Source organism: Engraulis encrasicolus, chromosome 23, assembly GCF_034702125.1.
Source record: "Engraulis encrasicolus isolate BLACKSEA-1 chromosome 23, IST_EnEncr_1.0, whole genome shotgun sequence".
NCBI lineage: Eukaryota > Metazoa > Chordata > Actinopteri > Clupeiformes > Engraulidae > Engraulis > Engraulis encrasicolus.
The window spans coordinates 16,111,685-16,180,040 of NC_085879.1; the positions used below are offsets into that span (position 1 = coordinate 16,111,685).

The 68,356-nt window shown below is 42.9% G+C and overlaps 3 protein-coding genes across 3 annotated transcripts in view; 2 read left to right on the top strand and 1 right to left on the bottom strand.

Annotated features, from left to right (window-relative positions):
• Positions 1-10,781, top strand: part of LOC134440096 (putative monooxygenase p33MONOX) — a 20,116-nt gene extending 9,335 nt beyond the window's left edge. Inside the window, exons 7-9 of the mRNA XM_063190029.1 lie at positions 4,115-4,266; positions 8,065-8,330; positions 9,191-10,781. Of these exons, the coding sequence (XP_063046099.1) occupies positions 4,115-4,266; positions 8,065-8,330; positions 9,191-9,393 (621 nt within the window). The 3' untranslated portion in view covers positions 9,394-10,781. The remainder of the gene's footprint in view (positions 1-4,114; positions 4,267-8,064; positions 8,331-9,190) is intronic.
• Positions 10,782-22,794: 12,013 nt separating this feature from the next.
• On the top strand, positions 22,795-48,322 carry LOC134439632 (glutamine--fructose-6-phosphate aminotransferase [isomerizing] 2-like). Its single transcript, XM_063189534.1, has 19 exons — positions 22,795-22,938; positions 24,122-24,229; positions 25,619-25,726; positions 27,154-27,279; positions 28,003-28,061; positions 29,035-29,169; positions 31,717-31,778; positions 33,179-33,255; positions 34,551-34,668; positions 35,590-35,753; positions 37,017-37,112; positions 38,117-38,214; positions 39,807-39,927; positions 40,546-40,703; positions 42,144-42,258; positions 44,040-44,167; positions 45,986-46,153; positions 47,339-47,500; positions 48,157-48,322. The coding sequence occupies exons 1-19, from the start codon at positions 22,932-22,934 to the stop codon at positions 48,199-48,201; spliced, it is 2,055 nt and encodes a 684-aa protein (XP_063045604.1). The 5' UTR covers positions 22,795-22,931; the 3' UTR covers positions 48,202-48,322.
• A 6,057-nt stretch (positions 48,323-54,379) lies between these two features.
• On the bottom strand, positions 54,380-58,034 carry LOC134439825 (rho GTPase-activating protein 25-like). Its single transcript, XM_063189729.1, has 2 exons — positions 57,159-58,034; positions 54,380-54,810 (listed from the first exon to the last, which is right to left on the bottom strand). Exons 1-2 carry the CDS (start codon positions 57,935-57,937, stop codon positions 54,570-54,572), a joined length of 1,020 nt encoding a protein of 339 aa, XP_063045799.1. The 5' UTR covers positions 57,938-58,034; the 3' UTR covers positions 54,380-54,569.
• Positions 58,035-68,356: the final 10,322 nt, after the last annotated feature.

Genomic DNA, 68,356 nt, shown 5'->3' on the forward strand with positions numbered 1-68,356 from the left:
TGGATAGCTGTGGTAAGAACAATAAGGACCTTACTGCACTTTGTAAATTTTGTTCTTGACAAGTGAGCGGTACTTGCCTGTTATTGCACCAAAGAAGTAATGATGGTGGTAGCCCTAACCAGAGATGGTAACATCTAGCTTATTCTCTCTGGCCTAACTTTTTTACTCTAAAAGACTTAACTTTGGACTCCATTTATAAGGATGTGTACTCAGAAGCACAGTCTGTTTTGGTTTTAGATGTATGTTTGGGATCTTAAATTATAACTTATTGCTTGTAAACATCTAGCCTGCCTATTTTGGACACCAGATGGATATTAGCCTTTGGGCTACAATCTGGCACATTTACATATACATGTGTTAATTAATGTGCAATGCCCTGAAGAAATACATAAATAAATGAAATGAAATGAAATTAAAATGGTTGTTTTCACCAGGTAAAAAGCTAGCCAGCCAACCTGCTCATAACTTCTGTTCATGTTTATATTACTTCAGTCACAGGGGAGAATGGAGGTAGAGTACTGGGTGTATATTACTTAAGTCACAGGGGAGAATGGGGGTAGAGTACTGGGTGTTTACTGTTCCCATCCACCTATCTGTTGGGAATTGAGCCAGCCACCCTTGGGCCACAAGCCCAATTTCTTTACCACAAGCTATTGCCTGTCACTGCAGCAGGGGCAAAAAGCACAGACTAGAACTGGTCCAGACAGCTGGACAAAAGAGATGACGTGACCTCAATAGGTCCTTTTGACAATAGTGTCTGAACATATTCTTTTCTACTTGACACACCTACTCTGATTGAGTAGCATGTTATAAACAGTGGGAGCAGTGGTTTTACATACACACACACACGAAGGGGTGGGCGATATGACGATATTAAATCGTGAATCGTGATATTGAGTAAAAGATCGTCTCGAATCTGCCAAAGTGGAGAAATCGTATAGATCGTCTTGCAATGAAGATGTTTATTATCAGCATCAGAGTGACGTTTTCTCACTTGTGTTGTTGTCTTCACTTTATTCTTTACATTATTGTATTCCAATTGTGCACTTTATGAGAGTATCATCAGTGTGTTAACATTTTATTGACTACAAATTGCAAGTATATGAAAGTTGTTTTTTGTTGTTTTTATTTTTTGGATGGAAGATCGTGATAAAAAAATCGAAATCGAGATTTCATGTTAAAAAATCGTGATACAACATTTTTGCCCTATCGCCCACCCCTACACGCACATGCATGCATACACACACATTGGGGCTGCTCGATTATGAGAAAAATCAATGTCACGAATCGATTATTTCAGTCAATATTGATATCATGATTTTTTTTAGACGATATTTCTTTAAAGACAAATAATTGTGCCAAACAATTCAGAATCTTCCTCCATTCAGCGAGTGAGTGTGAGTGGTGGGCCATAGAGAAACACTCAATGGTGTTCTGCATGAGTGTTGGGTAGCAAGTCTGCTCTGTGCTCGTAATGGCTGAAGTGGAGTGGAATGTGTTGTGTGTTTGTTGCCTAACTTTTGGTAGTATCGACAAATTACAAAAATATTGTTTCGACTCGATGTTATGAAAGGTGATAAATTGTTTGACAGCAATGTTTATATCACGATAGACCTATAAGATTCAATATATTGCACAGCCCTTACACACGTACACTTGTTATTTTAATACTTGAGTCGTGTTCAGCAGTGCCTTTCCTCATTGGCCCGTCCAGACTGTTCTCCCTATTCTGTGTGTCCTGTGCCACACAGCGCAAGCACTTGCCTGCCAAAACTCCTCTTGGCTGTTGTCATTGGCGGCTTTTGGACTGACACGGCCCCACAACCCCCACACTCCTCCCCCACTCCCACCTGTGCTCGGGTTGCACGCAGCCTGGCCTTTCGGCCTCATTAGCCTTGGTCTCACTGCAGGGCCAGCCCCGGGCTGGCCCGGACAAAAGCGGGCTGACGGTGATCTCATCAAAAGGGGGCTAGGTGCTAAAGATGGCCGCCGGGCCAGGTTGTGGGGCTAAGGGCCGCTTTCCCTGGCCCGTCGAATTCGATGGGCCAGCAAGCACCGCTGAGGCTCGGAGGCGGGGTCAACCTCGGGCGATATAGCCCACGTGCGATATAGCCTACCAGACCTTCGGCGATAATAGCGCAAAAGCTAAATAAGCCGACATAAATGTCATGTGTGAGTATTTGTGAGACACTTTGTATTGGTGTCCAGTGGAAAGCATGCCAAATCACGATAATGGCACAAGAGTTGGCGGCTAAAAGCAGAAAAAAGCCGACATGACTTAGCTATGACATCCCAAGTTTAAGTGTGTGGTGCCCATGATGCCCTGATAACAACAAAAAAGTTATGTTGGCTAAATAACTTTAAAAACACAAACAGAAGTGCCAAAGTTGCATCTTATGAAATTATGCCATAAGAAAGCCAAACACCCCAAACTAATAATTTGCCCAGAATTTAGCGATAAGTCCCCCTGTGCTTTCACGCCATGGTGAATCTAAGCTAAAGAGTCCTAATCTAAAAGATATATAGGTCTAAATATATAAATTACCAGCGATCTCCTTCTCCTACAGACATGTGTTAGGGCTTGTTCGAAAGCTGAGATTCTTAGCTTTTTACAGTTTTTTACGGAACGTTTTTATGTTCTTTCATTCAAAAGTTATTAAACTGTAAGCGGCCGCTGTTGCAAGTGAAAAAATAGCGCTTTCCAACTATTTTTTTTTATCTCGTCATTTTTTTCCTAACAGCCAGCGATCTCCTTAACCTAGACCTACAGACATGTGTTAGGGCTTGTTCGAAAGCTGAGATTCTTAGCTTTTTACAGTTTTTTACGGAACGTTTTTATGTTCTTTCAATCCACAGTTATTTAACCTTAAGCGGCCGCTACTTCAAGTAAACAATGGCGTTATTCTCCAGCCGGATAGAGAGGAAATCTGTTTTGTCGCTGTGTTCTTTGTTCCCTCGAATTAAACCGACGGTCTAAATAGGCTACATTTGTACGTCCCCAACACAAGACCAGTTCTTTCTAAGTTAGCTCTTTTCATGGAAAAACTTGTTTTTCATGCGTCTTTGTCTTCTTAACATGCGCTGCGTCCCATACAGCTTCTGAATCGACAACTTTGCCATGTAATAAAACTGTTCTTGAAAGGCAAGCCATTTTCTTTGCAGTTCTTGTCGTCTTTGTCCGTAGGCTACGAGCCAAACGGCGACCTGCTCCAGCAGAGTTTGCTCAATTTTCTTCTCCTTCTTTGTCGTTGTTCTGTTGTTGTCCTTCTGTGATTTGGGGCGAAAGTGGGCTGTGCGACTGACGTTTCACAAACAAGGCGTGTACCTGAATGTGCCTGGGGTCGGCTATGAGTCCGATCAGGCAAAAAATGGCCCGGGGCCGGCAGCTCCGAGCCGGCCACTCTCCTGAGCCCCGGGCGGCCCCGGGCCGCTGAAGCGCGGTAATGAGACCAAGGCTATTCCCTCTACTGGACTGGACCGTGCCCTTTGGCTGTTGTCAGTGATGGCTTTTGGACTGCACTGCCTGCCTCACCCCCCCAAATCGGTGCTCTATTTGCACGCAGCCTACAGCCTACAGGCCCAGTCATTGGACTGGATCAGGGCCATTGGCTGTTGTCGGAGATGGCTTTTGGACTTGGATCGGAGCTCTGTGTTCTGTTTGCACACAGCCCTACAGCCTGTGGCCTCGTTTACTGGGCCCTTTGTCCACGTTTTATTGTCAGTTTTGCATTGTCTGTGCAAATAGAGATTTTGCCCAAAATTTGTTTGTCAGACAGTTAAGATGTAAACTGGGCTTAAGCTTAGGCTTCTATGACAGATTTGCACAAAAAAGTCACTGCTAATGTGTGCACACAAACACAATTTGATTTGATGTATGTTTGTTTTTTTCCCTGCTGCTTTGTTTTGCCCAGCGATCATGTTGTCAGGGAGCCATTGAGCCCTGTGTTCTTCTGGTTTGATTAAACTATTTTTAGCACCTTATAGTGTCACATTGAACTGATGGTCTCTCTCTCTCTCTCTCTCTCTCTCTCGCTCGCTCACTCTCTCTCTCTCTCTCTCTCTCTCTCTCTCTCTCTCTCTCTCTCGCTCGCTCACTCTCTCTCTCTCTCTGCAGAAGTTGAAGATGCCTACTGGGGACTTCAAGGAGGACAGGCTTACGGCATCAGCTCAATCCACCCCTTGCGGCACCCCGTCCTGCACCCCCTCCGTCACCCCTGCCGTTACCCCCAGTCCCAGCCCCTACTCCTCCCCAAAGGCCAATCGCAGGTAAGCGGTCAAGGCGAATTCATCTGCAACTCAATCAGTCAAATATTCATACTGCACGCTTGTCACGACCACAGGCGGGCAGAATTACACTGGTTTGACGAGAGCCAAGAGCTAGAGCCCAAAGGGTTCCACAAAGGGGAAATTAAGTTGTAGCAAGGTGTTTAGAAACACATAACATATGAAATACCACTTAATAAATGGCACACATCGCAAGACACCAACCATTACACAGATGCACAAACTGAGTAGTGACCTTGCATGCCAGGTTACTGCCCCCTATCTTTCTTTCTGGTAACACAGTCACTAAAATAAATATTGTATAAAAACAGTGTGAAAGAATAATGTTGTCAATCATCATTACTTTGATGTAGAATTAGGTTTAAAAGACCCAGAAGACTACCATTGCATACCAGCTTGTCATGAGTCTTCTAACATTGTAGTAGTAAACAGGTCCCATGTTTACTTTAATAGCACGAGGTGCCTGACCAAGTGGGATATCAAGGCAAAGTCCTGCAGCTCAGACAGTTCACATTTCAAACACTTGGCCAAGAGCAGACATCAAACATTAACGCTGGCATTTGGAGATCATCCAGAGGGAAACGGACAAGCAAGGAGAGGGTGGAGGACACTAAGCAACACGTTGCCTAATGTGAAAATAAAATGTAGCACGTAGCTCACTATGAAACGGAGAATGAACACGTAGCCTACTGTGAACAGTAGTGGCGTCAACAGTTATTGATATGGCAATGCAGAGCATGGACAAAGCAATAATCATTTTGGCAAATGCCATAATCGTCGTCGATGCAGAATATTTTCCCCCCAAGTTTCAATTACTTCCGTGAGCATTTCCAGAGCAGATTAACTTTTAATTTAAATAAATGTAAGGCATTGCAGTGCATCGTAGAATCGGACTGAATCAATTTGAATCGGATCGTTGCCTCCCGAATTGTAATCAAATCCTATGGGCAGTGCCAATGCACACCACTAGTGAACAGTTCAGCTTTGCTGGAGAGTGAAGGGTGGCAACAGCACATTTCGAAAGTCTTCAACCTGTTCCAAGTTAATGATCCACAGAAACAAATTTGGCAACATTATTTTCAGGCTCAAAAACACTTGGTGCTTCTTCAACATATTAATAGCTTATTATTTAACCATGCCCGGCTAGTAGTCTTGATTAGTCAGATGCTGGTGCAATCGGGATGTGTTTTAAAAATGTTGTTTCAAGGCAGTTACATAATATGCGTACCCTGCTCGTGTTTTTGAACAGTCTTGCTGAAATCAGCAAATAATTGTCAGAAGCCAACACGTAAATGTAATACAGTTCAGGCATACTATTCAACAGTTCTATCTTATCATCCCGCAGCTCCATTGATTGACCTTCTTGGCAAGTGTAGTGGAAATGTTTTGCAATACTCACTTAAGCCTGTCACGATATCCGATAAGTCAATAAATCGGACGGTAACTTTTTACAAGGACGATCACTTTTCTGGCCCCGATAAGTAACGATAAGTTATTTGCGTGGTGTTTTGTTTCCCCTCTCTCCCTTTCTCTACCGTAGCCGTAAGACTACTGATGGCGCGTTATAGGCCAACGCAGCGCAATGACGCTTAAATGTTGGTGTAATTTTAAGTTTCAGTGCAGTTCTGGTTGAAAAAGGTGCATTGATCTGGCTACTTGCGTCTTTGAAAAAGAACGCTGGTGTTCCCGCGCGTCGCTTATAAGCCTCGACAAAGAATCAGCGCTAGAGACTAGGAGCGCAACATTCTTCCAGTCTCAGTCAGCGCATCTGCAACGTTCCTCAGAGAGGGGAATGAACAGCTCCAACACGGAGGCAAATGTTCATTTTGAAACATGCGCAGCAACCCAATATCCACGACGAAGACGTGTTTGTGCAAACATGAAATAGTGGTACCGTCGCGACAAACTTGCTCTGAGGCTGTTATTTTAAACCTCGCCGAGTTCCCCCTATTATTTCAATGCGCCTCCTACCCCGACGTTCGTTGTCTGTTCTTTTTGTGATTTTCGCTATATTTCTTTTTTATTTAGACCTAACAATATGAGTAGGCAGTCCGCAAGCAAATAATGAAGATAAGATTTGTGGATTTAAATCAGTCACACCAGGAGAATGTGAACGGTTGAGCGCGCTACAGGGGAAAACAGAGGCATGGCGACTCATAACTCATAAGAATCAATGTATGGGCGTTCATAAAGGACTTTAAAGTGCCCAGAATTGCAACTTGTTCCAGTCGAGGGTATCGGGGAGGGAGAGAGCGAGAGAGAGAGAGCGCTGCCTGCACCTGGAACTTGTGCATCTGTTCATGCTCTTTTGCTTTTTGCTGATGTTGAAATGCCTTTAACAGGGCTGATTTGGGTTTTGACTGACAATTAGCTAGTAACAACGTGCATTTTGGTGAAATAAGCTGTCTAAGTAATAATTTGTGAATTAACAATACCCCACCAGTAGTAGGTTATTTTACATCACACCATGGATAGGCCTATAAGCCATTCAGTGTGCTTGAGAAAGATAAATAGGCCTAACAGAAAATATTAAAGAAAGACTATAACTTACCCTAATAATAAATACAAAAAAGCCTATTTAGAGCCTATTGTGCTCCATGAGGATGTAATTAAAAACACATATATACATCCCGCCGTGATGCTTTACAAATGTGAAGGGGTGTAGGCACATTTTCATTGCATTTTTACGTCATTATATTGTTTGACACATTTCTTCTTGGAGCAGGTGTCAATCTTAATTAGGCCTATTTAAACCTCTGAGGGTGCTGGCCCAAATGTTAAATTCAATGTTTCAAGAAGGAGGCCGCACCTTGCATAGCAGTGTTTTTTATTGCAAATTATATTGTTTGAAAATGGCGAGAGAGACAATATTATCGATTATCGCAATAATTTCTTGTTATCGTTATCGTCTGGCAAAAATTGTTATCGTGACAGGCCTATACTCGATAAGCTTTTAAACTCTCTCCTCAATAATGAGCCTGTGGCTCAGTAGATTGAAGTAACTCCCACGCTTTTATATACATTATTACAATTGATATACTCATCAATTACCCTGTAGAGATACACATTTTGTATGTATTTATAGCCAGATAAACATCATCCAGTACCATTATATGTCTCCAACTGATTTTCAGACTAATTGCTAAATGTATGAAAGGCAGGGTGCCTGATATTCATTTCAGTTCAGGTGTCAGTGTTATCCACGGTCATCATTTTGTTTTGGCCATTGTGCCGAATTAGAATCAGTGCACTTTAGGAATTGGTTCGAACTAACGATGCAGAAGGTTCTTTCACCTACTCTGAACCCAGGGTGTCTGTGCCTACAGCTGATGCCCAACATTCAGTTGTTGGAATTCATTGAACTGTGTAACAGCATGCAATGCCGCTCTCCAGGATGGCTTGAATGGGCCTTTTTTAAAGACACATTTGAACCCTGAACCTTGAGTTGCATCAGGCGTATGCATACGGAAATAAACGGCTTTCTACCTGAAACTGTTAGTCATATAGTATGTCCACAAGTTCAAGAATCCATGCACTGCTTCCAGGTGCTGTTTTTTTTTTTTTTTTCAAAAGGAAAAAAGGTTTGCCACCCCCTTGCTTCACCTAGTTCTTTTTAGTTGTTAGAGCAGACAACGTGTTTCACCTTTACAGTGTCGTCAGGTTTGTTCTGGCTAGTCGTGTGTGTGTGTACATATATACACCTGCTCCGCTTTAAGACGGAAGTCGTCTGACATAATAGTGAAAGGCTAATCCCATTATATGCTCTCGTGTGATCCGCAGGAACTGGTTCAGCAGCCTGAATCCGGCCCTGTCACTGCCCCCTTCAGAAGCCAGCAGCAGCATCAGCAGCAGCACCACACCTCCGCCTCCTCCCACCCCCACCTCCTCCACCAGCATCAGCAGTAGCAGCAGCAGCAGCAGCATAGTCAGTGAGATGGGCGGCAACGAGGGCTCAGGAGGTGGCGGCGGAGAGAGGTGGAGCCTCTTCGGCTCCTCGCGTCCTGTCGTCCAGAAGTCCTCCACTGACCCCGGATCAGAGTCGCCTGGTAAGGCTAATAGTTGGCGCAAACATTTGATTGATTTGGGACAAGGCAAGTATGCGTGTCTGTACTTAGCTTGAAATGAAGAACAGGTCTACATTCACCTTGGTTGGTTAGTAGAGTGGAGGTGATATTTATGTATTTGTTCCTGAAGTTGTGACTTCCTTTTTATTTATGCGTCTTTTGACGCTGGTGTGCCTGTGTATCACTTCTGTCCCGTTTCCCATCTCGTCCCCACACTAGCAAGGATCCAATATCTGTCTGACCTTCAAGTGTGTGTGCGTGCGTGCGTGCGTGCGTGCATGCTCTTGGCCATCTATCCATGTGGAGATCCAGATGTCCCCGCTAAGATGGAAAAAGTCAAAGCCAAAAGTCAAAGTGTACCTTGTGCGTCTGTGTTTGTTTGTACGTCTGTGTTAACATGGTTACCCCCACCCACCTTGTCTCTTGTTGCTGTCCTTAGGAATAACGACTAACACTAAGATTAAAAAAAAAAAAAAGAGAGTGTAGAGAGGAGTAAATGTATTGATCCGCGGGGGGGAAATTAAGGGTGTGTGTGTGTGTGTGTCTGTGTGTCTGTGTGTGTGGTGTGTGTGTGTGTGTGTGTGTGTGTGTGTGTGTGTGTGTGTGTGTGTGTGTGTGTGTGTGTGTGTGTGTGTGTGTGTGTGTGTGTGTGTGTGTGTGTGTGTCTGTGTGTCTGTGTGTGTGGTGTGTGTGTGTGTGTGTTACCATCACCACCCCTTATCCTCCTCCTGTGTTCCGTCTCAGTGCTTTCACGCTGCAGTCGTAGTTTGGGAAGCAGAAGGCTTTACATGTATGTGTGTGTGCTTTAATGTGTCCTCCTCTTCTCCTGTCTCCTTGTCCAGGTGGCTTCACGCTGCAGTCGTACTTTGGTCTCCAGAAGTCCGCCACCCTGGAGGAGATGAAGAGCCAGGTGAGCCTGGACCCCTCGGCCTCCTTCCACGCGCCCAAGATCGAGATCAGCGACCTGGACGGCAAGAAGGTGTTGCCCCGGCCGCACAAGCTCAAACACCGGGACATGAACATCCTCACGCCCTCTGGCTTCTGACACACTCACTCAACTCACACAAACATGTACAGTTAACAAGCATACATGGCCGCATAACCCATATGACATAGCAAACTGGAAACAAGCAAGACGACTTCTTCACTCACTCACACAAACATGTACAGGTAACAAACTTACGTGGCCGCATAACCAATATCACATAGCAAACTGGAAACGAACAAGACGACTTCTTCACAAACAAAAGCTATCTAAAAGCAGACTAGTTGGGTGGTTTTGATTTTTTTTATTTATTTTTTTTAAGCCTGTAATGTTACATCCCACCTCTCCCGTTCCCTCTGTTCACATAACCTCACCTGTGGTAGGTAGCCGGTCTACCCTTGTTGAACCCCACCCCCCACTCCATTCTCCTCTCCCACTCCCTCTCCCACACCCTCTCCCTCCATTTTCCCTGTGTGTAACTTAGTGAGAAAGTGTCAAAAAGCAAAACGATGCTCTCACGTCACTAGCATCCTTTCCCTCACTCGTCCCTTCTCCCTGGTTGTTGTTGTGCGTGTGTGTGTATATATAATACAGGCTGTTTCATTCACCCGACAACAGTGCCAAATATGTCTAGGAAAAACACCATTAAAAAAAGGCTATAACGCCCTAAGGCCAACGATAGCGAGCAAAATGGGTTAGCCCGAGTTTCGAGGCTGAGTCTATGAAGATGACAGGGTATCTATCTTGTGGTTGTTAACCCCCACGTTGCCAAACATTTCAACATCTTTTTTTGAGTGTCCCTCTCCCCTCCCTTTTTTGTTATTTAGAGTAGTGAATCTCTCACTTTCTTTCACAAAATGTGTACATAGAATACACTTACCAGCACATTTTGGATGGTCTGTTTTTTCTTTTTTGTAGATTTCGCCATTTGGTAGTAAACGTAGTGATTTCGCTCTGATGTTTGTACATTTCTTGTCTGCCATAGTGTTGAAGATGCTGTGACACTATAACGTGGCTTGAATATAAACACTTTTCTTTTTTCCTTTTCTGATGTAGTGCTTTTTACATATTTATGTGTGAAGTATAATTTCTCTGACAGGAATAGTACTATTGTTCCAGCAGCTTTGGCAGCCTGTTCTGGATTATAAACACAACAAAATAATAATATATTTATCTCGCACATATCATCACTTCCAGCATTTAAAAAAACCTCATCTGGTGATTTTTCACTTGAGTATGCAACATGTATAAGAATCCATTGTAAAGGTTTGAAGCACAGGAGAAGAAAATGAAAAAAGTGGTTTTCCTTTTTATATTAGCATTATCCTTGAATGACACATTTGACTATTTTGCAATGTGAATAATTTTTTTTATCATTCAGAAGTGTGCTGGAGTGCTTTTTTTTTCTTAGGCGGATAACTGTAAATAAACTGACCATATCCTGATGACTGATGTGTGACGTGTCATTTTGTGTTTTGCCACAGGGCTAGATTAAGTATTTGCCAGGTCAAAGACTGTAAGGAGACAGAATACACTGGGGATGCTATTACAGTCGAGGTAGGTCACATGTTCAGGTACAGCTAACTGAGCCAAGTCTAGTTAATTTGAATAGCACATATACACAGGGAGTTCAATGTGATCCACAAAAGTAAACACAGCAGATAAAATAAGGATTGAAGTCCGATCATTCGAAGAAAGCTGGCTTATACATCATATTTCACACACAGCCAGTACAATGTTGTTCACAGAAATAACAATGGCAGATAAAAAAAAAAAGTTTTTTGGATAAAAATATGGATGGTGTTAAGGGGTTGCATAATAGATTACGATAACCTTATGAAAATAAATAATCAGAGGATGTGATAAACCTTATTGTGGTTAACTTCTTCCATTTCCATAGTAAAACTATGTCATAAAGACGCCTACCAATGACCAAAGTTGACATTAAATATATATATATATTTATATATATATATATATATATATATATATATATATATATACGTATAGGCCTAAATAGGGCCAGAGCAGAGCTCCCCCTCTGCTACTACAATAAAGCCAACCAGAGCCTGACCTTCTGCCTCAGTAGGCTATCTACAGCAATATAATATACTGTATGTATTATTATAACATTATGGGTATTATGTATGAGATATTTACCACTAAGGGAAGGAGTACCAGCACTCCTCTACAAAAGTTAATTTAACCACTGCTATCCAAGTCATCTATGCAGCCCAGTCCAGGGCAGTGCATTTCAGTTTAATCTACAGTATGGTCAATCCCTTTCATGGAGTCCAAGCCCCTACTTAGAATTGCTAATAACATAAATCATCCTCCTTTGGATATAAATGGTTTCTATGGTTTATACAGTAAAAGCACTGAGCACTATCAGATTGGCATCACAGACATTAGAAAGGACACATTTATTTTGCATGATTTCAGTCCACCAGCAGGTGGCAGCAGTGGTCCATATTTTACCCAAGTATGAGTGGCTCTACCTTCAACCCAACAAGAATCTGTCGCTCAAGATGGTTTCTATCTAACTATTTAACTCTTAAAGCAACACTAAAATTAAGTTGTTGTTTTTTCATTCTCCAAACATCATTTCCACTCATTTCACCGTCAATCTTGTAAGATTTGTTTTTTAATTGTATCAACAGGGCCGTAGCAGGAAATGTTGGGCCCTATGTACAATCAGTTCATATGTCTTCATAAATTGGACTGTGTGTGGGCCCCTATATACATTGGGCCCTGGCGAGTCATTCACACTTTACCCCCCTGAACAACACCCCTGGGTATCAAGACATTATATTCAGAGTATTGGAGGCTCTGCTGTCTTTCACTCCACTTGAAGGTTGAAGACAGTGACGTGGTTCTATTGCATGGTTCAACACGTGCACGTTGCACACGGTTCTGGTGACATGATGACGAGATAGTGTAGAAACTCATACTGGAATTCTATTTTCAAAACTGTGGTCTATAGATAATTGAATTATTGAACTAGGAGCACTCCGAGAGTGCAGACCTCCGCCAAGGAAGCTGCTTGATAGAACATTTGACTATGTTACACCCCAAGTCTTCCTGGCTTCTTTTTGTGGATTTCCCGCAATTCAATTTCTGGTCACTAGAGGCGCCAAGATTTAAAGGCCAGCAATGGTGAAGAATCTTTAAAAAGGTCCTGGTTTCGGTTCGTGATCCGGATCACCACCAGAATTGAATCACTTGTTCCTTGGGTCATTACTAACAACTCCACAACGTTTCAGCCAAATCTGTTTTTGAGTTATCCTGCTGACAGACAGACAAACAGACAAACCAACGCGACCAAAAACATTACCTCCTTGGCGGAGGTAACAATCATAGGCCTATTGTTGTGATATATTTTACTCAAATACTAGTCATAGATAACTCATTGGGGGGAACGGTGGACATGCCTCTTCCATACACTGCACATACTTCCAAAAAGGTCACTATTGCTATGCATAGTATTTAGCCAAGTTATTTTTCACCTTTCCTTGAGAAGACAATAACTCACCTGCTTCCATGGAGATGCAGAGGATGTGCTGATGGAAAGTGTGGAAGTATGAGGGGGGTGTACTATTCCAGGGAGCGGAAAAAGGTCAGAGATACAGTAATACTATGTATGAATTTTAAATATTCAGAAATTATGTGTATTTATTGTTGATATCAATATAATCATAGTTTGAAATTGGTAAGGCATAATTTGGTAACATATCCATTTCCAATTGTCCCAATTGGCCTACCTTAAAATCAATTTTTTTAAAAAAAAGTTGCATTTAAATGGCATTTGGAAAAAAAAGTTCCACATGTGAGCTGGAAGAAAGTGGTAAACTTTGCAATTGAGTAATTATGCCATCTCCCCAATGAATGCTTCTTCGTAAGAATTTTACCCATGATCAATTTGGACAGGTTCAGAAAGCTAGCATAACAAAAGCAGAGAAGGGTATTTAAAAATCATCACGTGATGACACATATGGTTGGTCATATTTTGAACTTGTCAAATTGTCTGAACAAATTGTGTCAACGTTTCCTTATAAGATGCAGGAATTTGTCCCCACGAACCTGTTGTGCTAGTTATACTCCATGCCATAGGGAAACACCCATGAATTGATTAACATAATTATTTCTATCTATATTATACTCCCACGGTTACCGTAAAAGCTTGAACAACCACTGAACAAAGTTCAGATGAAATTGAGGGGGTAATATCCGATGGTTAGTGCTATAAAAGTTGTAAAGTTACACCCAGAGTGAATGAAATGCGTTTATATAACGATAGTACATTCGCTATTGGGTGAGTTATCGTACCCAAAGCACTTTACTATGAATGTCTCCACATAGGAAAGTAAAGTCTGGAAGGAGACTTTGCTGTCAAAGACATACAGAAAGACTATGAAAAAGCTTCTTTTGGAAGCTCTTGGAGATTTTTCTCAATTTGTTTGGTACATTTCTCACATCAGAATCAAAAATCTCAAAAGTTTTTCTTCAATTGTCGCATCAACTTAGGCATGTCAGAAAGTCAGTTTAAAATGTACCAAGGCATTTGAGAATAACTGCAATTCTTGAAGTGACTTTATGTATGTAAGAGGGCAATGAACTATCCTTATAGGCTATCCTTTTATTCTTATTTAATATCACCCTTTCACACAAACAGCATTCACAAACCTCGCTGTGAAAGGTAGTTATTCGAAGTTTCATGACATAATAACAATTACTTGTGACTTCACCTTTTTACAGTATCTCATGGATTTTTCCTTTATAAGATTTCTTTTTTAATTGAATCAACAGGGCCGTAGCAGAAAACGTTATCAGAGCAGAAAGAAAGGTAGTGTATCACCCCCCCCCCCCCCCCTCAGACACACACACACGCACGCACGCACGCACACATCTCTCTTTCTCTCTCTCTCTCTCTCTCTCACACACACACACACACACACACACACACACACACACACACACACACACACACACACACACACACACACACACACACACACACACACCTCTCTCTCTCTCTCTCTCTCTCTCTCTCTCTCTCTCTCCTTCTCCTTCTCTGTGTCAGATGTCTGTTTCTCTCCAGGTGAGCGAGGGTTCCAGCTTTTCTCTGGCTGACCTCTGACCTTCCTCTTTGAGTTGCCAGGGAGCCGCGCTTGTGTTGCCATTCCTTTCCCCAAATTAGCGCTCAGATAATGACAAACCTCAGCCCCGTTTCAGATGTTTCTCTGGGGGAGATCAAACGTGCCCAGGGAAACAGGTGGAAATAGTTTTACTTTTTTCTCTTTCTCTTTCTCTTTTTCTGTCTTTTGCCAACAACTGAGGGAAATGTGAATGTTACCTGTCTGAGTCTCAGTTTCGTTTTATTTGGCCAACAATACCATGTGTCAGACAATGATTACAGTTTTCAGTTTTTTTTTTCCCTAACTTCTACACATATGCTGGTAAAATGCTTACAGTACAGCAGTACATATGCAGCATAGTGATATAGCTAGCATACAATATATTAGTAATGTGTAGCGTCGACAGTTGATTGAAGTTGATAACAATTCTGTCAGAACTTGCTTAGCACATACTGGTATGTCTATAGCCAAACATGTCATTGTAAGTATGGCCAAGATAAAATTGGTGTTTAATATGAATTACCAAACTTTTTTTGACTCCTAATACGTGAATAAAAGCTGTGGCATTGTAGCAACAGTAGCTCTTCTGTTATCAGTTTATTGCGATGCATATATAGACGTCAGTAGGCCCTTTAGGTGTTGCTCTGGTCGTCCCACTCTGCAAACGTAGTAAAACACGAGAGGTGGGGAGGTCTACTCTGTGCCACCTGTGCTCCACACAGAAGGTGATATGCAAAGGGCAAAGATTAATATATGGCCTGCTTGTCAGATAACAAAAACTATATTAGTCGAAATAATTTGTAAATTTACTAATGTTTGTAGTAGGGTATTAAGGAAGTGTTTTTTCCAAAACCTTTCATCAATGTCGTAGCAGCATAAACATTATATTGAATTAACATAAATTATCAAACAGTTAGTCATTGACATTTTTTATGTGAATTTCTAAAGAAATAGACAAATTATGCAGATGTACACTGTATTTCCGAGGTAACCAGTTCTGGGGGAATCCAAGCCTGCGAAAGGTGTGTCACATGCACAGGTGATCATGACTACATAACCACAGAAAAAGTCATAATGAGCTTATGACTTAATGACTCTTACCAGTAAAACATTCCTCCAGTCTCAAAGATGCACTTCCATTTCCTTGTGATTAAAATGCACGGAGGGAAGACTACGGGAACGCACCTGTTTATCATAACTATGTGGTATGGCAGGCAGCTCAAGGTTCAGCTGTTCATGCCAGTCCGTTAAATTCACCAGGAAGTCACCTCTTGATCAATTTAAAATCTCTCACGTCGTTGCACAGGTGCAGTTCCTTACGCTAAAGATGCAGTGTTCATTGGAAAGGATTTGGTTTTACTTACAAGATGCACCGCTGGGAACACGAGCTCATCAAATTGACTTTTTCTTCTTCTCTCCCTGTTCTTGTAGGAAGTGAAAAATAAACAAAGTAGAGCTTGGAAAGAGGTTGTGGTGGAAGATCCCAGATTTCTCTTAACTTCAGTGCACACCACAGAATCACAACATGGTTTGCATGGTAAGCTAATAGTGTACGGTCACAAATAACAAAGCATGGTCTCTTTCTTTTACTGTAGTGTTAGGGAGCCCTTGGGGGGTGTTGAGAATGCAAATAGGGGACAATAGTCTATCTTATTTTTTAATGCTGGATGGGGGGGGGTGTTGGCAGGCTTATGGTGATGCCAAGGGGACGTCGGCAGGCTTATGATGAGTTCAAGGGGGTGTTTGTTCAAAAGAGATTGAGAATCAATGCTTTACTGGCTTACCTGCTACCTTAGGATGAAGTAAAGCAGTTTGTATGCCAGCCATCTCAAGGTCCACTTAGGTTAGTCTTAATTATTGAAAATATGGCATACCTCATTGCACAGATGAAGTTCCTTATGATGAAGATGCAAAGTCCACTGAAAGGGAATTTCTCTTCCTTATGAGGTGCATACTCTACAATGAACTGAAGGTCGTCAAAGTGACTTTCATTTTCTCTCCTTGTTCCTGTAGGAAGTGGATGAACAAAGTTGAGTTTAGTTGTTGGTGGTTGTAAACATGTCACTGGAAGATCCCGAAGTCCATTGGAAGGGATTTGCCCTTTCTTGCTGTTACGGGGTGCATAACAATGAACCCAAGGCGGGGATGGACCAGGATTGAAGAAAAGAAAAATCCCGGGCGTTTGTGGCATACACCAGTTCTGCAGTTCTTTCCAGTAGTATAGTAGTATACAAAGGCGTTTTTATAGATACCTGATCCCAGCCCTAACAACTTCCTGACTTTGTGGCCTTTGTCAGACCAATCTCCATCTACCGTGTGTAGTCTACCATGCACAACACAAATATCAATTAGTAGAGCAACTATCATTGACATTTAGCCTATGCATCAGTTAGATAAATACACACAGAAATACTATTATTCAGGGAAAAATATGTTGTTTTTAGGGCTTTTTGCATTTATTTTTTACAGGACAGTGGAGGAGAGACAGGAAATTAATGGGGAGTGAGAGACAGGGAAGCATCGGCAAATGACCTGGGCCGGAATCAAACCCGGCGTAGTAATCCAATGCCCTGCTGAAGGCCACGGCAGGGCCAGGATTCAGGGAGAGTTTTTGTCCAGTTTGGAGAGATAGATGGTTATGGATGTCTTGTCCAATCGGGTCAACACAGTTGTAAAGCCCCACCCCCCACATAGACCTCAAACCAGATGTTCCAGGGGAGATCCTCAGTGATAAGGGTAAGAACCCTGCCTAAGGCAAGAACTAGGGCTAACTGCACAACCTTGTACGAAAGACCTTGAATTTCACTGGAAACCACTGGCCTGGTTGCCGAGAGAAAGAGAGAGAGAGAGAGAGAGAGAGAGAGAGAGAGAGAGAGAGAGAGAGAGAGAGAGAGAGAGAGAGAATCAAAGTCAATGAAATCAAAGAGATATGTGTAACGGAGGCTAACAACCAGAGTTGGTGTGGCACGTTAGTAAAACCTCCCTCCCAAGGCCTCATACAGTGTCGGTAGCGCTGGGCTAGGGAACTTCTCTTTTAGTCCAGCGGTATCGTACTGTGACTGCCATATCCGGACCGTGGTAGTTTGACGAGGTGGCAGGTTTGCGGCCCCGAGGGGGACGAACTGTGCAGGAACACCTCCGTCACATATGATTAGACAAGAGGGCAGAGGTCGGTGTCCAGACATAGAGAGGAGAGCGTTGGATGTGTGTATGTTCGCAAACTAACTGTGATTTCTATTATTGTGGTTGTGCTATCTATGATTAGCTCACCAACTATTTTTGATAAGGGTGGGATCCCTCAAGATTATTTGGCTATTAATAGACTGTAAATAATATTAGTTGACTCATCTTAACCCAATCAATTCATCTTGCTGCTTTGACTGAGTAACGTTGAGTCAGCTTATAGTGTGTATACTGTATGCGGGTTACTGGAACTGCCCAATGTATTATGTTTTATATATTTTAATATATAATAATATATAATAGCCTAACTCTTATTACATTGGGGATGGGCAATGTGTTCCCCTAACATGACAAATTTCTTCTGCTGCTAGTCAGCAAATTGCTCTGTATGGTGTGAATACAATGGAGGATTAAAATAGTCAGTGATATCATTACTACAAACTTAGAAGAAAAACTGAACTAATACGACAAAGTAGTCATGTTCTCATACGGCTAAAAGTAGTAGAAGTACTAGTGATGTAGCAGTAACTACTAGTAGTAGTGGTAAATGTAAGACTAACAATCGTGTATTTTGACATGTATAGTGCAGTCATATATTAGTTCATAGCCTCTTAAAGGCCTGAAAGTCTGAACGATCCCGAGAGAGTGAGCCAGCGGCCAGTGTAAGGCCTCAGCGCTGCCAACTCCAATCACATCTTCCATTATGGGGCATTTGATCTCTTGGACCGTGCTGATTGGATCAGATGGTGTCTGTGGGCCGCAAGAATTCAACGGCGTTAACTCATGTGAGGAACGTAAAAAAGAAAGATGGTGATGAAGGTGTAGGATTCACCCCTGAAAAGGAGGGCAAACGTTGTCACAACATTAAACATTTAGCTACAGTTCAAGAGCGTGCAGCCATTTTTTTTCTTTCCTGAAAAAGAAAGATGGAACACAATCCGTAGCCAATGACAAACCGCCTCACACCATCACTGTTGTATCTGGCTTGCATGGCCAAAAAAGACAGGGTATTAAGAAAAGTTGAGTTACCGTTCGGTTGCCCTTCACACAGATTTGTGCATATTTGCAGCTCCTCGTGACAGTATTTTAGGAAGCGGAGGGGCTTAGCGAATCAGCAACTCAAAACGCATCATGTCCACCATGGACTCCACTGGACTGAGAGCCAGAAAAGAAAGCTCACATAGTGGACATTTTCAATCATCCTGCCTGTCTGTCTGTCTGTCTGTCTGTCTGTCTGTCTGTCTGTCTGTCTGTCTGTCTGTCTGTCTGTCTGTCTGTCCCTCCGTCTGAGTCTGTCTGTCTGTCTGTCTGTCTGTCTGTCTGTATGTATGTATGTATGTATGTATGTATGTATGTATGTATGTATGTATGTATGTATGTATGTATGTATGTATGTATGTATGTATGTATGTAGGTTGTATGTATGTATGTATGTATGTATGTATGTATGGTTGTATGGTGGTATGGTGGTATTGTTGTATGGTGGTATGTATGTATGCTGAACAATAGATACTGCAATAATGTGTTCATGTTCAAGTTTGTGAAGCATTCATGGCTATTTAGGCTATATAAACTAATGACTGTAGTCCGAGGACGTTATACTGGTATGTCACTATCTCTTTTCCAAAGTCCAGAGTTACCCTCATGCACACCATCAGAAGAAGGCTGTAAAAAGTTATGAATACTGACCATTATTAATTAAGGATAACTTTCTTGTCTTACGTGTATATTATTGTGTTCTACAAGTATTTTGAATACACACACCATAGAAAGTTTTAGCAGAGAGCCAAAGCTAATTGTAAGACTTAAGACAAACACCTGCTGCTCGTGTAGGCAATGAAACAGTGAGCTGTCAAACTGACCTGATGAAGAAATCTAATCAAAGATAAGATATCAATACCAAATAAGATTTATACAAGCTTATTCCGTTCCACTGTCCACACCCAAACCCACCTCACCCATCTAAATGATCTCAAGATGACCGCAATGCAGTAGCCACACATATCAAATGTTGTTCTTTCCTTGTAAATGAACTGATACCTGACAGCGTGCCTGTCTGAACTTGCAGGTGTATCTGGCGAGTGACATTTGCCCTAACGTTTACTGTAATCTCTTGAAAGATAAACAGTTGTAAACCGAAACTCCCATGCAACCGAATCGAAGAAATAGTTATTATATTGTGTAAATCATTCATTCAGTTTATATTGTTTCATTGAAGTACAATTGAAACGCACATTTATAGGCTGTAAAGGTAACGAGTCATATTGATTTCTGACAGTCTCTCTGGGTGGGAGGCTTACCGTAAGCGATGGAAATGTACTTGGACATAGTAGATAATAGGAGTGTGAAGTAGACTGTGCACTTTTGCCTAGTTCAGACCTAATTTACGACACTAGAATCAGTGTGGGAATTGTTTTCACAGAGTATTAATGCCAGATCCGGTGTAACGCATAGCCTCTTGGATGCAGACTGGATAAAGGCCTTTATGAATGAACTTCTGAAATGTGATATCACACTGTAGTTTGTGTCTCAATGCATGGCCATCACAGTTATCCAAAGACAAAAACACATAAAAGAACGGTCTGTCTCAAGGGACTTTATGATGATTATTGCATTTGACTTCAAAGGAATCGGCGTTGTTCCTGGTTACATGAGTCATCCATTTCCTTGGCAATAGCGTATATGAGTGTCTGTGGTCAGGGAAACTGACAGGGACGAGCATCAAAGGGGTCAGATGTCCCAGGTAAAACCGGGACCTCATTGGCCATGCCGTGGCCAAACAGTAGGGCACTCGTCTACCAGGCGGCTGACCCGGGTTCCATTCCCGGCCCGGGTCCTTTGCTGGCCCTTCCCCATCTCCCTCTCTCCCCACTCGCTTCCTGTCACTACCTTCACTGTCCTGTCATATATAAAGCCAAAAAGACCCCCAAAAAAATATTTTTTTAACTGGGCCCTCATTACATAGTATGTATTGTGGGGGGAGGGGGCTGTCAGATCACTTTGTCCCTGGCCCAGCCAAAGCTGTTAGCGACACTGTCTGTGGTCCTCTGCTACAGGTGCGAGCCATGTGTGTTGGACTGCACGGGAACACCTCAGTTACACTGGTGACCCGGATGGGAGTGAGGTTTAGGGGGGTGAGGGTAACGGAGGCCAACTAGCAGAGTGTGGCATGGAGCGTTAATAAACCTCCCTCCCGAAGCCTCATACAGTATCGGTAGCGCTGAGCTATTGGGACTGGTCCTACGTGTGCTCGCATTATCTCTCAGTGCCGTACTAGCATTAGGTCAGCTGATGCCCCTGGATGCGTTGACTAGGAGGTGGCAGGGTTCGAAACCCGAGGGGCGGACTGCGCGGGAAAACATTACATTACATTACATTGCATTTGGCAGACGCTTTATAACCAAAGCGACTTTCAAAAGAGGACATCATCAAGCCAACATCACAAGCAAATACAAAGTGCACAGGAGATATACAGAACAACAAGTGCAGTTGCAAAGAGGGGTTAGTTTATTATTATTTTATTTTTTTTATAAAGAGTAAATAACGAGTACACAAACACACACACACAAACTAAACTAAACTAAACATCATGTCAAGAGTCTGCCCTGGGCCAAGGCCAGCTCAAGCATTNGTCTAGTACATACTCTCGAAAGAGGGTGCACAGTTACATGTGCATCAATTTGACAAGTGGCTTATTGGTGGACTGCTGGTGCATGGGTTGGGTCAAAGGAGGTGTCTCACCATTCTGGGTCTACCCTACCCCATCCTTCCTCCATGGTTTTGGGCCTCGCGTTGCCTTGCCTTGCCTTGTCTACACACACACACACACACACACACACACACACACACACACACACACACGCGCGCGCGCGCGCGCACACACACACACACACACACACACACACACACACACACACGCGCGCGCGCGCGCACACACGCACACACACACACACACACACACACACACACACACACACACACACACACACACACACACACACACACACACACACACAACCACACACAGAGTTAAACAGACATAACGATAGTAAAAGTGGAGAGAGTTGCTGCTCAGTATAGGAATAATTGTGGAATAAAAAGTTACCTTTTGATTTTATGAGAATCTAATCCATAACTTTCAAATCAAGGGATGAACTATGCCACCACTTCTTGTTAGCAAATCAAATTACTGTTAGCTGTATATGCGTGATGACACGGCGCCTCTTATAACCATGTTGTTACCAGAGTAGCAATCGCTTGCCTTGCATTACACTGGCATTGGGCCCTATTGGTCCCCCAGTCCATCCATGTTGGCATTGTAGGCCTATGGCCTGAAAGACGCTCTCTGCACTCATGATTCAGACATGTCTAATGAGGGGGGAAATGAGAAAATACGTCTCACTCCGCATCAAAATATTGACACCATAATAACCAAAAGTAGGCCTATGTTTAATGTAACGCGTCAATATCTTTATCAATGTTAATTAAAATTCCTCTGCCATGGTGCCAACGATAGGGCACTGGGTTACTACACTAGTGACCCAGGTTCGATTCTGGCCCAGGTCATTTGCCCATCCTTCCCTGTCTCTCTCCCCCCACTCATATCCTGTCAAAAATAAAGGCAAAAAAGACCTAAAAATATATATTTATAATATAAAGTAATAATGATTCCCCAGCCAAGACTAATCACTACCCATGGATATTCAAATCAGCTTCTTCTTTTTTTCCTTGCCATTGCATAAATAATCTTTGAGGAAACCAGATTAATAGGAAGGCATTTTCTACTGAAAAGTCCACACCTGATATTTCCATTGGCTTCCCTAACTTCAAGAGAACTTTCAGTCCATGCCATGCATACATTATGCAAAAATAGCCCTTTAAACCTCTCATCATTCTTCAAAAATCCATAATTCAGACTTTCCTACACACCTGCTAGACCTGTTGAGATTTCTGAACAGATTGGCCCAGCCTAGTCCAACACACTACATACAGGTATGCAGAATACAATGTAGGGCGAAGAGGGGGAGAGAAAGAAACAGGTAGGTAGGTAGTCAGATCACCATTCTCGGAAGGTGCGGTTCAATTGTGCATGTTAAAGGGGGAGGAGCCGGTGCGTAAAGAGATCCGTTTGGCTCAAATACTGTCTCGGAGCGAACCAGGATTTCAGACTGTGAACGCACTGATTAAAGACAGCGCAACTGAAGTTTCAAGAGTGCGCACAAGTGCTTAACACAAGTCAAGAAAACTTCACGATAAAGTTCACGGATAGTCTACGGCAGGATGTGCGGTAAGACAATTTGCTTCATCTTGGTTATTTACTATCACCAAAGTCTGTCACAAATTGACATGTTTATCTGTAATGACCTCGGAAGTCATGCTTTACGGCGAAATTATGTTTTGCCAGTGATCTTTTTGCGTGTCAGTGTAGTAAAACTCCTATAGCATAGACTTTTCAGCTGCCTTGCCTACTTGCAATCCTAGTGGAGAGTGGAGAGTGCCCTACTACGCGGACTACATTGTCATTGAGCGCTACGTGTCACTCTTCTCCTCCATCATCTCAGGTGTGCAGCCGCTCTGGTTGCCTGTGTGCGCTACGTCTATAAAGTCAACATCTACATAGACAAGTAGCCTATCAGTAGTCGTATATAGGCCTATACAACTTCTTACCATGAAAGTAAAAAGGTCTTAAAGTCCTGTCAACGGAAATGACACGCAAATGGAGTGATGTTGCCGTACAACCGAATGCACCAACTTGTTTGGGTATTTAAGACAGAAAGTAGAAATGGTCCCTGTCAGTGTCTCATTACACGTCACAGATCTGTGCATCTCTCTCTCTCTCTCTCTCTCTCTCTCTCTCTCTCTCTCTCTCTCTCTCTCTCTCTCTCTCTCTCTCTCTCTCTCTCTCTCTCTCTCTCTCTCTCTTCCTCTCTGCGCGCGCGCAAGGTTTTCAGCATTTGTTTGGTTTGCGGTAGCTTCTCAATATACCTCCCCAAAGTCCAGCCGAAACTCGTGCACATCTCCGCACTGTAATGTAATACAACAACACAATCTTTCCCTGTTGATGCATGGCAAGTCAAGTAGCCTACGACATGGGCAATATTGAGAAATCGCACAGATTCATCCACTATGCGTTCTTGGACTGGTACAAAAATGATACTGTATCTTTTATTGTATGATATTACACTGTCCTTGCGTCTTAATGACGTATCCTGATTAGATGGTAAAACTATGACTGATCATCACAAGGCTGTAATGGGCAGGGTGACAGCTTTGGCCGGGTGCATGACAAAGTCATCTGAAAGGGCTCCTCAGCAGCCCAATTCATTCAAAGTAATGAGGACCCAATTTTGGGCCCCCTCTATGGGCCCGGGTTAACTGTCGGCACCCCTGGTAATGGGCAATTGGTGGTGCGTATGCATGCAAGGTGGAGGGAGAGAAACTAACTCAGCATTCCTACACATCTCCCTTAGGGATATTTGCTTACCTGAACTATCAAGTGCCCCGCACAAGGAAAGAGATCTTTGAGACGCTGGTGAAAGGACTGCAGAGGCTGGAGTACAGAGGATATGATTCAGCCGGTAAGAGAGTTCACACACACACACACACACACACACACACACACACACACACACACACACACACACACACACACACACACACACACACACACACGCACACGCATACACACACACACACACACACACACACACACACACACAGAGATATACAGACAGAATAAGTGGAGAGAGTGATATTTGCTGCTCAGTATAGGAATAATTGTGGAGTAGGCCTAGTCACCTTTTGATTTTATGAAAATCTAATACATAACTTTTATTTCAAGGGATGAACTATGCCACTACTTCTTGCTAGCAAATCAAATTACAGCTGTATATGTGTGACGACATGGCCCCTCGTATAACCCTTTTGTTACCAGAATGGCAATGACAAAGACATAATGTATTACTAGACTCTTTTTATTGTCGTAATAGTCTAATACTGTGGTAGTAAAGGTTTTTCAGCAATTGGAAAAGCGTTTCAGTGGAGGAATGGTGTGCACTAGCAGGCATTTGTCTGCTGTCCCATATTAGTCAACTCTAGATGTCATAGTGGTCATAAAGATGCCATGGTTGTCATTAACCATGTTAAGCCAAAGTCAAAGCAGGTTTGTGAGAGGTCCGATGCGGCCATTCTGCTTGAAAGGGACATTCAAGGAATATTTAGGCAAAATTCTCGAAGTTAAAGTCACAATTATGTAACCATTCAAATAGAAACATACAACACTTGATCATGACTCACCTTGAAATGCAAATGTGTTTGCCACTGTATGCTGGAAAGTCTTATCCTGCAATTGAACAATGTGGGGAATTTAACTTGGTCTTTGGCATGTAAGACATATCTCCATAAATTACCATACGCTCCCACATGCAAGCACATTTCCCAAGGCTGCACTTAAGACTTCTTCCTTGTCAGGTAGTTTCATGTCTACATATCAGCATCAGAATGCATACCAAACTATGCATTCATTAGTACTTACCGTATGACTGCTCATCAAACATTCCTGTTGTGTACAACACCTACTCTGGTCATAGAAGAAATGCTATATGTCTTTCATATCTTTTTTTCCTTGTGTCAGATCAGCAGTCTGTCCATCTGTCTGTTTGACTGTCTGACTGTGTTGTCTGTCTGCCTTCCTGTCTGTCTGTCTGTCAGCCTGCCTTACCTACCGTGTGTGTGTGGGCGCGTGTGTGCGTGCGTGTGTGCTTGTGTGCGTGTGTGTGTGGGCGCGTGTGTGCGTGCATGCGTGGCTGTATGTGTGTGTGTGTGTGTGTGTGTGTGTGTGTGTGTGTGTGTGTGTGTGTGTGTGTGTGTGTGTGTGTGTGTGTGTGTGTGTGTGTGTGTGTGAGTATATCTCACCATTGGTATTCCTTTGTGTGCATTTCACAAGTGCATCTGTGCTTGTGTCTTAGGTGTTGCAGTGGACGGATCAGCCAAGAACAACGAGAAAGATGCAAACAACAACATCTGTCTGATTAAGCAGAAGGGGAAAGTCAAGAACCTGGATGAGGAGCTTTACAGTAAGGACACACACATGTAGCCTGGATGAAGAGCTTAGGACACATTCATGTAGCCTGGATGAAGTGCTGTATTAGTTAGGACACATTCATGTAGCCTGGATGAAGTGCTGTATTAGTTAGGACACATTCATGTAGCCTGGATGAAGTGCTGTATTAGTTAGGACACATGTAGCCAGAAAGAAGTTTTTTTTTTTTATCACAAAGCCACATACACGCCTATAACCTGGCAGAGGTGTGTTATAGTAAGGCCATATGCTGTACTTATATTACTGATATATGAAGTGTTTTATAGAAAGGCCACATACTGTACATATTGCCTGGATGAAGTTCTTTGTCGTAAAGCCACATACATATCGTTTTATCATAATGCAAAAGTATAGCTTGGATGTTGTTTTTTTATTGCAAGCCTACAAACATATAGCTTGGTTGGGTGCAGCTTTTCAAGTCAGACAAGCATAAGCTGATTGAGTGTAGGTTGTCTTGTGCAAAGTTGGCACAGATGGTCTAACAAGTGACAGACTGTAAAAAAACATTCAAATGATGTACAGTATCACTCTTAATTATACAGTAGGCCTACTCCATATTCCGCACTGGTGGCTACAGGAAGAAAAACACACACTTTATTGCTTGGCAGTATGTTGGATATGTCTTGGCCAGTGGACATTTGGCAATGAAACTCAAATCCTAGTCTGCATGATGAGACTTGTGAGAAAACCATTCAACAACTTGCTTAGTTTGATTTAGTGAAAGAAAAAAACTGTATTATAACGAATACATATTCATCTGAGATGCCTTGGTCATCCTGAACAAACCAATCAAAACCTTCATAGCATCGCTGTAATTTATGTGTTCATTCTTGATTGGATTAAATTACATGCTGAGGAATGAGGATCTCCATAGGCAATGGATGGTTCTCGTTTGTATTTCGACCGTATTTCTGTTTGTAATGTGAAGCTGGCATTGCACAGTGATTGCATATGTGTAATCAGTATTATCATCCAGAGAATGGTGCACAGTGAAAAGGCAGTGTTAATTCAATAAATGGCTTATATATTCCATGTTTTATATACATTATGGCTTTTCAGTGTTCATTCAGCACTTGAGCAAGGCACCTCAACTGACAAACTCACATTAGGCACTCCAGGCATTGCAGCCAATAGCCTACACATACAAACATGTTGTGAACATCAAACATCAATCCTGCGTTTGCACCTGCACAGTACTTTTTGCAGTGTTAATTCCACACTCACAGAGTCAATTTAACACTTTCTAGAGTACATTTGGTCCCAGAGTACTTTCTAAGTGTTAAATCAACCCTGAATTTTTACTGTGTAGTAATTGTTGAAAGTTTAAGCTCCAATGTTCTCCATCCTTCTCCTCATCTAATGTATTGTGTTGTGTCGTTGTGATTATCATTATTTATCCAGAGAAGGGCACCCTGGACCTCGATGAGGAGCTGCAGACCCACTCTGGCATCGCTCACACCCGCTGGGCCACACACGGAGAGCCCAGCCCCGTCAACAGCCACCCTCACCGCTCCGACAAAAACAACGGTAAAAATCACATGTTCAGCTTTTGAACTAAAGACAAGGCCCCTGTAATAAATTAGCTGTTGCTTGAATGGCAATGACCAAGGTGTAATAGTATGTTGACACTGTGTAATGCTGTAGTAGTTCCACTGGTGGAAAAGTGGGCATTATGAGGCCACATTTTTAGATGTATATATGGTAAATTCAGGTAAATTGGGCCACTTTTTTTGTTGCATATAAGTGAATGGCCCAAAGTGGCCCAATTTAACTGAATTCACCCATATGTATGTATGAGAGACCACAGGAAATGAGTGTGAGAGAGAAAGTTTAGGGTTGGGAAAGGACCCAAGCCAAATTTGAACCTGGCGTCTCACAACCTTCTCATGAGCACTATTCCCATTCATGATACGACATTAGTGCATTAGTGCATTAGTGCATCATGTCACTTAAAACTTAGCTCTTCCATTACTGTATTAAAGCAATGTAAAACAGCAGTATTGAATACACAATGTCATGTTATGTGTTGCTGTGCATCTTAGCCTGTAAAGTGAGTTTTGCTTGGCTTTGAGTATGGTTAGAATGTTGGCCAGATGAGTTTACGGGAAGTATTTCAGAACGTTGCCTGTGGCTATATGCTGTCAAAATAAGTGCTATTATTATGTCTTACAGCTTTGAACCAGTTATATAATGTCAAAGGTCAGTAATTGTAAAAGGTCATACCAGTAATACCAGTGTTTCTCTCTCTAGAATTTGTTGTGATCCACAATGGAATCATCACAAACTACAAGGAGCTGAAGAAGTACCTGGTAAGGAGCTACAAAAAAAGGAAATAGCTCACTTTGTTATTAAACAGTCCTAAACACATGTGGCCTTGGGGTGATACGACATCCCCACCCATGAGATATGTTTGTCTGTGTCTATGTTTTACTGCCACACGTCAACAGATATGGTTAAAAAACTGAAAGTACATAGAAACGGTTTACAATTAACTGGTACCGTACAATTAGCAAGTGTACATTTGTCTTTGGATTGAAAAATATCATTCTAAATGTCATGTATGAAGTTAGAAAGCATGTAAGTAAATGTGCATTGAAGACCAGCCTCACTTGCAGGGTAAATATTAACTAAACCATTACAGTGGACATAAAGCGCCTCATATAGTGTGAGCTGCGCGTGTACTTTGGGTGGTGCTAAAGGAACACTCCAGCTTGTTTGTTAAGAAATAGTGTTCCAACCCCATTAGTTAAGTGTTCCAACTACATTACTGCTCAAATTAGGCTGAAGCAGCTAAACTTGGACATTTCAGAGTCCAAATTCCAAATCTTCAGGTCCGATAGTAGGACTCTTATTTGACATTTTCATCCAAAGCAAACTTACGGGGGATTGGCTACAGTCCCTTGAGCATGTGTTAGTTGCTTAGCTCAAGGTGCACATCAACTGTGGATGTTAGGTGTAGGTAGTAGAGGTGAGAGTAGGATTTGAACTCACAACTGCCTGATCCAAAGAGTCACTCCATAACCATTAGGCCATGGCTTCCCTATGGCTGACTATTAGTCATAGCGCTTCAACTATTGGTTCAAGATTTGGGGGGTTTCAGGCCTATTCCTCTGGTGGAGTACCTAGCTTAGGTTCAGGACATAGTGCAATATGACGACATGGCACAACAGAAGTGTACACCAAGTGCAATAAAAAGGCAAGATAAAAGGAGATGAAAGAAAAAAAAGTCACAATAGTCTCTCCTATTATGCAACTAACGTCTGCTCTTCCCTTCTGGTGCAGAACTCCAAGGGCTACGAGTTTGAGTCTGAGACGGACACGGAGGTCATCCCCAAGCTGATCAAGTATGTGTACGATAACCGCGAGAAGGAGCACGTCTCATTCTCAACACTCGTGGAGCGCGTCATCCAGCAGCTGGTGAGTATGTGCAGTGTGTGTGTGTGTGTGTGTGTGTGTGTGTGTGTGTGTGTGTGTGTGTGTGTGTGTGTGTGTGTGTGTGTGTGTGTGTTTGTGTGTGTGTGTGTGTGTGTGTGTGTGTGTGTGTGTGTGTGTGTGTGTGTGTGTGTGTGTGTGTGTGTGTGCGTGTGCGTGTGCGTGTGTTTTGTCTTTTATAAAGTGGATTGACAGGTTTATCTTTGCACACTATAATTCAATCCTTTAGTATACTATATTTTCTTTGAGCGCTTGAGCATAATCAGATGCTGAGTTTTACTGTGTGTCATTACTTCAATGTGACACAAAGTAAGGCAAGGCAAGGCAAGGCAAGTTCATTGGGAGAGCCCATTTCATTCACATAGAGAATTTAATGTGCTTCACAAAAATAAAACCACAAACAGATGAATATGAATATGAAACAACAAAAATAGATTTGAAAACTAAACAATAAAGCAAAAGGATGAGCGATAGAATAAACGACAGAAGTTTAAGTATGAAACAAGTGTGGAAGAAGCGTACTGTACCATTGCTAAAGTGAATGACTCTTGCTAACTGGACTTAGTGACTGGTGTTTGCACCCTTGGATTCTATGACATCATATGTTTGAAACTCAGCTGTGGCCTCAGCCCATCATGACATCAGTTTTCCATGTGTGAAGAGAACAGCAAAATCTCTCACTTTCTCTCACTCTGCCTCTGTGCCTCTGTCTGTCTGTCTGTCTGTTGGCATCTGTCTCTATCTCTGTCTGTCTGTCTGTCTACCTGCCATTGTCTATTGTGTCTGTCTGTCTGCCTGCCTGCCTGTCTGTCTGTCTGACTGTCTGTCTGTCTGTCTGTCTGTCTCCCTCTCTCCCTGCCTGCCTGTCTATGTCTATACTGTATGTCTGTCTCTCTTCCTGAGGATAGTCCTGATGTGTTATAGATTTATGAAGTCGGCCATAGTTCTCAGAGAAATTAAGTATTAAGCTAGACTTTTTTTAGAGCTGGCGAGACATGTCATGTCTTCCGTGTCTTCATTTCTAAGTGTTATGGAAACCAGTGAATCTCTGGAGGACACTGGAGGTGCATGTGCAGTGTAGACCACACCCAGCTTCACATGAGGAAAGGGTCAAAGGTCAAGGTGTGAGGGTAGTGGTGATGTCATGTTTCCAGGGACTGAAATTACTATTCTGATGGTCAGGAGAAGTTTAACCGCCTTAAAATGGGATATGAAGGCACAATGGTATGTAGAGATAGTTGATGGCACAGTACACAGAGCATGATGATGTGGTCTTCTCAAGACCTACAGTATGAATCTAGTCGAGATGTTCAAACGAGGTCAGCTGTGAACAGCTGTACTACTTTTCGGTGCTTGAAAGACATTCTGAAAAAGTTGTCCCTCTCGCCGACAACCGCATTTCTTCCATTTTGATCTGTATTTGAATCTGCACAGAGATGCCAGTCATTATGTTGTCTCTGGGTCAACAAGGGTAATCGTGATGTACTGTAGGTTCATGAATGAGAGTCAGTGAAGAAGCAAAAGCAAGCAGTCCAGAGCCAGAGCTGCTTTGCACACCTGAGTTCACCACGAACGGGCTCAGCTCCAAAGACCCATGTTTGGCCATCCACTCCTCCCCTCCTCACCTCCTCCCCTCCTCCCCTCCTCACCTCCTCCCCTCCTTCACTCTTTCCCTCCATCTCTCTTTCCATCTCTTCTCCTCTCCTTGGTTCCCTACCTGAGAGCGCATGATGTGTTTTTGGTCATCCCCTCCTCACCTCCTCCTCTCCTCCTCACCTCCTTCCCTCTTCTCTGCTCTCCTGTTCTTTCCTTGCCTATTTCCTTCCCATTCTCTCCTTCTTTAATCCCCTAAAGTTGTCCCTCCAAAGCTTTCCCCTTCTTCTCTCCTTCTCTGCTTCCCCCCTGCATCTCTCCTTCTCTGCTTTCCCCCTGCATCTCTCCTTCTCTGCTTTCCCCCCTGCATCTCCTCTTCCCTGCGTTTCACCTGAATCTCTGTTTCCCTCAATGTTTCCCTTCAGAGAGTCTGCTGTCCGGGTGCAGCAAGCAGTGAGAGAGTCGTGTACAATGGCCGTCTTATTCCCCTCTCTCTCTCTCTCTCTCTCCGCCCGCTCCCTCTCCCTCCTTCTTCTTCCCTACTCCCTGCTCCCTCTCACCACACAGTACAGGCCTGTGTGTGTGTGTGTGTGTGTGTGTGTGTGTGTGTGTGTGTGTGTGTGTGTGTGTGTGTGTGTGTGTGTGTGTGCGTGCGTGCGTGCGTGCGTGTGTGTGTGTGTGTGTGTGTTTACCGAGGCGTAAAGGGAGATTGGTGTCCCTGTGTCAGAAAAGTACCCATCAGTGAAACTTCAGTCAACATTTTTTTTAGGTTTTGCTCACTCCCTGACTCAAATATAGGCCTACCCTACTGATAGTTAGTTTGTGTTACTGTGTCTTTTTTTGGGTTTCTGTGTCTCTTGCTAATGACTTTGTGGATGTTTAATGTTCAAATGTGTTATATTTGACGTTAACTCTGTCTGGCCGTAACTGTGGTTTCAGGAAGGTGCTTTTGCTCTGGTTTTCAAAAGTATCCACTTCCCAGGAGAGGCTGTGGCCACCAGGTCAGTACTAGTTCCTGGATTAACACACACACACACACATACGCACACAGGCACACACACACCACACACGCATGCACGCACGCACGCACGCACACATGCACACACACACGGACACACACAAGCACAAGCTCGCATGCGAACACACACACCCACATGCGCACACACACAAACACACACACACACACACACACACACACACACACACACACACACACACACACACACACACACACACACACACACACACACACACACACACACACACACACACACACACACACACACTCCAATGGCTTGATTCCATTTGCCTTCTCATTCTCTTCCTCCTGAAATGTGGAGCACTCACCCAGTTGTGCAGTGTTAATTCCGAGATAGCAGACTCAAATGTAACACTCAGCTGGTTGGTGCTCATTTCAGCACTCTGTGCTGAAATATCACTGCAGAATTAACTGTGTGGGTCTTACAGTGCAGGTTTTCCTAGTGTGAGACAGGACCAGGGTCACCCTGCCCTGCCAAAACCATGCTGTAGCAGCTCACACACTTTGAGTTAAATGTAACACTTTTCTACGTGATCCAACTCTCTAAGTGTTGATTTTTTTTAACGACAGAATTTGCTGTGCGGGTCTTACAGTACTGGGGTGCATTTCTCTGAAAACGTAGTTGTTAGCCAGTTAGCAACTTCGGTAGTTGTCAATGGGGAATTGCATTGCAAACAACAAAGAAGCTAACATAGTTAGTAACTATGGTTTCGAGAAAGGGACCCCTGTACATGTTTTCCTAGTGTGAGACGGGGCTGCCCTGCCCTGCCCTGCCAGAGCCCCATGCTCTAGTAGCTGACATCAGCTGGACTACAGCCTGTAACTCTGACTCATTCCCAGGGAGAGAGGTCTTGGTTTCCCCTTACAGTGCTCACAAGTACTGGGGGGCAGAAATGGGACTATTGGGTGGTTTGTTTTTTTGTAGATGGGATTGGCAGTCAATGACAAAAATATGGTGTTTCATTGTTGCCTTTAGTTACATTAGAATGTGCAGGAGGAGCATGTTGTCCACTAAGTGTTCTATCAAATATATGAGATCAAATGCTCAGTCTCTTCAATTTTCTTTGGCTTTATCGTTTGGTATGCCTTGCGCTTCAACAGCTCAGATAAAGGAAAATCAACATAAAAACACATAAATCCAATCACCCACCCCAGATCTGCCAGAAATGCTATACATTAGCGAAAACAATGGCCATTTACACATGTCACTTGTCAAAGCCTAGAGGTATTGTGTCCAAGGGCTGGCTGACCCTATCTTGTTGACTGACCCTACCATGTTCATGTGGGGCAAGTGTGACTAAGCTACACTTTTCAGTCAATGTACCGTAGTCAGTGTTGTTCCTTTTCTCTAATCTGTTCTAGGAGGGGGAGCCCACTGTTGATTGGTGTTCGAAGCCAATTTGAGCTGACAAGCCAACACATTCCCATCAAGTACAGTGGTGAGTTATACAGGCATACTGTATATATATATTTACAATATTTACAGTACTTTATTGATTATTATTACTTTTATTTGTTATGTAATGTGTGTGTGTGTGTGTGTGTGTGTGTGTGTGTGTGTGTGTGTGTGTGTGTGTGTGTGTGTGTGTGTGTGTGTGTGTGTGTGTGTGTGTGTGTGTGTGTGTGTGTGTGTGTGTATGTGTGTGTGTGTGTGTGTGTGTGTGTGTGTGTGTGTGTGTGTGTGTGTGTGGTGTGTGTGTGTGTGTGTGTGTGTGTGTGTGTGTGTGTGTGTGTGTGTGTGTGTGTGTGTGTGTGTGTGTATACGTGGCACTGTGTGTGTATGTGTGCGTCAATGCATGTGGGTGCGTCAGTGTGTCCGCGCGTGCGTACACAGTTGTAAGACTTAATGGTTATGTCTGTTTACCCAAGACTGCCATGGCTCTTGGCTGTCAGGTGTTGAGAGGGTAGAAAGTCCAAGGCTATGAACTAGGACGACGACTTTATAGAGAGAACGAGGGGAGTCGATCTGGAGGAAGTAGACTTCTATTAAAACTGAAAATAGATCAGCTCAGTTTGGTAATAAAAGTATGTGGGCCTAGATTGGCAATGTAGGTCATGTGCAGATAGGCACGGTTTTTATTTTAGTGGCAAGGCACGTTTATCGATTCATGTATGCACAGTTAATTTCTTTAAATTGGTCCTACTCTCTACATGAATATGTTGAATTATCACCGCACAGTTCGCTGTGTTCGACTGATCTGCTAACTTCTTGATCTGAAATATTTACAAATGTTTAGATTTTGAAAATTCTCCTCAATTACATTCCACCTGCATTTTTGTCACACATTTTAAAGGATATTTTAGGGCTTTGTGCTTTGTGCCTTTATTTGACAGGAAGGCGTAGAACAGACAGGGATTTACAGAAAGAGAGATGGGACAGGGTGGGGATATGACCCAGAGGGGGATTCGAACCTGGTTCCCATGGGCATAGTAGGCCTATATCCTGTATATGGTACAGGTGTCTTATTGTACCACATAATTTCCCGTTTTTCCTTACCTTTTTGTTAGATATTTCTAGGTTTTTTATGCCTTTATTTGGACAGGGCAGTGAGAGAGTGTGACAGGAAATGTAGCCTATTGAAGAGGGAGAGATGGGGAAGGATCGGGAAAGGACTTCGGGTCAGAATCCAACCCGGGTCCAATGGTGTAATAGTACAGCACCTTAGTCCACTGAGCCATCGTGCTCACTACCACACATACTGTAAATGTAACCTCATCACATTGTGTCTTATAGGGAATAAGTCGGACGGAGTCCAGGAGAAGAACAGTCGCAACAGGGCCGAGTCTGTGGGCGAGCAGCAGGACCTGATGGACATGAAGGCCGTGGAGTACTACTTCGCCTCAGACGCCAGGTCAGACAGATCACTCCAGTCTTTTGGACATTCATTTCAGACATTTAAACACATGTCATCTGTTTAGGTATGGCTCCTTTTATACATTGGCTATTACCAGACTCGCAATTGCCAAGTCCCAATGTACTACTGAAGGCACTATGTATTGTAGTGTCGTCGTAGCGTAGCGTAACCACCGTTACAGCGTTCCACTGGTGGAACAACCTGCATTTTGGAGCTACAAATTAGAAGCCGGCTAAGATGTAAGATTGGTCAGACGAGATTCTATGAGTTTACATCAATTTGCTCCAGAAGCAAACATGTACATTCTGTGTGCATCAAAAACATTCCAGTCACCTGTAGAACAGGCAAGGTTAGTTTGGGGAGGGTTTCTCAAACTAGCCAGAGGCTACTGATCCCATGTTAACTACCACATATTGTGTGTAGCAAATTCTTTTGAAGGCCATAAAAGTATAGGTTTGGCTTGGAAAGTGGTGGTGACATAGTGATGGCAAATTGTCCGGGTTTGCTGTTGTTGCATTATATTTGTGAAAAAGTGGTGGGGACAAACTAGTGTAATCTCAAAAGTGGTAATGGAGATGTCCCCACCATCGACACCTAAAAAGACACCCATGCTTCCAAATATGATTTACTATCCAACCTGAAGTGTGTTGTATTATGTTGCATTCCTATGCTCTGGGAATTATGGGAAATATCAATGTTACTATGTTGTTGGAACGCTTTAATTTCCATTGTGGGGTAATTAATGGAAGGTAGGTGGCTAAGTGACTGACACTCACATGTTGCTAATATCCCAGCCCCCTATACAGTGTCATCATAAATGCTTTCATATCCATTGAGGGGTACAAAATAGATTTAGGTCGGTGGTTATGTCACTGACACTCATAGGTACCTGCTGTAATGTCTCCTTCCCCTATACAGTGCCATCATCGAGCACACCAACAAAGTCATCTACCTGGAGGACGACGACATCGCCGCGGTGATCAACGGTAAGCTGTCCCTGCACCGCGTCAACAGGAAGACCGGCGAGGAGTCCGTCAGGGCCATCCAGACCTTGCAGATGGAGCTGCAGCAGATCATGAAAGGTCAGGGTCAACCTAAGGTCATGAAAGTTCAAAGGTCACAGAATGGGACGGATTAATGCTGCATTCTTGTCGGAAACTCCGGCTTCCACCTCAGAAAAGTGCAATAGAATGGGTACTCAAATCGGGGTTCCAAAACACAAACTTGGAGCAGCTCGGTTCAGACATGTGTATTGTCCCCAACTGTTGCAATAGAACGCATTTACAACGGTTGTTGGGAGAACAAACTCGAGTCTACCGACAGCCGAGTTTCAAAAGAATGAGCCATAAGTCAGGTGTATTTATCCCTCCTGCTTCCATTACTTACTTAAAAATTACTTATTTAAACAAAGTATGTAACCCCTTACCGCAGAGTATCTGTTATAACCTTATTGTCAACAAAGGTGTAATGACCAAGTCTTAATATGTTTCTTAAGTCTCTTGGTAATGTCATTGCAATGTTGTTTTGATGTAGTTGAGGGGTGAGTGAAAAGGCCGGTTGACAGGCCCATCTGCAGTAAGAGGCTGCCTGCATGTAACATGATGTATACATATTTGCACTGAACCTCAGGGTTAGGTTTGGGGTAAGGGTCATGACGTATGTACAGTGCAAGTTCATAGTAGGCCTACCCCTAAAAAAGAAATTGTAATGTAGTTTTACCTACATGTAGTAGGTCTAAAAGCTAATGTAAAGTCAAAGCCCCTTAACGCATGCTGATCTGCCAGTGGAATGCTGAAATAGACACTATAAAAACTTAACTACCATAGTACTACACCACCATGGTCTTTAGTAATACATTACGATTAGGTCATCGCCATTCTGGTAACAGCTAATTTATAACAGGGACCATGTCTTAACGGGTGAAAGTCTAAAGTCTAAATAAGCAGTGTTTCAATCTTCTGCAGGAAAACATGTTGATAATAATAACAACATCTCTAGTAGTAGTTGTACGACAATGACAATGAATATTATTATAATTATCATCATTATCATCTACAAAGTGAAAGTAATGTTGGTTTGTTCACCTAAGATATTTTTGGCATGTATTGTACATCACATCTTGATTTGGCTGAATGGCAGGTAGGCCTATTAAATTTAGCTGGTCATTAACTAAGATATGGTTGAGTAAACACTTACCGGTATTCTGTTTCCTTATTCTTTAATGAAACTTTAACTTTGTAAGCCGCTTCCAAGGGGCTTTCCCCAGTAGTTCATAGTAGTCTCTACCATAGGCTTTTTCTCAAGGTAACCAGGAAGTGCTTACACATATGATTGGTCCTTTCCAGGTAACTTTGATGCCTTCATGCAGAAGGAGATCTTCGAGCAGCCAGAGTCCGTGGTGAACACAATGAGAGGGCGGATCTGCTTCGAGGCCAGCAAAGGTACATTTATTCACGTATAAATGTTTACGGCCTTTTGCATTTCGTGGCTTTTGTATTTCACATGGTTTTGCATCCTGCTCCGTTGTCCTGGTTTGGTATGCCAGGAGATCCTGTATTGGAAATGAACCAGGATGTTAGGATAGTGTTTCACCACTTGTGCCAATGGTCACACTCTAACACATGAGCAAATCAAACGATTTACAGAGCCGTGATCATTTCCCCATCCTGTGAGCACTCGTTGTATCTTCAAAATTTTGAAAACTACTGTTGAGGCCTGTCTGCCAGAACTACTTAAAATATAATTACGATAATACAAGTGAATAAAAGTTCACTTCACTTGGCTTTGCCTTGACTTGACTGACGTGTGTAGTATTTGCTGACCACACTAAGTCAATAGCTTTTTCCAAAGGCACAGCTAACAGTTATAGACAGTGTTAAATATGTACAAAGGGAGGGAGACCAAAAAAAGTCTCTTGACACATGCTGCCTTTCTCTCTTGCATCCGCTTCATCTTGTGCATTTTTTCTATATCCTATCTGAGTTGTGGTGCAGTTATAATGACATTTTGGTCTGCCTTAGTCAAAGGCCTAGTCCGTTGTATTTTTTGTAAGATACACTATAAAAATGGACATTGAGCATATATAAACCTACATACATATACACTTCGCCAGGGGGAAATTGGTGCATGGTTCCTACCTACATGCATTTACATGCCTGCACTATGTTTATTATACGCACTGTTAATTATCAGCATACGTGGCATTAGATCATATATATCGTCATCTTTACTGTATACTAATTTGTTCAATAAACAAATAATGAATTTAAATATGGAGACAATTATGGTTATATATTCATAGTAAAGTATATTATCCTTTCTATTATTTTCTGTTGTGATTCTGGGAATTTTGAAAGACCATCTAAAAGAGATCAAAATGTATATCAATATGTATGAATAATGTGTAAAAATAATTGTAATATTTAACTATGTCTCTTCTCTCTAGTAATTCTTGGAGGGTTGAAGGACCACCTGAAGGAGATCAAGCGCTGCAGGAGGCTCATCATGATTGGCTGTGGCACCAGCTTCCACGCCGCTGTGGCGGTAAGAACAATCTCTACAACAAATTATTGTTTACCCTAATACTGTGTATAAATATGAAAATGTAACATTTAAAAGAAAGAAATATGGAGAAATACTTACCAGTATGTTAGCTTTAATGTAGAATATAAACTCTCTACTTCTTAAACTTGAGCAGTCAACCGCGATTAGGATTGGGCAGTAGGATTTCCCAAATGAAAATTGTCTCTTGACAGAATTACACGATGACACGTGATAGCATGCTTTCAAGGAACAGCGTGAACATACACACAATAATTAGTGGTCATTCAAAATACAAAAGATACAGAGAAATACTTGCCTTGAGGTGTTGTCAAAGGCAATGCTGACACGTCACCAAACACGAGTCTGACTTATGGTGTTGCCCCAAGAATATGGTTAGTTTCTATGCAGATTGTGTAACTACATTACATAATATCTACTGTAAATTTTCCACTTTTCATAGTATCTGTGCATAGTATCATAGCATCTGTGCACTCCTAAAATGAAAATGTAGCCAAACTCAATGTAAAAGCACTAGAAATGGAGGAAAACCTGTTACATTGTATATATGACAATGACAATGATGATAAATAGCCTCAAGGTGGCTTTTCAACCTGAGCTATTTAAACAAAGAGACTCTTACGAATTGCTGCACACAACCCTACCCTTAAAGGTGCCGGTATGCTTGCTGCGAGCTGTAAATTACGCGCGTCACCGCGAGCAACCGGCATCACATGCTTGCTTCAAAAGCAGTTGACCAAGACGCAAAATACTGGCGGACAAACTCAATGAGACGCTCTTAAAAGTTGCTGCCATTGTCGTTTTCATATCAAGCACACGCGTGGAACTGCGCAGTCTATCTTACGATCGCCCCCAGCGAGTTTGAAGATAGCCTATTGCACCTGACGCACGCATTTGGCTGCCGTGTCCAACGCGCGCGAAATTGACATTAAATACGCATGTTAACGCGTTCATGAACGAATCGTGCACGCGCTCGCGTATCTTGCAGCAAGCATACCGGCACCTTAACTCTCCCTGGCCCTTAACGTCATCATTTACGTATACATACAGGGAAGCCAACAAGGGTGGACAAATGGGCAAGTTGTCCAGGGCCCACGGACAAGAGTCTAGAACTGAGTCTCATTACATTATAGGGGGGGGGGGATGAGGGGCTTTCACATGAGTTTGTCCCGGGTCCAGTTTGTCCGCAGGTGTAGATGTGTAGTGAATGCCTGTGTTGGTCATTGTGTGTGGCTCCTGATCGTACGTACAGTACTGCATGTTCACCGTTCATGAGTAAAGGACTTGACATGGATAATAGCTAGTGTCATAACTGGATGGATCTTAAGTAGACACGGTGCCAGAAATTGTATCATTCACTTTTTCCTCCCTCTCTCTCTCTCTCTCTCTCTCTCTCTCTCTCTCTCTCTCTCTCTCTCTCTCACTCTCTCACTCACTCTCTCTCTCTCTCTCTCTCTCACTCACTCACTCACTCACTCACTCACTCACTCACTCACTCACTCACTCACTCACTCACTCACACACACACACACACACACCATTCTCATTCTAAATCTGCTCTTCTCCGTCTCCAGACCAGGCAGATCCTGGAGGAGTTGACGGAGCTTCCTGTCATGGTGGAGCTGGCCAGTGACTTCCTGGACAGGTACACGCCCGTCTTCAGAGACGACGTCTGCTTCTTCATCAGCCAATCAGGTAACGGCAGCGTCATTATAAAGTGTGTGTGCGTGTGTGCGTGTGCGTGTGCGTGTCGTGTGTGTGCGTGTGTGTGTGTGTGTGTTTGTGTCTGTGTGTACAGGTGCAGCGCCACATGCGAGCTCATCTTGTATTTGGGGAGAGAGACCCAGTTCTGTTTGCACACCAAACACCTGGGTGTGTTCTTTACATGTCTGCATGAGAACCCTGATGACTAAGGAAGGGCGGGGGTCGAATTATTATATTATAGTATATTATGTAAAGATATTATCATCATCATATTGAATTGTTTTATGTGCAGGTGAGATAGCAGACACCCTGCTGGGCTGGCACTGCGTAAGGAGAGGGGGGGGGGGGGCTCTAATTATTGTATTATGATATTTTGTTATTGTATTATATTATATTGTATTATCCGTACAGGTGAGACAGCAGACATCTTAATGGCGCTGTGCTACTGTAAGGGCAAGGAGGGCTTTTATTTTATTATGGGTTTATATTATATGACTCTTTTATGCTATCCGTGCAGGTGAGACAGCCGACACCCTGATGCTGCTGGAGGGCTTTTATTTTATTACCTACATAGTGATATGATGTTATTGTATTATATTATACACACAGGTGAGACGGCGGACACCTTGATGGCGCTGCGCTACTGTAAGGACCGGGGCGCTCTGACTGTGGGCATCACCAACACTGTGGGCAGCTCTATCTCCAGGGAGACCACCTGCGGCGTCCACATCAACGCCGGGCCCGAGATTGGGGTGGCCAGCACCAAGGTAAAGACAACAGCCTCATCGAGTAATGTCAATTAGACCCAGTTGAAAATCAACTTATCATCAGCAAATCCATCATTTAAGAACCAGAAGATGTAATAAGACACACTGTACACATCATATGCATAATGTATTACCACATGCAGGGCGCAAGTAGCAGTGACAAGGAATTTAATGAGGTCAATTAGACCAATTAAAAATAAATTCTTAGTCAGGAAATGTCTCATGTAAGAACCTGGAGATGTGCCTGTAATGTGATGCATTTGTTACATGCATACAACAGATTGCCACATGTGGGGTGCAAGTAGCAGGGAAATGGAAATTGCAACAAAGTTAGTACTTGTGACTTTTTGATACTAGTCTGACATTGACTGGAATATACTGTAGGACAGAACACAACAGAAGAGAATGGAGGTCCTATGCATGTAGTGGATTGGCCCTGCTGTTTTTTTCTGACATAGAGAATGACCCTGCGTTAGGTGATCTTATCTTGATACAGTAGTTCCAGCTACTGAACCATAAGGTCACGTACGAACTGTGCCTCAGAACAAGAGCACATGTTGTGAAAGACCACCATAAAGCACGTACGTAGAGCAGCTGATTTCACCTTCCTGATGTAGTCCAGAGGTGGGACTCACTAGTTTCACGCCCCGTCGGTACTGTACGTCGTTTGGTTTGTCGTCATGGCAGCCGACCCTCATCGTAACCTTAACCTTAATCATAACCCTAACCTTGACCCTAGCCCTAAATCGCTTGTCTGAAATGTAGAGTAGAGTTGAGTAGAGTAACATGTATTAATCCCGAAGGAAATTTAGGTGTCTAGTAGCATACATACAAATTAAAAAAAAAGATTATTTCACATTAAACATTCAAATATAAAAAAAAGTCTCTCATTGCAATAGTTGTTACTGATTGTTGAAGGAGGGATGGGAGGGGGATGGAAGGGGGGCATGGCGGGGGGGAGTGGGGGGCGATTTATGCGGTCCAGTCACCAATGACAATCTCTTTCATTAGCCCAGTTTATACTGCTTTATAAATGTTTGATTACACAACTAATATTATAATCATGCTGCACTTAAACCCTAAAACATGTAGCCTAGCCAACCGACTACACTATTCCAGCTCAAACCAAATGACGTAAGACGTAAGTACAACCCCTGGGCCGATCGGGCGCGAAACTAGTGAGTCCCGTCGAGAGGTGGTGGAACACCAGTAAATGATCCAACGTAAACATTCTTATCTCTACAGTAGATGTCATGGTAGCAGTATTTCAGTGCTTAGTTATTGTCTAACAATAGCTCGCTCTCTCTCTCTCTTTCGCTCTCGTGTGTGTGTGTGTGTGTGTGTGTGTGTGTGTGTGTGTGTGTGTGTGTGTGTGTGTGTGTGTGTGTGTGTGTGTGTGTGTGTGTGTGTGTGTGTGTGTGTGTGTGTGTGTGTTTCCAGGCGTACACCAGTCAGTTTGTGGCGTTGATCATGTTTGGTCTGATGATGAGTGAGGACCGCATCTCCATGCAGAAGAGGAGGGAGGAGATCATCACCGGCCTGAGAGACCTCCCGGGTTAGTTACAATAATAATACAATACAATACAATACAAAGCCTTGATTGTCATTATACAAAGTATAATGAGATTTGAGCTTCCCTACGAGGCACACAGTCCTTCACAGATGAACACAGTCCAGCTAGTGTGCGTTCAGTATAGTGACAGTACAACAACAACAACAACAACTACAACAACAACAACAACAACAACAACAACAATAATAATAATAATAATAATAATGATAATAATAATGACGAGGAGGGAGACCTCGCTGGTTTTCTTTTGTATTCTATCTGCTTGCTTCTATTGTTCTTCTCCATTCCGCAAACAAAAACTATATATAATAAGCATGTGTAGTCCATACCATCAGCAGGTTGGAAAATTATTACCAGAACAGTTATGGAATGTTATTTGGTAATAAAAAAGTAAGAAATGTCAAGTGACGTAGTCAGCGCCCCAATGAGATTTTTTGTTCAATTATGCTTATTTCTTAGTTTATTATTATTATATGTTCTATTCTATTCTATTCTATTCTATTCTATTCTATTCTATTCTATTCTATTCTATTCTATTCTGTTCAAGTCAGAGATCTTGTCTGGAAGTTAAAATCATTAGGATAAGCTGCCTGGACGAAATCTGTGGCATTTTTTACTTTGTGACACCCTTGCTTTCAACACAAAAGTCAGTGAAGCTTTGGGACGAACTCATCATATTAACAGTCAGCAGTTACTAATATACTAGAGATAATAGCATTTCTGCACACCTTGTGATTGATAGCCGTGCTTAAAGTGATACTGTCCCATTTTTGGAAATAAGCTTATTTTACACCTCTCCTTGAGTTAAATAATAGGGTTTTACCATTCTCCTATACTTTCAACCGTTCTCTGGATATGGCAGTGCAAATTTTACCTCCAAGCTAGCAGTTAACATTGAGTCCTATGAGACCAGTTAGCCGCGAGCTGGTCTCATAGGACTCAATGTTAACTGCTAGCTTGGAGGTAAAATTTGCACTGCCATACCCAGAGAACAGTTCAAAGTACAGGAGAACTATAAAACCCTGTAGTTTCACTCAAGGGGAGGTGTAAAATAAGCTTATTTCCCAAAATGGGACAGTATTGCTTTAAGGCTAACAAAGGTCTATAGTTCAAAAGATACAATAAACTCTTATTCACACTCACCATACATTTCGCTATCAGTTCCTAGACCTTTATCAAGCTATACCTACAGAACAATAGAACCTCACCCTAATTTCTCACCCCATCCCTTTCCTTATTTTGCATTTATGTTATATTTCCTATAGTCTACTTCAATTTTTATAGCTTTTTACATTGTTAATTAAGTAAGTGTAAATTAAGTAATTTTGTTTTTAGTTGTTTTGTGAGTATAGATGCCCAACTGAGTGTTTTTTCTGAAGGCTAGTGACAGGGCAACGTGGGCAGCCGTCCAACAGGACTGTATCGTTCAATGCAGATGCAATAAACGTGGATTAACAGTCCTCTCAGTCAGGGCCTTCATAGACCTCTTTGTGAGATAAGAGAAAGTTCAAATGATGCAACGTTTATGGACAGATTTAGGAGAAGGATTAATATGTAATATTTTGTTCCAATATACTGTATGCTGATGTGCCGACTCCAGACATAGGTCAATGAGTTACGTTGATGACTTTGACACATTTGTCTTTGAAGTTTCTCGTTTAATTCTCATAATGTATCTAGGTGTTCAATTCTTATTGTAGGGTAAACCTCATGAATGTGCATTATGGGTTAAAAATACAAATGTTTGTTGTTTGTGAACTTAGACATGATCAAGAAGGTGCTGGAGCTGGACCCCAAGATCAAGTGCAGTGCTGAGGAGCTGTACCAGCAGAAGTCCCTACTGGTCATGGGCAGAGGCTTCAATTATGCCACCTGCCTGGAGGGGGCACTGGTGAGTCAAAGGGACCCCAAACATCTGCACTTGTACTATAACCACCTAGCACTCACATACACACACACACACACACACACACACACACACACACACACACACACACACACACACACACACACACACACACACACACACACACACACACACACATACACACACACACCTAGATCTGCACTTGTATTCACATTCTCAGACACATAGTGACATATGGGTGTACACACACACACACACACACACACACACACACACACACACACACACACACACACACACACACACACACACACACACACACACACACACACACACACACAGAGAGAGAGAGCCACTGCACAGCACAGCACAGCACAGCACAGGGTAGGTACTACTAGAAAAATCTGAAACCATAGAAATGAATAGTAAACGATAAATATACACAACAATTCCCAAAATGTAACATCATATGTTTCTCTTGAGTTCATGTATTCCTATGGGTCAGGTTTTAACAGTATGTGGCACCCTGTACTGTGCTGCCTATTATAAGTGTACTGTCAGTGCGGCATTATAACACCTTAGCAGGAGATACATGACACGTTGCAAAGGATGTTGCCACTCCCTCCTCTGCTTTGTTTCTGAGACGCTTCCCTGCTTGACACTTTGGCATTTAAACCACAAGTCTTTGTTGCTGTCTTCGCTTCAATGTTCAGGCAATTATTCAGTGACAACAAAGATCATAGAGTCTTGAAGTCCTGGTTGAAAGGGTTCAGGGGACATTCAAGTTCTGCAGCAAGCTTTGTTTTATCAGGAGCATAGCATAGCTTCTCTCTTAATTCTAATTTGAGCGTTTTGATTTGTGTTGTTTGATTCTTATTTCATCTGCTGCACAGCACATTTAGTAGTGTTGTTTTAACTCTTTAACTCTTAGAGTAGAAGCAACTAGAATGAATCATGTTACATTTGACTCACATTTCAAGTGAGTGTTGCAAAGATTAACACTGCAGCTCAACTCTGCAAAATAAACAGTGATTTTATGCTTCTATTTTTGTGAAGAAGCATATTGAACTTCCTCTGTGAATGGAACGCACTACACAAACAAACTTCTCTTGGCCTTGCCTTGCTTTGCCTTGCCTTGCGTACCACATCAATTTTGCATGTACGTACGTACATATGTCCTGCAGTGAGTGTGATTGCATCATATCTCTCGGTCAGAGTACTTGCTTATCATCCTGCATTTGACCATAAAACTGTGAACTGTCTGTACGTAGAGGTGAGAAAGGTGTTTACGTTGTTACCGGATTCCATTAGCTGGGCAGATGAGATAAGCCCTAATAATCGACACTTCAAAAGTGTGAAAAGGCACATCGGATCACGTCCACAAAACCGCCATGCATACATTCAGCTGTTTTCGAGTCATTTATGCCTGGGACGGTAGTTGTTTAGATAATAAATGGGACAAAAGTCTGATAGTAATATGGGAGGACAAATCAGTGGAGATTAAATTAGCTTCACGCCACCCAATATCAGACTCTTGAACTTGTTTCGACATGGCTTTATGATCCATGGGGGTGTCATAGATAAGCGATTATGGGGAGTAGTTCAGGGGAATTGAGTGACTGGTGCCCTCCACCCTGTGACTGATACACAGTTCCCACACAGAGCTCCTTGACAAATGCCGTGTCATTACATGGCTGTGTATACTGTACTACATATAATGAGTTAAATCCAGAGGTAACATTTCTCTATGCGTGCTGTGTTGCACTGTTTGTTCACAAGGGCTAAGCAACAGATGCTCACTGCATATGTGCCCTGTGTGTCTGTGTCGTCTTGTGTTTATAGAAAATCAAGGAGATCACCTACATGCACTCGGAGGGCATCCTGGCGGGGGAGCTGAAGCACGGGCCGCTGGCGCTGATCGACAAGCACATGCCCGTCATCATGGTCATCATGAGAGATGGCTGCTACACCAAATGCCAGAATGCTCTGCAGCAGGTCACGGCCAGACAGGTGAGTTACAATACACCGAGACGGGGCTTAGATGATTTAGTGGCATGTGACACGTGGCCACTCTTAGTGTGGTCACATTACATTAGATTACTGTTTCTCAACGGTTGTGGTACAGCACCCCAGTGGGCGCTGGGGAGCTTTAGGGGGGGGGCATTGAGAAGGATACAGTTGAGAGGAGGTGGTGCTCAGTTGTCAGTGGGGACATTAGGGTTTTTTTTATGAGGGGGGCATTGGCAGGCTTGTGATGAGGTCCAGGGGACGTTTGTTCAAAAAACGGTTGAGAACCACTGCATTACATTACATTATATTACATTACATTTAGCTGACGCTTGTATCCAGAGCAACTTACAGTTACTTTTTAAGTACAGGGAATTGATTACAGTCCCCCAAGCAGTGTGAGCTTACGTGCCATGCTCAAAGCCAGGCACGTCAGTGAGATAGGGAGTGATTCGAACCTACAACCCTCTGATCCATCCATCCTCTGGTCCATCTCCTTAACCACTAGGCCGCAGCACATTACGCTATTCTTAGTTATGGTAGGTTACTACGGCCATGTTTGTACATTTGTCAAGCTGTACCTATACCAAAACTCATTCCTATCCTAACCTGTCAGTGAACAAGGTGTGTCTACAAACCTATTAACCCATATCTAACCTTAAGCTGTTAGTGATTAATGTGTGTCCACCAACTTAATACGTAGCCTTCCTTTGGCATGCCGCTTCCAAATGCCACTAAATCATCTAACCCCTATGAAAACACCTGAAAAGTAGCCTGGAAAGACAGACTGTAAGCAAATGATTTGCATTCCGGCTCATTGAGACTGCTCAACTGCACCTGCTGTATTTGGCAAAACCCTCCTCAACAACAGATTCACAGATTCAAATAGATTATCTGACACCTAGTGAAATTGAAGCTCTCCACACAGGTAGAGCGTTACCATTGGAAGACAGATGATATACCTGAATAGCACTAGTCTGCTTGTGGGAAAAGAACTTAACAACGATACCATACAATAATACTTTATTATCAGTGTCATTTTACACAGATTTGTATTTTTCACTAACTTATTATGGTTAGGCTATCATTACGCACATCCGGGTGCTACTACGACTTAGTGCGGCAAGGCTAATCGTTTTCCTTTCTCCGTCCTCCGCCCTCTCCCGTGTACCCCCACCCCACCTGCAGGGCAAGCCCATCATCATCTGTAGCCAGGACGACCAGGAGACCATCAAGTCGGCGTACACGACGATCGAGCTGCCGCACACGGTGGACTGCCTGCAGGGCATCCTCAGCGTCATCCCCCTACAGCTCATGTCCTTCCACCTCGCAGTGCTGCGCGGATTCGACGTGAGTTCACTAAAGCATCTCTTGTTTTTGTAGAATGTCACATCAGACGGGCCCTGTCAATAGGCCTGTTCACTCTTTTCCGAAAAACACAGCCTCAACTACATCAAAACACCATTGATATGACATTACAGAGTCGTAATAAGGCTAAAGAAAGACTTGATCGTTGCATGTTTGTGATTATAAGGTTATAACAGAGGCATGAAGGGGTTAACTATTGTTGGGGGGCTACAAGGTGCACCCAGAGAAGGGCAATCATTACAATACCGTATGTAGGCTATGTGATACAGGTGGATTAGTGCGCTCCACCACAGCACCCCCAAGTATTTACTCCACCTCTCTAGATGGAGGCAGGGAATGTGTTGTCTGTTCCTTTGTCCATCTGTTTGTCCATTTGTCTGTCTGTCTGTCTGTCTGTCTGTCTGTATGTCTGTATGTCTGTATGTCTGTCTTCCGGTCTGTATTCCATTATTTGCTTCTTTTATACACTTCCCTATCCATTGCATTGCACAGTAAACCTCCAGGAAATTGTGTGTAAATTTGTTTTTTTGACATATAGAGATTGACGTAGTAGTTGTAGTACCATTTGCAGTAGACTGCTGTGTGTTTCTTGTTCGTGTTGCTGTTAACAATGTGAATGTTGTTTTTCTTCTTCTCAGGTTGACTGTCCCAGAAATCTGGCCAAGTCGGTCACTGTGGAGTAAAACTACAGCTGAGGAAAGGACAATGAGAACATACTCCACAACATAGTGCAATTAAGTGTGTTTGAACAAGTGTGTGTGGGTGTTTGTATACATAGGGTATGTGTGTGTGTGTGTGTGTGTGTGTGTGTGTGTGTGTGTGTGTGTGTGTGTGTGTGTGTGTGTGTGTGTGTGTGTGTGTGTGTGTGTGTGTGTGTGTGTGTGTGTGTGTGTGTGTGTGTGTGCACGCGTGTATGCATTTGTGCATGCATGCGTGTGTATGTTTGTGTGCTATGTGTGTGCGTGCGCATGCATGCGTTCATCCATGTGTGTGTGTGTGTGCGCGCGTGTGTGTGTACATGCGTGCATCCGTGCATCTGTGCGTGCATGTAACTGAGTGTCTGTGTGTGCATCTACAGTATGCACACAAATCCTGCTCAAACTGTAATGTGAAACTCTCCACTCTGAATGAAGGCACTATGAATGGAGAGTGGATCCTAAAGATACTGAATGTCACTTTGAAAAAAGTTAGCTCCTTGGCTTTGTACGTTTTGTAGTATCTCTCCCACACAAACAGTTGCTATAGTTTACACACGGTGATCAACTTTTGTTATTATTACATAATGAATCTGAAGAAACTATTTTGTCACGTGACATGTTCATGTGGCAATCTGAAGTACTTGTGCAAGTAATGTGCAATATCGGCTGAGTTGGAAAGTCTGACAGCCGAAGGGGAGGGTGGCCAAGCCATGCATATGTCATCTGTAAACAAAAGATGTTCTATTCAGAGCAGGAGTGCGTTGTTCGACAGCTCTGTTGCTAACTAAGTTCGCAACTTACTTGGTTGCAATGCAGTTTCCCATCGGCAACCTACCATACTTAGCTGCTAACTGCTTAGCAACGATGCTTTCGAGAAACAGGATCCATAGCAGGACGTCCAGGGTTCAAGAAGTTTAAGTCCCACCACCAGATCTGAGCACAATTAGAGTCCATATGGGGAAAAGCGGCCATTGCGACAAAATCTCATTTTATTGACAAATTTCTTTCATTTACAAGCAGTTTGATTAACACATGGTAATTTGTACACATAGTACACATGGAAATGAATTACTGCACAATATTCTTCAGGTAGTAGCATTAAGTTAAGTTAATTAAGTTGTTTTGGCCTTTGCCATTTTTTCCCATGGATTCCTTTTTTTCTCAGACAGGTGACCTAATTTGGAAAATCACCTGTGTTTGGTGTTGGTCCTCAACTCTATAATTTTCAGGACAGACAGATGCAGGAATTTTGCCTTGGGGTACGTACGATTCTAGGCAACATCTGTGCTGACTATGTTAGCAACTTAGTTGGTTGCAATGCAACTAGCTAACCAAGTATGTAGCTAAGTGGTCAGCAACAAGGATTCTGAGAAACAGGGTCCTAGTGGGTCCATTCATGTGAGTCTATTCATTCGAGGCAGTATGTTCTATAGAGAGATGTAGGCCTACCAAAAAAAAGGATCCTTCCTGGACCAGGGCCAAAGTCTAGACTCCTTTGGAAAGATTTTACAGTGTGTAGCATGTGCTTCTCTTTTACATAAAACCTTGTGAATAGTTTAATTAGTTCATTTATTTCATGGTTTCATGGCTTTCTTTTTCAAGTTGGTTATACACTGCATAACAAACGGTACATGGTACTTCTCGATAGGTTGAGGCTCTTACAGTATGAGATATTTCAGGTTATCGTGAAGGTCACATGAAGATCGTTCCGTAACTGCTCTATCACTGGCCTGTAATTATTTTCATTTTTTTACGAATCCCATTGTAATGTTAAATTACTATTTTTATAATAATATATTTATAAAAAAACTGTTTTTATCTGTCTGCTCGGCTGTAGAGTAATAGTACGACCAATCAGTAGGGTTTCATATTTGTATCAAGGCATACTGTACTTTTTTCATGTACTGTAATCATATTTTTTTCAATAAAATGTATTATGATTACCTGAACAAACGTTCCAAACAATGTTTTATTTAACTGTGTTTATATAGCACAGTGAATTCAACATGTAGTTCAAAGTGCTTCAAATCTTTGTTAGCAACACACAAGGTGATTTTTTTGTTGTTGCAATTGGCCTACATAACAGTTTTACTCTGATTTCAAGACATTAATGTGTCAGAGTTGAGAACTATATATAGGTACCTAAAATAGACCATTGCAGTTACTGTCTTTTCTTAGAGTTTAAAAACAGAATGACTAGCGAAGCGTGTTCTACGTGGAATGCTGATTGGAATGCAGATGGTTCGGTGATGTCAAGCATTCCAACACTTCTTACTCTTATTATGTGTCATAGTCGTCATCGTTGGAGGACACCCACGAGGATTGTATTATTACTAATTAGTACCTTGGTTATGATCATCTTACTCATGTAGAGTCCGAAGTGTATAGTATATTTACTGTGACAATAAATAATGTAGCCTTGTTATTTTTTCACAGCCCTTACACACCTGAACAGGTATAGGCAGGGCTCAGTGTACTTGCATAGTGTGTGTCATTGCATTGTTTGCGAACGTCAGTTTCTAGAGACAGCTGGAACTGGTGAGGTGAGGTGTCACAGATAGTCACCTGACTCAGTTACTGTGGCTTCATTTAATGTCATAAACAAAAGCCACACTTGACGAACAAGAACTTTCCCATTAAAACATAGTTAGGTAGTTGGGGAACATATAGGGGTTTAATACAGACACAGTGAGCTCATAGATCATAACACAATGCTTCTCAAACTCTAAGGTGAAAATCTCCACATCTTTATGACATATAAAATGACTATTCTCATTCATCCATGTCATGTTGTTCAATAGAGTTGAAAGCAGCAACTGCTATTTTTATTTTTGGGAGCTTGAAGAAATGAATGTCACCTTTAAAGGGACACTGTGCAGGAAATGGACAAAAAAGGTGCTGCAAATATGCTGCTCATTGAAACTGGGTTGCCTATTGCCAAATTTGATCTTTTCATGAAAGTTAACTGAGTAATAAACTCGTATTTTCTAGTATGGCCAAAGTACAGTCTGTTTTACAGCTAAAAATGGCTATTTCTGGAAATTCAAAATGGCGGACCATGGAGAAGATCCCCCTTTTCATGTATGAAAAGTGCATGTTTTCCAGTCATAATGAACACTTTGAATTTGATGGTGGTGGTAAATATTCATGAAAAAGGTAACATTAGTGAATGGGTGGCATTCTGGAAATAAACAACAAACAATACCGCACAGTGTCCCTTTAATCCATCGGTTACAATATGACAAGTTGCCCTGTATCCTATCTGGGATTTTTCTTCCTTCTACCACCAGTGGGAGACAACTTCCTTATGACACTTGTGGAGCAGGTGGTTCATCCATATCGTGAATGTTATCAGAGAAACTAGAATATAACCTATGAGAAGGCTCATTCCCGTTCTATTGTTGCAATTGGTCTAAATACTGAAATATATTCTACTCTAATTTCCAGTCATCAACATCAAAAATACAAATGGTTTGTGTAAGAGGATAAAAGGTATTTGGGTGTTAAGTTTTTCCACCAGGGCCGACGATTTTGACCTGCTCCTGCAGTTTAGACAAGAAACTTTACACCTCCTTTGCCCTGTGACTATTGCAAAAGCACCGGTAGGCTACATGTACGTATATGTAGTAACAGTGCATCACCACTATTCCAATAACATGTCCAACTGGGCTGTGTGAGAGATGCAAAGGCCTTTTCCTTATGGCACTTAATCTTTGTAAGGTTTCACTTGTCACTGTGTGCAGCAGTTCTATGGAAGCTTAATAACCATCATTTGCTTTTACTGCTTTCCCAGACCCACAGGCCAGGTGGTATGTAATTAGGCACAAGCTCTTGTAAGTGGTTGGAGCATGACATTACATGTCTGACCCGTAATGGCTTTATTGGAGTTTTAGCAGGTACTTGGTACATGGTTGCTTTGCAATTCACTTATTCATTCAGATATTCACTTTATGCAAATCAAATCATTCATGGAAAAAATCACAATACAACTCATTCACAAATGGCTCTTTTAGTTCTTCATACATTTCCAAAGTGCCCATGCAGTATTAATTAAATTCCACGTACTGTATGCACTCTTGAGCAAGGACAAGTAAGAGTGGTTAGGCCATGACCAACCGATCCAACCTGGTTTAATTGGTATTTTACCACATACTTTGTAGTTTGTACTTTTGCATTTGGTACACGGTTGCAATGTTTCACAATTCACATTCACATCAAACGAAAAAAAGAAAAAAAATCCCTGTGTTTATTTGCTCAATTGTTCTTCGTAAATGTCCAAGGTTCCCTGGATATACATGCAAAGCATATCTTTACGACCAATATGCTATTATAAATCACAGATGTATACAAGTGGTGGTCTGTTATGTTCATAAGAAAGAGTTACTAAAAGTATGGTGCTGGTACATTATATTGGCAATAACATTAACCAATACCCCATAACATTAGGTATTCATGGATTAACAACTATGCATGATGCACTGCATTAAGTATACATAGCGCTAGATTGTTAGCCTGATTATCATGACTTTCAAAACTCTTCAAGACTTGGTCTGACCAAGAGCATAACAACTAACATCCTCAAACGGCATGGTTGACCCACCTCCCTTAGTTTGCTACTGGTTGAGGGCAGAAAAGTTCAAACCAAACATTTTCTTAGTCCCGATAGAACTAGTCACTGCCTTGAACACGCCTCTACCCAGGACCATTGGTGATGCTCAAAGTTGATTGCTTCCTGACAAAGTGGATGGAGTTTCCTGCTCTGGAGGGAACCCGAAAGTACCTGAACAAACAGTTTTCCTGAGCTAGTGTAGCTGAGCCGAAGGTGTTGCGTCACTGCGAGGACGGAGCCTGCGACTAGATTGTATGTTATATTGTTCTCAAAATATTAAATGCTGGAAATGTTGGTTCTTGCCAGTGTGATGATATCAAAAGTCAGTTCAGTTTTGCTACATATGTTGAAGTTGTTTTGCCGTTAAACAGCGCATTTGACATTTGGACACACATTAATTAATTAAAATCCAGGGCTGAAAACTTACACACAATGCAATCATTTTTTCCCTCAAAGACGAAATTACTTTTCATTGTAAATGAGATCTAGCTCTGCAGTCAAGGAAGATGACTTCCTCTTTTTTATCTCCTGCTGTAAGGCCCACACAAAGCGAAGAAGTTGCGACATCGCTGAGGAGGCATCACTCTGAATTTTTGCTTTATTCCTTCATGACTTGTCTTACTGTGCATGAAAATATTCTGTTTAGCCTACCACAGAGAGCCTTACCGCACAAATACACCTGCCGCGACAAGAGCGAGGCGAGCGACGGAAGTAATTGACTTTGTATTGAGCCGCGCAACAAAAGCGATTCTGAAGACTAGAGGCGATTTGTGCGACGAGAGCGACAGTTTGAAGTTGAAATCCTTTCAACTTTCTATGACGCGGTTCGGCGACCAGCCGCGACAGCCAATGACTTTATAGAGGTCAGTGACCACAGCCAATGGGAATGTTTGAATGCTTTGCCTTCTGCTTGTAACGCGTATCGCTCTGTCGCTTGAATCGCATCGCGCCTGGTCTATAAGTGCGGTTAGGCTTATTAACCCCAAGCATTGGGGTTGCATAGCTTAGTAGTGTGAAATTGAAGTGAACTTCTCTTTTTCATTCTAGTCACCCAGATTGCTTCACTGCTGGGCAAATATGCTCTGGTCACCCAATCAGCTGACCCTCCAAAGAGAAAGTAATTTTGATTGTTCTGGTCAAGTTGGTCTAATGGCTATTTCACATTGACTCCGTGCGCTGGTAGATGACACTGGCCGTGTTTGTGGCGGTATATTCAGAAGCAGTCTGCACAGCACATGTGCACTTGCGTTCAATGCCTTCTGGTTAGAATTTTATGACCAGAATGCATCGTAATCTCGCATTGCGCATGTGCTCTGCTAGATTGTGTCTGCATGCGCCATCACGAGCGTGGTCAGTGGTCCCGTTTGTGATGGCGCACTGCTTTTGGTGAAAGATCTGTCTGCCATTCAGACCACTACATATAATGTATGTAAATAAATATGGACAGACAACTCCCCCATGCATCAGACATGCCCAGGGCTGCTGACAGCTTTGGCAGGGCCCAGGACAAAGTCATCTGAAAGGGCCCTCCACCCCAATACATACAATGTAATGATGACCCAATTCTAGGCCCCCTCTCTCCCTGGGCCCGGGACAACTGTCACCTTTGTCCCCCCCTGTCAGCACCCCTGGACATGCCTACTGTCATCTATCTGCAGATGGAGCCAGTGTGAAACAGCCATTATTCTGAACACTCTTTTCAAAATGGCACCTCTGAGATGCCTTTGTCATTCTTTTTTTTTTTTCATTCAAATCCCTGCACGATGCGTTCCGTTTTCTTCGCCTCGTTGGTGAGTTCCCCAAAGGCATCGAAGAACTGTTCCATCTGGCTCTGCAGCTCTGCGTTGCGGCGGTCCGCGTCTGCCCGCGCCCTCTCGACCTCGCAGAGCCGCTGCTCCACCGCGCGGTACCATCGCCGCTGCTGCTCCAGGTTGGCACGCAGGCCCAGCACCTCCACCTCCAACGCCTCGTTACGCTGCTCCAACCTGGTGGGTAATCAGGAAAAATATTACACAAAATTATTACATTTCACTGTGTTATATCGCATTGAATTACATTTAGCCAAAACTCTTATTCCCAAGAACTTCCACCTCCAATGCCTCGTTACGCTGCTCCAATCTGGTCAGTAATCAGGAAAAAATATTACAATAACATTATATTACGTTATATCCCATATTACATTTAGCCATTTAGGGCAGTCATGGGTAAGCGGTTGCCGGTTCGACTCCCGACCCACCAGGTTGGTGAAGGGAGTAATTAACCATTGCTCTACCCCATCCTCCTCCATGACTGAGGTACCCTCAGCATGGTACCGTCCCGCCGCACTGCTCCCTTGGGGCGCCATAGGGGCTGCCTCCTTGCACGGGTGAGGCATAAATGCAATTTCATTGTGTGCAGTGAACACTTGTATGCTGTGGAGTGCTGTGTCACAATGACAATGGGAGTTGGAGTTTCCCAGTTGGGCTTTCTTTCATTATTATAGACACAGTGTACACACATTCGAATCATTACATTACACAACATTATATTACATTTAGAGGCTATCATCCCCAGTACGTCCACCTTCAGAGCCTTGACGCTGTGCCTAATAGCCCTAATAGACCTCATAGCCAATAGGACACAGTACATTAGTGAAAGTAATTTCTATTGGTCACTGTGTTGAGGCTCTTACAGTAGACCAGGAAAGACCATTCTACTATCTCCTACTAAACCCAACATGTTAAACTGTGCCTGTATGTATGAATGGACCAGTTTGTGTCAGTGTGGATGTGTGACATAGAAACATGTGCAGTAGGCTTTGTGTGGTCTAATATATTACACTCCTTGAAAACACCTTTTAAAAAAGGTGACCAGAACTCGGGACATTTCCCTGTATTTTCCTTGGGGTCAATATTAGACTTAGGCTAATTACAGCAGTAAAACGTATATTAACATTCAGTTGCCCTACAGGTTTGTCTCTAGAGAGAGAGAGAGAGAGAGAGAGAGTGAGAGAGGAGAGAGTCCAAACAGACATGCTGGTACATAAGATCCCTTGAGGGAATGGTTTCCGATGCGTGTGTGTGTGAGTTGGAGGAGGAGTTTGGCCAACTCTGCTGGGCACAGGCCCAGTAGACCCACTCATTAATCCACACCTGATTTAGCGTGACATGACTGCTTTATATACATGGCACGGAACATTCAATCAACCTTAATGACACTTCATTCCTTGCTATGACAGTTGTCATTAAATGTCATTTAGTAATTGCAATATCTTCATCTCAAAAAGTGTGTGGAATGTGCCATGTTAGTTTAATAGCTTGCAGAGAACACACATACATCCTCAACTTCAAACAAACTACAGCCAAGAAGGAATCCAAGGTTTTAAAGTCAATCTTATGAAATATCTGTGGAAACACATTCCCTGAAAAAAATAATCTAAAGAAACGTAACTATTCTATTTCATTTATGTGTGTAAACATAATTTGAAAAGCTGCAGGAGAACTACTTGTAAATGTGCATTTTGTGTGCATGTGTTCTCCAAGTCTGCGTGCGTCCAAAAGTTTGATTCTACACTCTGTCCTGTAAGGTGCCACACGGACGAGGAGTCTGCAGAGTTGCCATACTAAGCTCTTGATCTCTTCACCACCTCCTCCAAGTTTAATTCAGTACGACATATATCAAGCGATTGTAATGCCTGTCAACAAAACACCTCTTCTTTTTATAAACCCTCTCATCTTGACGGGCATCAGGAAATGGTTTGGAGGCGATGGAAAGTACGACCTTTCCTGCGAGTCTATATTAGTTGTGCGCAAGTATGTGGGAGTGTCTAGTTCAGCAGAAGCAAGCACTGTAAATAGCCGGCTTCCAGCGTTGCACTGGAAATAGAGTCCGTTGCATCTCGCTCGCTGCATGCTTGCCTGTTTTGTTGTTTATGGCTGTGGCTGCTGGTCCTTGAGTGAGGACGGGAAAACAACATAGAGATTTAGACAACCGCTGTGAGTTGGCCCTTCTTTAGACTGCTTCAAGACACTACGCTCATCCCAACATGTTATTATACAAGTGTAGAAAATCATCCCCAACCACTCTGACCGAGGATATTATCAATGTATCTACCTCTGATAAAAAGTTATAAAACAATAAAAACGCATAAGCAGGACATTTACTGCTACATTGATTGATTCACAAATCATCTCAATCTCATTTGACTGAAAGTAAAGTAGGTTCTACCATCATGCTCTCTAATGAGACCCACAACCAATGAATGAATGAAAATGGAACTGCACAGAGGACTAGTCTGCCAATTTCTTTGGTTATCATTTCAAAAATCAAATTAGAGAAGTTATTTAAGTTCTACCTGTGTATTTGGGTCTCGTACTCCTCCTTTTGTTGGACGATCTGCTGCTTGATGTTGCCCAGAAGAACAGTCATTGTGCTATTGTCAGTCCTCTGAGGTACTGCAGGTGGACTGCCCGAGGTGGGCAAACTATTAGCAGGACTCGATGGGGGGTAAGAGAGTTTTAGCTGCAAAGACGTGGTATGGAGGTCCATTGTAGACCCTTGTTGCAGTAAGACTTCCTCTGGAACGTCTGCGATTACAGTCTCAAGGATGCTGGATTCAGAGAGCGGCCGTGGTGTCCTTTGCACTTTCGGCTTCGACTCGGCGGCAGAGAACAGAAAGGGGTTATCGTCCGGATTATCACTGCTTCTCTTCTGCGGTTTAGCGCTCTGCGCTCCTTGGCTTGGCCTCCTGTCCTCTCGGCTTCCGCAAGCATACGTTAGCTTATCCTCCGTCCTGCTTCTCTCCAAGCAATCCCTCCAGTCGTGCTCGAGAAGCCACTCGGACTCAAAGTCGGCATTGTCCGGATCAAGGTCAAGGTCAAGGTCAAGGTCCTGGCTGTCATCATCTATGGGGCTCCGTTGCCGGGGCTGCTCGAGGTTGTCATAGAGGGAGACGATGCTTTCGTGCGTGCTGCTGCAGCGGCTCACAGCATCCTGTTGTTGATGTGGATGTTGCTGGTGGTGCTGGTGGTGGGGCGATTGGCGGTAGTAGTGGTGTTGGCGGTAGTAGTGGAGGTCATGGTCCCTGGAGGGGGTTCCAGCGGCCAGGGGCCAGCCCTCCTCTTTTCTTCCCATGCTCCATGCGCTGCTCCCGGGCCCAATTGGACCGCAGCCACCCTGTCCTCTTCCACTTCCACCACAGTCACCTCGGAGAAAGAGCGTGGGAACCGAGGGAGGATGGGCCGCTGCCGAGGGAACCGAAGGAGCCTGTGGTGGCGGAGGGGTTTGGAGAGCTCTGGTTACCCCAGGGTTGGTGCTCTCAGCATGGGACAGGCAGTTGTCGTACAGGGGGTCAGTAAGGGCAGAGCTGGTCCTCCGGCGAGCGCCCAGGGAGATGGACCTCAGCTCCATGACCCCCCAAGAAAGAGAGAAAGACAGAGAGATTGAGACAGAGAGAGAATGAGAAAGAGAGAGGTAGGAAGAGAGAAGGGGTCTACAGGACCCAGAGACACGCTAGTGGAGGACTGCACCGCAAGTTGCACGAGTAGGGTGGTCCCACTTATAGTGTAGCTCAGTCTTTCTATTTCCTTTCCTCTCACCCTCTCTCCCTCACACACACACACTCACTCACACATGGACTCACATTTCTTTTTCCCTCTCTCTCTCACGCAGTCACGCACACTTGCAGTCTGTTCGGCTAACCTTCTCTTTCGACCTCACTCTTACTATTTCATAACTTCTTGATCCATTTTCTCCAGTTTGTCTCACTTTTGCTCTCCCTTTCTTCTTTTTTTATTTCTCTGTCTATCTCTATCTCTCTCTCTCGCTTTCTCTCTCACACACACTCAGACATACCATACATATGTATACCCTCTATGTGTGCATGAGTGTTTCTATTTCTCTCTCTCTCTCTCTCTCTCTCTCTCTCTCTCTCTCTCTCTCTCTCTCTCTCTCTCTCTCTCTCTCTCTCTCTCTCTCTCTCTCTCTCTCTCTTCATGTTACTTAAGGATCAGCTGTTGCCGTGGCTCCCAGTGGGTGGGCCGAGGTATCTAAAGGCGTAGCCTCACGTACCTACACATGGCCACCACACACTACGTATTGTGCCCCATACACTACAGTAGTTTCATTCATTACAACAGATCCATAGGGGTTCAGTTGAAGGCAGCTGGACTCCTTCATAACTCTGATGAAGGCTCCGAGGCGGTTCATACGGCCTATATTCAGCTCAGTGAGGTAGCCCTTTCATGGAGATGGGATCGCCGGTGATCCTATTCACTATTGTCTTTTTACTTTTAAAAATATTTTTAGGGGCTTTTATGCCTTTTATTTGACAGGACAGTGTGAGAGGATGACGGGAAGTGAGTGGGACAGAGAGATGGGGGAGGATCAGGAAATTACCTTTGGCTGGAATCGAACGCCGTGTCCCCGGTGTAGCAGTGCAGTGCCCCACTGTTTGAGCCACGGCAGGACCGACCCTATTCACTATTTTCTGAAAAACAGTACATCGTATTGTATTGCCATGACATTACCAAGACTCTTAAGTGAAAGATTAAGACATGGCCATTACCATTTTGGTGACAAATATGCAAGGGTTAACCTACGGATGGGGTTATAACTTTTTCAAACTCCAAAAAGAAGTCAAGTTGCTCACAAATTCAGCGTGCAGAGAGATAAAGTCGTTGCTTCAGCGGGTGAAAGCATAAAACTTGCAGGTGCACATCAGGATCCAAAGACTAGTCTTGAGTGGAAGAGAGAGAAGATCCAAGACACTCTGAAGTGAAGTTAAAAAGGAAGTTGGACTTCACTTCAGGGTGTCTCAGGTCCTCTGTCTCTTCTACTCAAGCTCCTTTGGATGACATGGCGATGAAAGAGAATTGTCATAGACTTTATTGGACCATGTTTGCATATCATCAGTTGTGAAGAGAAGAAAAGTGAAGACAACTGAAGCAAACTTTTGGATTAAGTGAAAATTCTTCTTACAACTTAGCTCATTTGACCACCCCAACCTGGATGAATTAGTGTCTTCACACAGACACAATTTTTTCACCATTTCTCTTCTGATATACACACATACATTTACTCTATTACAGTACATTCTGTGTAGTTTGTGGTTACCAATGTTATAACATATTTTACAGCATGCTTTGATTGTTTATTTATTTGTTTTTGAAGTGGAACCTCTTCAAGAAATCACATTTCTATTTATGGACATGAAAAATATTTAATATGTAAAAGCCTACAAAAACATCTGTGATCTAAAAATATTTCGTGTGTGTGTGTGTGTGTGTGTGTGTGTGTGTGTGTGTGTGTGTGTGTGTGTGTGTGTGTGTGTGTGTGTGTGTGTGTGTGTGTGTGTGTGTGTGTGTGTGTGTGTGTGTGTGTGTGTGTGTGTGTGTGTGTGTGTGTGTGTGTGTGTGCGTGTGTGTGCGTGTGTGTACATGCGCGTGCGTATGTGTGTGTGTGAGAGCAAGCGAAAGACAGAGAGAGAGAAGGGCTGACGAGATCTTTTGAGGTCTGTCTTCTTTTGATGTAGTTGATGGTGTTGAGCACTAGATGGAGATGTGCTCTTGCCAACACATCTTGGCAACACAAGAAAATGATGTGCGCTTCCAGCATGAAAGGTAGCATAGAACTAATAATATAATTTAATGATAGAATAACAATAAAAAGCCAGGACCATGCAGATTTAGAATATTTCCAGTTGATTTTGAGGTGACTTGGTTGTAGGCCTAATTTTCGAGAATTCACCGTATACAAAAGCTCCTTTTTACAAGAATATAAGGTAGCCTATATTGTACTAAAGGTATATCGTATTGTGTATAAAAATGTAAAGTATGCATTCATATCACATTAATTTCAGATTTTAACCATTCTCTAGACATGCAATAGTAAAACACACACAATAACTATTCTTTCATGATCTACTAACCTACCTGTTTGAAGGGGTTAGTTGTGGTAGAAAGCAATTACTGAGAATTCATTATATTGACAGGACTTGCCCGGGAGATGATGGGGTTTGATTGGTATTGATCTCAAACAGTCTCCAGAAGACGCCAGTATCACTCCGAAGGAGAAACCTCATTAGTGTTTAATCATTTCAATGCCAGTTTTAATTCAGAGATACGTGTAGCACTACTGATGACAACAACTGATATAGTGGACCTACTGCGTCTTGTGTTAGTGTGAATGTTTAGTTGGGTGTTCCTATTTCAGTTCTCTTGAAATAAGAGAGGCCGCACCTTCCATATAGCTACCGCTTTTTATTGCAACCTCTCTTGTTTCAATTTAATTGAGTCTACTATTTGGGCCCGCACCCTTGAAGTATTTTTGATGAACACAGAGCAACACCTCCTGCTCCTCTGGTAGCTATACTCTATTTCAGCCATGGCTAAAAGGGAGACACCTAGCAGGCTGCACCCTCCTAGTGACGTAACACCTTAAATGCTGCTTCTAGTCAGGGCAGGAGCAGTACAAATGTCATTTCTGAGCTCCCGAAAAAACGGGAACTCCTCCCACTTTGTCAGGAAGCAAACAACCAGTAGAAAACCCAGGGTGGCGGGTCAACCATACTGTGTTTGTACAATCCTTTGGAAATGTTGAATTTTATGCTCTCGGTCAGATCAATCTCTAAGAGATTTGAAAGTCGACGAAAGTCAGGCTAGGAGACACCCAGCAGAGGACCCTCTCCCAGGCAGGACCTGCTAATGTGTTCCTCACCCCACTACCACAGTAGGCTGGTAGGAACACGTCTCACTACATAGCCTAACCTGTATCCATGGGAAATGTCTATTGGTGTTCATATTTGTTTGTCAGTAAACTCACACAGAGCATGGTCCTTTCTGCTTAAGGATTTTACTTTCAATCTTACATATTGCCATACTAATACCCCACAACCATAATGATACAAATCTGTCATAACCTCTATCAGAGACAACTGTCTTCCAGGTTCATAGTTGTGTGTCTCACAAAATAAAATAAAATAAAATAGCCTGAATAAAATATTGTGAATTGCATGCACATCCCAAACTAAAATCATGATTGCTGGAATGGTGAAAAAAAAAAAATTATATGCATATGCACACTGAATAGCGTGGATATTCTGTTGTCTTTTCCATATATCTATTTCAGTTCTACCATGGCAGAGAGGGAGGCAAGGCAGCAGAAGACAAGAGTCTCTCTCTCTCTCTCGCCCAGCTTAGACCTGCATGCGAACGTAGTTGTTTGTAACCACGACAACAGCTGCTATGGCAACTCTGATCCCTGTTTTAAATAATAAAGTGTTTGTCGGGAGGTATAAAAATGGGACTGTAATTATGCCAGGGTGATTATTATATCGCAGGGTGAAAATGGACTGTGCCCTTTTTTTGTCAAGTGTGTCCATACATATTTGCATACCATTACTGCAATAGGGTATTAACCATGTGACAGATATCGCTCCTGTCATAGTGGGACTGAAATGGCCTCCCTCTCTCTCTCTCTCTCTCTCTCTCTCTCTCTCTCTCTCTCTCTCTCTCTCTCTCTCTCTCTCTCTCTCTCTCTCTCTCTCTCTCTCTCTCTCTCTCTCGCATACTCTCTCTCTCACACACACACACACACACACACACACACACACACACACACACACACACACACACACACACACACACACACACACACACACACACGCACACACACACACACGCACACACACACAGTTTCCTCTCTAACCTCTTTACCTCTCTTTCTCTTTCACTCTGTCTCTGTCTTTCTGCCTGCATCTCTCTCTCTCTCTCTCTCTCTCTCTCTCTCTCTCTCTCCCCTCTTGTTTCTCCTTGATTAGTAAGCTGTGGTCCCTGTGCGGCCTCTCGCTACCCTCTTCAGTGCCCATTAGCATCTTTGCTAATCCTTTACATTGTTGCTGATCCCATCCCTGGAAGGCCAAGGTCACTGGATGGATGTGCCGACACTAGCACTAGACACTTGGGAAGAGAGAGAGAGCCAAATAGAGAGCGAGAGAGCGAGAGCGAGAACGAGAGCGAGAGAGAGAGCGAGAGCGAGAGAGAGAGAGTGTGTGTGTGCTTGGTTTGCTGAACACTATTGCGTAACACAACATTGGAGATTAGTGAGAAGTGGTGTTGTGGCAAAACCTTAGTCTCTACTACAGTATTGTATATGACATGTAGTGTTGCCACCTATCCCGTTTTACCCAGTTTTGCTAGTTTTTCACGAGGTTTCAACTTTGTCTTTCACAGGGAAAAATGCACTTTCCCCGGATACTGGTGGCATGGGATTTAGAATAGGAGTAAGACTGAAACCAATAATAACAGCGTGTTTGAGAGGTGTCTCGCTTTTGAGGTTGACTCAAAGGGAGGGTGATTGGTCCAGCATTAGAGCGAGGTTCCACACCTATATAAGCTGTTTTTAGACTGTTTTTAAATGCATTTTGCTAGTGCAACACAGTTTATTTCCATGCCACAATCAATGAAACAGGCCATCAAGTGAAAAGTTAACAAAAAAATGTAAAACAAATCACCGATATACAATGTTCATACTTTGCAAACATTAACCCTTTCATCATGGCTATTATGACCATGTGTTAGTCTGTTACTCACGCAATGTTATATCAGTGTTATATCAATGATATATCATTGTTGTTATGATGCAGTTAAGCTTTTTCAGCAAACAGTGAATGGGCGATGCCATCCGCATGAACAGACTACTTATTCAAATTGCTATGAGGGTTTTTGAAAGCACAGAGACCTGCAAAGACAGCAGTATCCCAACAGCAGCAGCAGCAGCAGCAGCAGCATCCTGAAGCAGTGCTTACTGATCAGTCACAGCAGCAGCAGAATGTGTTTGAACAGCTCATACAGCGCCTACTCACATCCCTCAGTCAGCACACAGTAAAAAATGTGACTTCAACACTTTCAGAGTCAATTTAACATATTCTAGAGCAGCGGTTCACAAACTTTTCCAACTTGGGTCCTAATTGACATTTGAATAAAGTTTCTGGGCCTACCTCTGGTGGCCTGGCTCTCGCGCAGACCCTTCGCCATCGCGTGAGAACCAGGTTATACCTCTGGCCCAATAAGCTATGCAACTCAAATAAATAGACAGCAACAATGCAGCAACAAATAGTATTTTCTGTCCCTGAGTACCCTCTAAGTGTTGAATTAGCACTGCAGTTTTCACTGTTCACCAGCCTGTGTGTGTATTTCAATACATCTCCCCTCATCTCATCTTCTCATAGACATTCAAACAGACAACCTTGCATTCCTAACCGTGTGGGGCACTCGAATTGATTTCCATTCTACTATAACACAAATGAAGGAATGCTAAATGCTGCACAGACGATACCCATTTATCTCTATTAAAAAAAAACTGATATCATTTGCTCTCAAAGCCTTTTTGGTGCATTCCAGGACCTGCAAGCAGGCTAGTCCACCTAAAAAGATTATGGCCAGAAATGACTAGAGCACTCGATTGCTTTTTTCATGGTGGTACAAACATAATGACTAACATTTAGATGTCACACAGTGAGTTGTAGATGCTATAGTTAGTCATCCTCAGCGTCACCATCCCCATCCTTAGCCTCCCCATCCCCATCCTCAGCCTCCACATCCCCATACCCCCATCCTCAGCCTCAGCACCAGGCAGCTTCAGCCCTGTGATCAAAATAGCTTCTCCTCATCTTCATACTACCACCACGCATAGCGTCATCATCTTAGAATCCGCAGGCAGTATTGAAACAAATGTGCACACACACACACACACACACACACACACACACACACACACACACACACACACACACACACACACACACACACACACACACACACACACACACACACACACACACACACACACACACACACACACACACACACACACACACACACACATACATAAATATCTATGGAAAAATACACATCAAATGCCATCCTACGCATAAACACACGTAAATGTGTGCGTAATCACATATGCATGCACACACACGTGCACGCACACACGCACGCACACACGCACGCACGCGCACACACACACACACACACACACACACACACACACACACACACACACACACACACACACACACACACACACGCATGCACGTACACACACACACACACACACACACACACACACACACACACACACACACACCCTCTCTTTCACACACACACACACACACACACACACACACACACACACACACACGCATGCATGTACACACACACACACGCACACGCACACGCACACACACACACAATACACACAGATATGCATGCACACAATCACAGTCCATCCATCCACACAAACTGTAAATGCGCCCACACACCATTGAGCATTGAGCATACGGTACACACCCACACATATATAAAATGAGTGAATACCTGCTTTATTGATAGTTTTCCTCCACATGTGGGTGGCTTGCCTATAGTGTACTTATTTGAATTGCTTTCCAATCTTCTATAGTTGATGTCAGTGCCAGCTATCCCACTGCGTTTTTTAATAACGCTCTTTATCGGATTTCAACATATAACAACTACGCCAAGCACAATTATCCCACCAACGCTCCACACCTTTAAGACTATCATAGCCTACTGCACCACACTGAGACATAAAGACACAGAAGAAGTAATTAAAAAAAGGTAATTAAGCCCTCCCACCTCTGGTGCCATAGCGAAGGGGGCGAGATGAGAGGTGCTAGCCAACCCAAGGGGCCGAGGTGCGGACTGGAGGCGGCTTTGTAAATTTAGTGATTGCCTTGGTTTGCCTCCTCCCAGGTATCATGCTTGCTATACTGCAGTAATAAGAATTTTATCGTAATCTAATCAAATAAAAATCAAATAAAATAATCAAATAAAATGAAATTGTGTGGGGGAGTGCTGTAACACATCATACTGATATACTCATACCATATGAGGAGTTGCCCAGTGTTAATTTATAAAGTATGGTTAGACGCATACCCACTGAGCTGATACAAACCCATAACTTAATGCTAACAGTAACATCTGGGGTTAGGGTTAGGGTTAGATCTACAGTGTGTCACAGATTTTGAACCTTGTTTACTTGACTGCAAAATGGTTATTCCCTTCAAAGTCCAGGTAGAAACTCTTTAAAAGCCTCCCAGTAAACAGTAAGCATTTACAGAGTTAATTTAACTCTTAGAATCGATGCAATATCTCCTGAAGTGTACTTGATCTCAGAGTACTCTCTAAGTGTTGAATTTACACTACATCTTCTTCTGCTGTGCAGAAGTCTCATGGTATGTGCACTGGACGGAAAAAAAACAAGTGCATCCTACTGTATTTCATCATGCTATTGGAAGACCATTGGGACGAGGCAGCCCATTTTGACAGAACAGCTGTACTTACACTGGTGTAGCACCTCGATGTGTGCCCATTTTTCATCTTCAAATGCTTAGGTTTCCCACTGTTGCCAGGGTCAGGCTTGAAGTGGAAAAACCTTTTTTACATACTGTACAAAAAATCATTCAAAAAATATGCCCTTCTGATTGAACAACCTTTGGAAAGATTGTATTACTGGATTCAAGGCCAGCCCTGGGTCTACACTAGTCTCCTCACTTCGCTGCTGGCAGTCTCAGTTCGAGAAAGCACACTTGAATTCCATCATTCTGACTGTTTTTAAGCCCACAAAGCAATCTGTCAGATTCAATCAGAACACCTCCCATTCAGACTCCACAAAGGGACGGAGAGAGAGAGAGAGAGAGAGAGAGAGAGAGAGAGAGAGAGAGAGAGAGAGAGAGAGAGAGAGAGAGAGAGAGAGAGAGAGAGAGAGAGAGAGAGAGAGAGAGAAAGAGAGAACCCATTTCCTGTCCATATACTGTACAGTCTGAAGAGCGCTGCCTAAGCACTTTAATATGCTTTAGCTTTATTATATTTCAGTTGAATTCTGTTAAATCTCTTTTGATGTGGTTCTTTTTGTATCACTTACAATACGACTATGATTATAAGCTCTGTTCAACAATAGTATATGTATAGAATAAGGTTTTCTTCCAGGAGGGCATCACCCAAAGGTACAACCAGGGTGCGATTTGTAAGGGGGTATGGGGGGTTTATCCCCTCTTCTGGTCTTGATATCGCCACTTTTTCTACATGATTTTATCACAGTTCAATGTAATTCCATTGATATTGCTTACAATCTGAAACATATCCCCCCTTCTGGTTTTCCGACAAATCGCACCCTGGGTACATCTACTCTGCCTTTCATCAAATCCTATATGGAGCTTTAGTTTATTAAAGCCCTTTTAATCATAATAACACAGTTGGTATACATACATATATGAATGTGCTTTGTTATGCACCTGTTTCATGCAACAATGACTCTATAGCACAATCAAATAAAGGGGAAAAGACACACGTGCAAATGACGGAGGTAACATTTCACAACAGTGTGTAATGCCCTGAGAAAATGTGAAGGTTGTCACATTATTAAATAAACCAGAACAAAAGTGCTGCTCAGTGCATAACATGAAACCTATACCCTATGTATTACCCTGTGGTTGAAGGTACTCAAGGAATATCTGGAGGTCTGAATCATCTCCATGTTCCAATGCCAAGCCAGACTTCCATCCGTGACCATGGATTTTTAATTGAATTCCTCGTTTTTCTTCTCCCTCCATTTAACTCACAATCCCATCGCGTTTCAGACAACGCGGAGAGGAGTAATGAGCTCTCCCCTGGACCTCGTTAGGAGCCGCGTATGTTGGAAAATCAATTATGGCCCAGGAAGCAACTTAACGAGGGCCTTGCCTTGTCTGATCTGCTGCCTTTTAGAGGGAAGCATCTCTCAGCCATGGCTATTAGTTAACTATTAGAGATGCTAGGCTCAGCTCTGCTCAGCTCAGCTCTGACTGCCATAGCAATATGGAGAGGGCAGAAGGATGGGAGGATGACGTATACAGTGTGTGTGTGTGTGTGTGTGTGTGTGTGTGTGTGTGTGTGTGTGTGTGTGTGTGTGTGTGTGTGTGTGTGTGTGTGTGTGTGTGTGTGTGTGTGTGTGTGTGTGTGTGTGTGTGTGTGTGTGTGTGTGTGTGTGTGTGTGTGTGTGTGTGTATGTGTGTGTGTGTGTGTGTGAGAGAGAGAGAGAGAGAGAGAGAGAGAGAGAGAGAGAGAGAGAGAGAGAGAGAGAGAGAGAGAGAGAGAGAGAGGGTGTGTATGTGTTTGTGTGTGTCCGTGTGTGCGTACGTGCGTGCGGTGTACTCTAAGTAACCCTCCTCTCTCTGAGAGAATGCCTCTTCTATGAATGTGGGTTAAATTAGCTCATGTACATTTAAGCAACATCCAGGATGATTTTATATAATGACCCAAGAGCAATACAGCCTTTGCTATTAGTTCCACTACCATTTTCTACAAATGACCAGCTTTTTTTCTACAAGCGCCCATTTTCTCATGCTATTTCATGTCTTGCCTGTTCATCTGTCTCTCACTCAGATATTACTTTTTTGTTCTAGGTTTTTTCTCGAGGGATTTTGCTGCATTATTTTATTCTTTTGGTCTAGAATGCCTTTGGCAGAACTGCACTTTGGCAGAACTGCAACTTTGCATT

What these genes read in the sequence shown, in the direction of transcription:
- LOC134439632 (XM_063189534.1), top strand. An exon ending in CATTCCCATCAAGTACAGTG is followed by an intron (nt 33,256 to 34,550) that starts GTGAGTTATACA and finishes TGTGTCTTATAG; the next exon opens with GGAATAAGTCGGACGGAGTC. An exon ending in AGCAGGTCACGGCCAGACAG is followed by an intron (nt 46,154 to 47,338) that starts GTGAGTTACAAT and finishes CCCCACCTGCAG; the next exon opens with GGCAAGCCCATCATCATCTG.
- LOC134439825 (XM_063189729.1), bottom strand. Translation starts at nt 57,937, where the DNA reads ATGGGAAGAAAAGAGGAGGGCTGGCCCCTGGCCGCTGGAACCCCCTCC. An exon ending in TACGAGACCCAAATACACAG is followed by an intron (nt 54,811 to 57,158) that starts GTAGAACTTAAA and finishes ATTACCCACCAG; the next exon opens with GTTGGAGCAGCGTAACGAGG.